This window comes from Grus americana, chromosome 14, assembly GCF_028858705.1.
Source record: "Grus americana isolate bGruAme1 chromosome 14, bGruAme1.mat, whole genome shotgun sequence".
Taxonomy (NCBI): domain Eukaryota; kingdom Metazoa; phylum Chordata; class Aves; order Gruiformes; family Gruidae; genus Grus; species Grus americana.
In genome coordinates this window covers 5755846-5817502 of record NC_072865.1, presented here as the reverse complement: position 1 = coordinate 5817502, position 61657 = coordinate 5755846, and the positions used below count along the sequence as shown (strand labels likewise).

Sequence of the window (61657 nt, the reverse complement as noted above, 5' to 3'; positions counted from 1 at the left end):
AGTACATCTGAAAGCTAGGACTAAAGCCCTATTTTATCAGTGTATGTACTTGTAAAAGCACACTTCACCCGATTTCTTTGAGGTTTATAGATAGTGGATAAACACATGAACTTCTCTGCTTATTTGTTATTTTGGAACAGTCAGAAATCATAATATTTAATTTCTGTATTTTAGTAACTAAAGCCTTAACTAGTAAAGCTTTCTTTATGGTATTCCTCTGCAGGGTTGCTTCTAAATGAAGATGGCTGAATGCTTATGTAGGTTAATAGCTTGAAAGTGTTACAGTAGCTTCTTACTGGAAACTGCTCTAGTACTTTTTATAACCACATAAAAGAACCCAAATCATAACAAAAAACACAGCGATAATCTGACCTAGATGCCAAGAATATGTAACTTGGTATCCAACATGTTTTGGTAAATGATGCAAAGGCTCCTTTTACTGTTTATCTAGAATTAGTATCCTCTTCAAATTAAAAAGTGGAACTATTAAAGGAAACTGAGGTCATCTAGTCTATATGATACGTGAAACTGATTTATGAAAAAAATTACAGGTGTGTTTTTCTAAAATCTTCTATAAGAATAGAAATCACAGAAAAGAAAGCTCGTTAGTCCTAGGAGAGGTGGAAAAATATATTGACTTTATTTTTAGTCAGCACCTGTTTTAAAGAACAAGCAGTCCTAACGTCAAGGCAGATGGTATGTTAACATAGAGAAGGTTTATGATTTTGAGTGGGGTCAAAAATAACTGGGCTACCTGGGGAGGGAATAAACCCCTTCCCTTCTGAACCATCCTCCCTGGAAAAGCTGTGTGGACATCATGCTCCCTTGCTCAGGGCCATTGCAGACCCAGCAGGTCAGGGCTTGCAGCTGCATGATCCTGCACTGTGGGATTGGGCACTCTGTTGTCATACTGAAGCATGGATGTGAGGTGACCACACCATGTTGTGGCACTGTGACTGGCTGCTGCTGTGTGATGTCATTTTGGTGTGGCACTGTGAGGGGTTCCTATATGTGGGAGGTGTTTACCTCACAGAGCGCCTGTCCTGCTTGACAGAGCAGAGGGGCAGTGAGGAACAGACAGCACCACCCACGAGGGTGCCGCTGCAACTCATGACTAGTCACTGCTGTGAGGTGACATCATAAATATGGTGACAGACTGACGTACGATGATGGCATCACAGCAAGGGGCGGGGGCTGCACCCAGATTGGCCTAAACAGCCCTGTCTCCACTGCAGTCCTTCACCGCCCTCCCTTATATAGCGGCTAATAGGTCCCGCCTCTGGAGCTCGATTGGCCGAGTGGCGCCGGCAGAGGGCTACGATTGGGCTGAATGGCTGGCTGTCAGCGGGCGCAGGCCTGGCGCGGCCTGTGTGGAGCACCGGGAGGCCATTGTGGCTGGGGTAGCTCTGCGCGTCGGAGGAGGAGGTGGCCGCGGCCCGCGAGCGCCGCGCCCCGTCCCGCTGAAGCCCGACCGAGGGAGGAGACGGTGAGGGATGCTGCCGCGAGGGGGGCCCTGTGGGCGGCGGGGCCGGAGCGGGGCGAACTCTCGGCTGCGGAGCCGGCCCTGTGGCGACCGGAGTCCCCGGCTTCTCCCGAGGGCCCCGCCCGCCGAGGCGCGGGCAGAGCCGGTGTTCCCCGCGTGCCGCCGCTCCGCGCCCGGGAGCGGGAGAGAGGCGGGGAGGGCGACGCAGCAAGGTTGGGGCCCTTTTCCTTCCCCCTCCGCGCCTCTCCTGCGGAGCTGCCCTGGCCGAGCCCCCCGCCCTTCCCCATGCCGCAGTGCCGCCACCGGCCCCGTACCGCTCCGCTCCCGGCGGGAGCCGCGCCCGCTCCGCTGCGGCGGGGTGCTGCCTGTCCTCTGCCTTCTCCCCTCTAGCTTCGTGTCCGGCCCGGGGCGGGATCGCCCCTTGCCCTGCGCCCGCCAGCGAGGGCAGCGCTCCGCGTCGCCGAGCGGCCCGGTGCCGCGTCTCTGTGCCCCGCTGGTGCCGGGGTGTGCGGCCGGGACGGCGCTTGGCGTCCCCTGGAAGCCCTGGCGTCCCCTGGAAGCTCCTCCGTCCCGAGCGGGGCGAAGGGAGTGCGGGCGAGCCGAGGGAAAGGCCCGTGCTGCGCGTCCCTCTCGCTGCAACGAGACCCAACCTGAGCTTTCTCTTGAGCCGAAGGAACTTCTCAGGCGAAGTTTTAGAAGAGATGTAAGAAATGCTCAGTTATATGGCTGTTACGTAATTCTACAACAGCGTAATTGGTTACAGCAGATGCACGTTTAAACTTTTTCCCTCTTTCCATCAACTTGCCCTAGCGAGATGCACTGCAGACAAACACCGGATGCATGTTTAACAGCTGAATGATACTGTAACAGGTAGTTGGTAAAATCTTTGGTCAGTAATAGTTTAGGTTGCTTAAAGAAAAAGGTTCACCTTTCAAAGAGCTAAAGAGGTACAGAGTACCTCTAAACTCTGCTGTAACCAATGGACTTTGCTCAGCTAATGCTTTGCTATGCTTGCTTTTTGTAACACTGTTCAACGGTTGTGAGTAGAGGGGTGGGAAGTAACTCAACTGTGATTTTGTAGTTGGACTCACACCTATTACTATATATTGCTGTAAAGATTAAAAAAACCCTCCAGTGTTGTTGGATAATAGCCCTTAAAAGGGCACACCAGAATTTGAAGTGAATTAGAGAGTGGGAGGAGATTTTCTACACAGACTTTCCATATATTTTCTTAAAAATATACATATGCTTATTGTCAATTTACTCTGTCAGTAGTAGAATTTTAGTTTGAGGTTTAAAAATCAAGCTAAATTTCTTGATGTTCTTATGCTTCATTGTCAGTAATAACATTTCTGTAACCAAAACAACCCTGGGAATGCATTGCCAACTGCTACAACCTGTTTGTTGCAGAAGCTTTTGACTTGAAGATATCCAGAAGACAGATCTGGTTAATAATAAGTTGCCATTTTAATAAATGTCTTTTGGGGAAGTGACTGTTTAATACAGGATGTATGCTATAGTGCTGTTGCTTTCATCTTCTAAAAATTTCTGAGTGGGATTCCATATTAACAACTCATGAGCCTACTGGTGGTAGGTTTGATGTGTTGGTTATTTTTCTAGTTATGTGATTCTTAAATTTCCCCAATTGTACAAGCAAGTGATATTAAATAAAACAAATTGCTGCTGGTCCTCTTTGGTGCAGCTGCAGCTAGGAAGCCATAAATGAAAACTTATATTTCAGAAATTTCTATGCAGGAATTTTTGGGAAGTAAGCATTATTTAAGTGTGAAGTATCTTGGCTGGAGTGATGAATCAAATTATTTCAGGTATGAGAGTGACAGCTCAAGATTAAGACACTTATTTGCCAGATATACTTTTCCCTTGAGCAGTGGGAAATCTTTTAATTTGAGGGATCTTGCCCCCCAAATAGATTGTCTGTCTGAAGTCCTGTGAACAGCTACAATCCCATGGCACCTAATTTTAGATTAATGTGTATGTCTGAAATAACGTATGTCCTGATGCACCCAAGCGGCTTGCAGCCCAAGTAAAAATTAGGGTTCAGGTTATGGAGAGACCAGGTACTTAGCATAGTGAATTGCAAAGGATGTCAGAATACATAAAACTTGTGCATTGTGGTGCCTAATTCCCTCTTTGGGTCTTGTCTAAAGAGCTTATCCTGATCTCTAAATGATTTTTAGAAGATGGCTTTGTGCAGACAAGGTTCCTTAAAGGGAGGGTTTCTCTGGTTTAGGATAACTTCCTTTTCCCCTACTTCTTCATCTCTGTTACAGAAAAGTGTTTCATTAACCCATGAAGAGGTACAGCATAGTTCTTGTGTAACTAACAGGTCTTTAACTTGATACCTAGCTTATGCAAAATCTATACTGTTTTTGTTTTGTAAGTCCCTTTCAGAGGTAGGATCTTGACCTTCCAGCCGTACCTTGCTTCCACTGTATGAAGATTCACTGAAAATACTATGACTGCTCAGGGACTGTCAATCAAAAAATTTGGTCCCCCAAAGTCCAGCTTTGGAGTTGTGCCAGGGATGTAGCAGGAAATGTTGAGAGTGCCTCTTAAGGCAGCATTTTGGTCTAACGTTAGTGTGAGCTGATTGTGGAACTGCATCTGACTGCCCCTAAAACTGTTGTATAGGAGATGTAATTCTCCCATTACTGCTGTGGCAGAGGCAGAAAGTTGGTAGCTCCCATTTTCCCTTTGCTGATCCTTTCTCCTCTGCTTTTTTTTAAGCTTCTAAGAGGAAGTAAGTAAACTTACTGTCTAAATTGCTGCCAGAGATGACCAAGTTGAATAGCTACTTCTTAAAATGCTGCTTAGATTTTGAGAAACTAGAAGGTAAAAGGCACTCTAGACACTTATTGAGAATCCCTTAACACTAGCCATTACCAGTTCAGTTTAAACTCAGTTTTATTGGGATTTGTAGGTCTTCTGCCTGTTTTACTTGCAGATTTGTTGGAGTTCATCTGCTGGCTTAAGCCATGGAAAAGATGCTGCTCCCTCCTGCGTGCACCTATGAAGAGAGAGGTCCAAATTCTAATTCTTGAAGCAACCCAAAGCCGTTTGTGTGGCAGTATGCCCTTCTAAGTTGGGCCTCTGGGTTGCTCTTGAGGCTTTTCTGCTTTGCATTGGCTCACAAATATTCTGTAGGCCAGCGAAGAGAGAGACAGACAGACTAGCTGCTCTTTCTTCAGCTAAAACAGACGTTGTACAGGCCTGTGGTTAGGACAGCTGCTCCAGGGGGAGGTGATCTGCTTTCATTTCCTGTTTCAAGGAACGTTTGACTGTGCAACTTACTCTGGGCTGTAATGATGCTATCTGTCATAGTGAATGTGAAATTAAAAATGGGAGAATTTATTAGAGACCTCTTCAGTAATTACTGAGGTAATTCTCTTGTAAGGTTTGGAAGAGGGATGGAGGACCAGGAAAACTGGAGATCTGTACTCTGGTTACTGTAGCACTTCAGAGCTAAAGAGGTTTAGTCCATTACCTTGCTCTTTGATGTAATTATCTACCTCTAATTCACGTGCTTGACAGATCGACATAACTTATTCTCTATTATGGCATGAAAGTCTCTTTCAAACTATAGCACAGAACTCTAATTCTTGTAGGACTATAAGTACACTAACTGATAGCATAGGATGTAATGATGTGTTTAAAATGGGAGGGAGAGTGGGTTGTGATGGGTATGGATCAGGGAAGGGTTGCCTGGCAGGAGGAGACAGCCCTGCTTGAGATTTCCTACTAAACTAGGTTGAGAGGGACTGTTGGAGAAACTGCAGCAGCCATGGGGATTTTGGGGACAGTTGTTTCAAACCTGTTTTGCAGTTGTAATAAGGTCTTGTATTAAGACCCTGTTTATTTCTATGTATGTTGACTCCATGGGTTTCTGCTGTTGCTTTTATTTGCATTATCAGTGTTTGAAACACATTGTTTATGATTTTTTTTTTCCCCCTGTAATACAGTCCTAGCACATAGTAGTAATTCTAAGTTAGGGAGTATCCTTCAAGGAGCAGAGAGTTGTTGGATTTAAGTGGTTTTGTTTATTTTTACAGTTGTTTACTTAGCTGCTTTTTGTTTTAGGGATTGGAATAGAAACATGCATTTACTTAAAGCTGTGAAGGTTATAATTATTTGCTGTCTGTCTGCAAGCATTTTTAATTAGCAGTGGTAATACACAAAGTTGAAAGAATGCTTATTTAATGGTATGCTATTGAAAAATTCATATGTATTTAAATATATAAAATATATTTTCCAACTTGTCTGCCTGGAATTAGTAAGAGATTGAACATTTGTTTTCTTTCTTTTTCTTGAAGATCTCGAAAACTGTACCAGGTCCTTGAGAGAGAAAACTACATGACACTACACCATGAGTGACAGTAAATGTGATAGTCAGTTTTACAGTGTTCAAGTTGCAGATTCAACGTTCACCGTACTAAAACGTTACCAGCAATTGAAGCCCATAGGATCAGGGGCACAGGGCATTGTTTGGTGAGTAATAAATACTTTATTTAAATATCAAAAGCTATAAATATAAAACAAAATTTTAATGTATTCCTGATAGAGGTGCCAGGATGTCAAATACGGATGATAATTTCTATCTCTTGCTACAGGGTTATGGGCTAAATAAATTCTAAACCACCTGCTTTCTTTAGTTCATGTGCAAAACTCTTTATTTTGTTTTCAGGGGAAAATTAATACTTGGATAACTGCATAAATTAAAATGGCCAACAAATTTCCTTCTCACTAACCACTTTATTTCTGTTTCTAGTTCTCACATTCCCTGTGTAGTTATGATATTGCAGTGTAAGGTATGACAATGCAATGGTGAGAGATTCTGGGTTTTACTCGTTTCTTCATCATGGCCCCCTTTCTTCCCCCCCTTTTATTCCCGATCACTCCTGTCCATTTCTAGGAGCCATCAATGCAGTGCCTTGCCATTAACTGGCAGGATGAGGCAAATCAGTGTCATTGTCACTCCATGGATTAACCAGAAAGGGATGCTGTGTGAGGGGTTGGGCTGGCCGGCTCTTCCTTGGTGTGTCACCTCAGCTATGTGTCCAGCCTCCACTGGCCCAGGACGTGAGAGTCGTTAGTCTGATCCTGAACCTTAGTCTCTTGTATGGCACCACACCTCTGGGCCAGCTAAAGGTAAACACTTTCAAATGTTTTTTAGACTGCAGCAATCCGTTCTACAGGACTTAGTGCCAGCCCATATTTTGTTGGGCGAAACTTACTTGGTAACAACAGAAATGTTTATTGATGCGATTTTACAATTCAGTACACAGGAGAGCAAACAGATATGCTCAGGAACTCTCTAATATTAGATTTAATCACAACACGTGGTGGGCTGTTCGTGCTTCAAATGCAGTCTGGTGTTTCTCTTCATCTGTAAATTCTGCAGAATAAGTGTGATGAGTCATGTATTGTGAGCAACTCCTTATGCAGCACCTGCCCATGTCTTTTTGGCCTTTTCATAACTGTAATAAGTTATATATGTAGGAAAAGAGTGCATTTTTGTGAGAACATGCCTTTATTTTTAAATTATTTAGATACCTCTGTTGTCCTAGGTGAAAAATAAGTAAAATGAGAAGACCGGATTTGATTCTTTAGTGAGTTGAGTGATGAGGGGATAGGCATACTAGATCTTGGTTATTAGTGCTTGGGTAAGATTTAGTATAGTGCTAACATTTTCCAGCTAGAAATATTCTTAAAGTTATGCTTCTTCTAGATGGCATGCAGGAATTTAGGGTGGTTTTAAGTGTTCCTCCTTAGTGCAAGTAGTAGTGCATTTCTAAACTCTGTCACTTAAACTAGATGTCTGCTTCAAAATGAAGTTAGCGTTAAGGTCAACGTTTTGTGAAGAAGGAGAAGCGATCTGATTTATTGACTTGTTTTGAGAATACTTGATTTATGGAACAACAGAGTGAAATGTTGCGTAAATTTTTCACCTTCATGTGAAACATCTGAAAACTGTGTCCAAGGTGAAGAAGGTGCAAAATCTTAACTTCTCCTAAAATTCCTCACAGGACACAAAGGAAGGATACAAAATACGGGAATGTAAAAAAACTCAGGGTAAGATGAGTGCTATCCTGTCATGTTTGGCTGGAAAAATTGTCAAGTCAGTAGTGTGATACACAGATGTGATGCGCTTTTTTTTTATCATCCAATGTTTAACATAAAAATTGGGAAAAGGATTTCTGGAGTTTTGTGTGTGGATTTTTTTTGGTCAGATTTTTTTAATACCATGTGTATCACTTCAGCTGGGAGAGGTCCTGAATTTTGCTTTTTTTTTTTTCCCTCAAAATATTAATGTGAAACTCCATTAGTATTTCTTCTGCTTTTTTTTAATATTAAAATTTAGGAAAAGAAGTAGTTTTAAAAATACATACTTAGGAAAAGTGATAAATGAGAGCTTGAGGAAGATGAAGAAGGATCGCAGTGGTTATGTAGAGGATATTTCTAGCTCACACCACAAAGAGACTAGGAGAGAAATTGGACGTACCTTTTGTATTTTATATACAAAGTACACTTCTATACGTGACTTTCCATACTTTTTTGTTCCTAAGTATTAATACATTTGAAGTTTTATAATCTATTTAGGACTGAGTAATCACTTGCACAAAATCATTCTTTTGAAATAATTTTTGTCTTTGACTTCCTGACATCTTTTTCCCTTTCTTGTCCCTGATTTCCTAAATTTTCTAGTGAATCTGAGTTTTCTGACCTAGCAAATTTCTTTTGTCCTGCAATGCAGCAAAACCATGATTTTATAAATAGCACAGCCTTGACTGTGGTGATAATTTTACTTACAGTTGCAATTGAAGAAACAGTCAGGATAAGTTTGTTACTATTTGCAAACTCCTATTTAGACAGTAGGGAAAGAGTGACATGGAACGGGCAGAGGAAGAATCCCTAGTAGTAGCATACTGCAGTTCAAAGCAAAGGTCATTGGCCTACAGAAGTGGTGCGATTTCCTTCTGTAATTGAGGTCATAATGTTTTATTAATGATTTCATTGTGTATGTGGCTTCACTACTCTTAAATGTTCAAAATGCAAAACTATCACAAGTGCAGTGAAGGCCCTACTGCCACTTATCATCAAATTCGAATCTCTGTTATATGGGGGGATAGACATTGAGATTCTTCCATGATGGTAAATGAAGTAATTTATAGACCTTCTGTTAGTAGCGAAGGTGATAACTGGGTAGACTCTGGCAAATCCACTTTTTTCAAATCTGTGTCTGAAACAGTTGCCATGATGAAAAAGTATCTTTTGAATTCAAATGAGCAGGGATGGGGAAAGAAATTTAACACCAATTATGTCCATGGGTTTTTTTAATGTAAAAGTACATGATATCTACAAGTGTGGTCTTGGTGGTAGTAGGGGTTATATTCTGTCTCTTTTCTTGGTAAATTAAAGAAATACATGCTCACACAATTTTTGACCATTTTTTTTCTTCTACGAGTCTTTTTAATTCTTCCCTTTGGATGGGGTAGGTAGCAGGCAGCTTTTTTTTTTTTTTTAAGATGCAATGTCAGTCACTCCCATGTAGATGAGCAAAGTAAGATATTCAGGTGGAGTTCTTCATGTGTGCTGAGGCTGAGCCTTGACATATATCTGATTTGTCAGATCACAAAGGGACACTTCCTCTAAAATTGCTCCTTTGTCCACTGCTGACCTGTGATTAACTTGAGAACAGCTAATTCATGCAGACCTTGTTGGTTACTGATTTTATACTAATTCCCAGGTGTGGTTAAAGTCATTAACATAGGCAAAACCTTTTGCTTTACGTATAATGTCTTCTAGTGAATACTGAAACATCAGGGCTTTCATATTTGGGAGGAAAATAACTTCTCCAGTTGTCTGGGCAGTTGCCTTCTTCCCATTTTGTGTTTTGTTTTGCATAGACATAAAGGCTTTAACTCTGAAAGTGATTGTGCCATTGAATAATGGCTTAGGTATTTCACAGAAGTAAGTTGAAATAAATGCTAGCAAGCCTTTAGTGCAAATGGCTCATTGAGTCGAATTTGGGACATAGAATGTGGGACATGTAATTTGGAACATGATTCCAAGAAAATACATCATCTCATGGATGAGCCCTGGTTTGTGGTAGTATTGTTTTTTCTGGTAGGGAAAGCAGTGACTTGGTGCTGGTAAACCTCATATAATTTGACTATTGTTATCACAGAGGAGCTGTACTTTTTGTAAGAGTACTATAATGTGATGATCCTTTTAAGCCTGGTATTGTACATGTCTTGATGAGATAGGGAAGTTACTCACAAAGAGCTTAATTGTGCTTGGAAAATATATGTGAATGAGAATTCTTTCCTACCCTATGAAAGTAACATTAAATGGAAATAGAGTAATGTGGGAATCCTTATTTAAAACTGGAACTATTTAAAGATTGGAACTTTTGAGTAGTTTGTGGTATGAATTCATGTATATTTTGCTGAATAGTCTGCGTGTTAATAATGAATATTTCTACTTCAGTCTTGTTCTGAATATACAGATAATTTAGCTTTAGATTTACAGCTATTAAAGCAAGCTTACACCTGTACCTCAAACTGCAGAGGGCAGGAACAAGCACAGCTGAAAAAGAAGATAAAATTAATGGTCATGTTTGCTTTTAAATTCTTGTCTTGCTCCCAGCAAGTCTGAGTTTTCCATAGTACTCAATTCTATGGATTATTTTTTTTTCCCAAAACTAGATGACGAGTGTAATTTTCTGCTAGGCACTAAAATTTTTTTATAATTGTCAACTGTCCACGTATAGGAGCGTATCGATGCCTGCAGAACAGATCACAGAGACATGGCTGTGACTCTCCTTTAAGAAAGAAAAATTTCTATTGCAAGTATTAAATGATTGTCAGTCAGCAAGAGTGTCAAAAAAAAAAAAAAAAAGTACTCCAGATATACAGATTAGACAACTGAAATGCTTCTTGATTTCAAATAAGCTTAAAATATTTTTAGATCTTGCAGTTTTAAATATGAGTCTTGAGTCAGCAGATTTGGTCTTCAGACAGAAAGGAGGGCAGGAAGACTTCTGATGAGTGTCAGTGGCTTCTGTTTAACTATTTGTATTTATTAAATGATGTGTAGATTTTAAAGGACGTTTTCTGAATGAAAATTACTTGAAGTTTAGTATAAACAGCTCAGTGGATCTGCTTTGTCTCAAGTCTTGATTTCTTTCCTTACTCCTATCTCCCTTTTGCTCCCTCCTTCCCGTCAAACAGACTTCAACTTAAGTTGTTTGTCTTTGAAAACTTCTAGTGCTGCGTTTGATACAGTCCTTGGAATAAATGTTGCTGTAAAGAAGCTGAGTCGCCCTTTTCAGAATCAAACCCACGCAAAAAGAGCTTACAGAGAGCTTGTTCTTTTAAAATGTGTCAATCACAAAAATGTAAGTTTGGCTTTAAGTTTTTCTCCCTCGTTACTGTAAGTTGTCTAAAAAACCTCAGGATTTTCTCTCTTACTTGCTGTATGTAACCAAAGTAATACAAAAAAATAGTGAAAGACTGGAAAGATTTGCTAAGGGTGATGCAGTTCTTCATAATGCGTGGTTACATTCTTGCATGAACTGTTTAGAGTATGAAGTGCCAAAAAGAGGAAGTTTTTGCAGTGTTGTTGGTATAGGTTTACCATCAGTGTCAGCTTTATAGAGCTGGCCTTGTATTGCATTTGCCCTTTTAAGTCATACTGCAGCAAAGCCTGTTTGGCAGTGGGTTTGTTTGTGAGTTTGGCTCTTGTAACTGCATTGTAGTTAAATCTTCTGAGCCTAAGCAACGTTTTTATTAAATACAGTGTTTAACTGGTGGGGTTTGCAGGGGTGCAGCACTGTCTAGTGCGTTATTGGTAAACAGAAGTTAAATACTATGGGCAAGGCATATATTTTAAAATCTTTGAACCTTCTAAAATAACAAGCCTTAATACTTCATTGTTCAAGTACAATAATATAAGGTTTATGTGACTGTTATGTTCCGATAGTAACATGAACTAGAAACATTGCTGATCATCGAAGTTGTGCACTTGAGTCTTAAACTTCCTGGAGTTGATTAACCTTTTAGGATTGTTGTTTTGTTTTGTTTTTTTGAAGTAAGCTTTTGGTGAAGTCAAGAAGTAGCAGAGTAAAAGCAAGGTGGTTATTAACGATGGCAGTATAGTAATTTTAGCAGTTCTTCTAGAAATAGTGCATCATAATCTTAAGTTTATTGGGATAGTGTGGGGTACCTCACACCTGTGTTGTTGGACAGCCCTGGTTAAAGTTCCTTAGTCAATGTGGTTTAAAATAAGAGACCATTATGGGAAAAAATGGGATGTATTTCAGATACTGGGCAGGCAGATAGAAGGTGTCATATAACTTTAAAAAGAAAAGAGTAGCTTTGTCCTGCCTTAGTTCCTTTGGCATACATGCTGCAGTTTTGAACTATTTCTGAATCAGCTGTTCTTCAGCGCATATGGATTAAGTGAAGCCAAGTAACATTCAAATTGTGTATAGTAATAGTGTGCATTTGATTTTGAATAGTAACTTCTGCAACAGTGGATATTTATGTGAATTAAATTTGAAGTTTCTTCTAATGTTTATTTTTATTTTATAGATAATTAGTTTATTAAATGTATTTACACCACAGAAGTCACTAGAAGAATTTCAAGATGTGTAAGTATTAGATTTTTGTTTTAATTTTCCTGACAAATACTAGCCTAAGCCCTGGAGCTGTATTTCCCATAACTTACAGACTTCACACTTTGAAAACAGAGCGTACCTAAGGGCTGAATTTAGCCTTTGATTAGTCTTTGTTTCTAGGTTTCTTTAAGAAGGAGCAGTAATGTTGTTTCACTACATGTGTATGATGGAAGTGGAAAATAAAAAAAAAAAAGGTTATTTACTTTTTATTCATCTGTCTGTCATGCTTTCCTGCTTGCATATACATCTGGTTTGCGTGCAATGACCCTTAGCTAAATGGGTCACCTCAGGATAATAACTTGGTCTGGATAACCTGATACCATTTTTTTTCCGTAGCAATCACATCAGCACAACAGTATTTTTGGCCTCAATTAAGAACTGAATATATTTCTTTTTTATGCGAGCTACATCAGTTGGTCTAGAAAGGATTCATGGCCATGTAATTGGTGCGGTATTCATAGGTTCCAGTGAATATCTGTTGTGGTTTGTTAATGGGCTTCTTGGGTAAATGGGGGAGTGTGTGTGTCTGGAGGGGGTAAGCAGATATTTTAACTTGAAAATTAATCATTCCTTCTTGGTTCTTACTGCACTCCTCTTAATTTTCTTAATTTTTCTAACATTAAAATAGATTGAAAGGAAGCATCATTTTTTTGATACATTGCAATATCTGCATCGGCTTCAGCCAGTCTTAGTTTTTCATGCTGCATAAATTCAGAATTATTCTTCTTACTGTTCATAAAACTAGTGGAATTCTAATCTCTGGACTATTGAACACTTAATTTTTAATAGTAAGACTATTTGAATAGATAATTTAATTTTGACACTGGTCATGCATGTTCTTTTTTTTTAATCATAAGCTTTTTGACACTTATGTTAGCAAAGTAGTTGACTTATTAAATATCTCTCATGCTAAGCTTAAACCTGATAGGTAAAGTAAGACTCGAGTTTTCTTAATGCTTTCTTTTTTGTGCTTTAGATATTTGGTTATGGAGCTGATGGATGCAAATTTGTGCCAGGTTATTCATATGGAATTGGATCATGAAAGAATGTCTTATCTTCTTTACCAAATGCTATGTGGTATCAAACATCTCCACTCAGCTGGTATCATCCACAGAGTAGGTAGTATTAGATCATTAACAATACTTTTTATCAATACAGATGTTCTTAGGAAACGGAGGGGGAAGGCAGAGGGTTGTTATTTCATAAGTTTGTATTTCATTCATAAGAATATTATTAAACCTGAGGATTGTTTCTAGTTCAGAGATAAAGACTATATTGTAAATAGATCTTAAATTGGTTTAGTTCTGTGGATTTAAGTAATGTTGAACAGATGAAAACATGAGTATCCAAACCTTTCAAATTACTAAGAAATTAGTCTTTAAAATGTAATATTTACCTCTTAAATATCTCTATCCTTGGACATATTCAAAAGCCATCTGGACATGGTCCTGGGCAACTGGCTGTAGATGGCCTTGCTTGAACCAGATGACCTGCAGATGTCCTTTCCAACCTCAACCATTCTGTGATTCTGAAAAGTAAAGTTTGTAAATGATCAGAATTTCAGAGTCCTGTGCAGACTTCATATATCTCTCTGCTTCTGTTCTGCTGCTGCTGCTCTTTTTAATTTTTTTTATTTTTTTATTTCATGACTAGTCTGTTTGACAGTTCTGCTTGTTTTCTGTTCCTTTTCTTCCCCTACTTCCTAGACACACTTGCTTTTTAAATTTAGAGTTTTTTGCCTGGTGGCTGAAAACTCTATCCAGTTCTAGTTTAATGTGTTCAATCCATAAACATAATTGAGAAGCTGTATAAATTACAACAGATTTCCATCCTTTGAAAAAAAAATCTACCATTAAAATCCTATGGTACTAGCAAGGAAGTTATGTATAGTTAAGTCTGTGTCCAGATAGTCTTGGAACCGGGCTTTCCTAAAATTATGGAGTGAGGTGTGTAAGAGACTGAAATGAGGAGGGCTGGAACTCCAGCTGAACTCCACCTGACGTGTTGGCTGTGATTTGGAGCTAAAGGGGGGACACAATATTTGCTGAGAAATTTGAGCTCATAGGAGAACAGTGGTCAGACAGAACTGATACTGGTTGAACAAGAAAATGGGCAATAAGAGGAACTGCACTGTGAATAGCTAAACAGAGGTGTGAAGTTTATTTGAATGAAGAAGCTAAAGTGGTGAGCATTAGGTTGGGTTAGTTTGGGACCAAACCAAAATGACCTTTCTGGAGTGGAAGTTCTCGACAAATTGAGAGATTTGGTTTTGAAAAGAAACCAGGCTAGGAAAGGAACAGAGCTGGGATAGTTCAGAAGGAATAGAATAGTAGGAATTGTATGTAGAAATCAGTCAGAGTCTGTGGCGAAACAGAGTAAATTCAGTAGCATTCTGCAGATTTGTTGCCTTCCTAAACCGTGCAAACATGCATGAACTATTTGCATGTCCCCATCTCCTTTAAGAAAAGGAAGTTCTGTACCTGAGAACATGGTTTGTGTGGTTGAAACGAAGTCAAACGCTAGCAGAATTAAATGTACTAGTACACGTGTAATTCGTTTACTTCTGATACTTTGTGAATAAAACCCAATTATTCTAGTTTTCCCTAAGTGTGTATTCCTTTGGTGCAGTAATCGCTGTTCCCATGAGGCGTATTGCCTCAAGTATTTTATTTTTCTCCTCACTCATTGGGTAACTTAGTGTTTTCACTACATCCTAATCCTGTGAAATTTGCTAATCACTGTAACGCAGGTTGTTTATCTGTCATTAACAAATTAATTTTTTTTGTGTTGGGACACTCCTTTTCATACAGATACTTCCGTAATTTGTGATGTTGTCTTTAGGATCTGTGTCCTAATAATGACAGTGTTTGGAACAGTCTCCTTTACCATGCAACTATTCATATCCAAAATAAGTGCACTTAATGTGTTAAAGGAAGCAGATATATGTACACGTTGTGCATATATACAGACCATTATGTAACTGAGTATACCGTGAGTGCACAACTGGGTAAATTAAGACACTGCAGACAAATTTGATTCTCGTTTTCCCAGAATTTTTTGAGTACTTAGCTGTGCAGCATTTAACTTATCTCTAATCTGTGTATAAATAAGCAGGTACGTCAGAGCAGGAATATGCAGTTGTTAATGTGAACTGGTGGCATGTATTGACTGTGAAGAAGGGATGTATATTATGATGTATGTTGATCCTTCCTTAACTGAAGTTGTTTCTTGTTAGGATCTGAAACCCAGCAACATAGTAGTAAAATCGGATTGTACGCTCAAAATTCTTGATTTTGGACTGGCAAGAACAGCATGTACTAACTTTATGATGACTCCATACGTAGTAACGCGGTATTACAGAGCACCAGAGGTTATCCTTGGAATGGGATATAAAGAGAATGGTAAGTTGCTGGAGCAATGCTTTTAATCTTTTGTCTAAAGCATATCTACCTCGGAACATAACAGCTTTAAAAGATGGGGGGGAGGGCTGTTTTCCCCCTGTCATATCTGTTGTTAAAGTATGTTAATCATAGTATTGAAATAACAAAAATTACACTTAATAATTTTGGAGAATATAATAGTTTTCTGCTCTGCGTGCCTATCTCCATTTAACGTATACAGCTCCCTCTCCCCGCTATTGTTATTTTTTTCATGTGTTGTCCTGTTGTGTTGTTGCCATTTTTTTATCCTGCAAAAAAACTTGAGACACTTATGCTGGATGATGTTAAAAAAAAAACAAATTAACAATCATCATTCTATAAATAATAAACCCTTTTATTAGTGTGATTTTTAATCTGAAGCATTGTCTTTTGACGGTCTGTCCCCTTTTGCATCTCTGATTATTAAAATCGGTTTCAGATCCCTATGATAAACCATGTCTTATACTTTCTTAAATCTGCATAGCACTCAGAGATGCTGGGTGTTATGTTATTAAAAACAACACAGCTATAATATATTGAACGTTCAGCCAACAAAATGGCTGGCAAGGAAATTGTCCTTGACTTGGATTATTGGGGGGGATTTACCTGCTGATTTTTATTAGCTGTGGAGTAATACGCTGCCTTCTCTGGACTTTTATGCTAGTACATCTTTTTGCTTTATCACAGAGGCTTGGGGATACCATGCTTTTTGTATACATGTAACTTTGTGTAAAACAAGGGACTTACAGGGCCTTGCTCTGCCGCTGATAATGAAAAAACCCCTTTCATTAATGCACAAGCAGCTTGTCATACAGCAAGTGCTGATGTGGATCAGAATTTGAGTAGAGGCTGTTCTGGATGGGACAAAAAATAAATTATCTGAAGGACTGTAGGAATACAGTGTGAGCGTACAAATATATAATTATGGTATTTAAAAAAACTCTTTAATCTTTTGTCCTTGTTGCACCTAACATATGATAGTGGATATCTGGTCTGTTGGGTGCATTATGGCAGAAATGGTCCTCCATAAAGTCCTGTTCCCAGGAAGAGATTGTATCCTTCTTCACGGCTGTTTCAGAAATGCAAACACTAATTATATTTTACAAAATGCTAATAACAAAATTTAGCAACAGTCAGTTGGTGTTGATATGATTGAAAATTCATGTTAGCAGTTTGGTTTTCCACATTGTTGTGTTTTATTGTAGATGCTAGATGTTTTTGTTTGTTTTCCTCACTTTTGTTCATGATACTTCATAATTTGATCATTTCATTTTTACTTTCAGTTGATATCTGGTCAGTTGGGTGCATCATGGGAGAATTGGTGAAAGGTTGTGTGATATTCCAAGGCACTGATCGTATCCTTCCCTAGTCATCCTTGAATCCCATTCCACTTCCAACAGAAACACAATTATTTTGATCTGTATAAGTATAAAAGCATAAGCAATATTTTCAATGAGATGTTTTAATAGATCTACTGAACTATTTGAAATTAGTGTCATTAACCAAATTGTTGAGCTTTCCATTTTATTTTTAGTAGACTATATTTAATGTAACATGTACTGGTTGAATTAATGGAATTTATATGAAGAGTTTCAGCTTTTGTAGCTTAAAAAAGGGTACTGTTAGGTTTAAAAAATAAAAAGCAGTAAGTATATTTTCATACTCTTGTTCTTTGTAGATAAGTGTTATAAGCAAAAGCCTACAAAGTTACTTTTTATTATGCATGGATTTTGCTTACTATTTGTTTGAACAGTAGACTCATTTTTTTAATTGTACAATTTTTTGAGTTTCAATCAGATTTTTTTCTTGCTTATTAGCACTTGCTGGACAGCAGTGTCCTAATTGCAAACACACTGCATGAGAAATATTTTTTATTACTATTATTTATTATAAAAAGAAAAAATATTTTCTTTTTGGAGTTTTTTTCATTCTATGAAAATTTTATTTTGGGCTTACTTTTTCTATAAGATTGTTATTCCTCCATTCCTCCCTCCAATATTTTTCACCCAGATTTGTCTTTATAAAATTCTACTTTCTTGTACGATAGTAATTGTAGAAAATTTTACTGTATTAAAACAAACAAACCCCTTATCTATATGTTTTCATGCCTCAGAGATTAGAAATCTCAGTAATACATCACTGGATCGCAAACAAGTCCTTACACTGTATTAAGTGAACAGAAGTGATCATTTATAAAAGTAAGTGTTCTTTGAAGATTTTGATGTATTTCAAAATCTTTCCCTAGAAACAAAATTTAAAAACCACTTCACTCATTACCAAGTTCCAATTATTAAAAAAATGGAGCAAAACCAATTTCATCCTTTATAAATAACATCTTACGAAGTAGTAGTGTTGTAGGACTAGACATTCAAAATTGATCAGTAAATAAGTAGAATCCAGATGACATAATTAAACCAGGTATGGCTGTATGTCATAAGAAGCTATAGTTACTTGTGGTCCAAGATTTTGAAGAAAGTATATTATTTTTGCTTGTCACCAAGGAAAAGTTGAGTCTACCACTAAAAATATCAAGTACACGTTCACCAATACCTGTACATCTTATAGAAGAGGACTTTCAATTTTAATGCTAAATTTCATGACACTAATCTTCAGCAGTTGATCATGCATTATTTAGTAGTACAAATGATTAATTGTTAAATAAGTCTTTTTGTTTTCCACCTTTCTTCCTTTCTATACTTATTGTTTTACCTTTTGAAGCCTTCAGACCAACCTAACACAATTCTTCATGTATGTTACGTGTCTTTCACCTGCATGTTAGCATGGGCTATTTTGATTTATTCATGAATAAATGAAGGAAATTTTGTCCATACTTGTTGAATATGCAAGTTATCACTTGTTCTCTGGAGGTCACTGAAGCTCCACCAGTCTATGTTTCAAGGACTCTCCTCCCCCGGTATTTTATCAGAGCGCACAGCTATGCTTACAGGGTTGTTGGTTTTTTTCCCCTCTTGCCAAGACTGGCAGTTCTCTTTAATGTGCAATACTGATAACTGTTTGTAGTGTTGAAACTTTTCCTGACTGATAACTGCTTCAGTTAGATTGTTGTTTTCTTTTACCTTTGGCTGCAGGATTGTTTTGAGAGTGGTTTATGGGGGATGCTGGTGTGCATGGCCATGAAGCTTTCCATTTTTTTGTGGTGTTTTTTTTTTTTTTTTTTAATTACCTAAATTTTAAAATGTCTTAGTATTTGGGGATTTAGAACAGGGAACCAAGTTCAGCATGTTTCCTAATGATATACCCTTGACTATCTTCCAGAAAACCTAGACTTAATAGTTTGTATTTTCCCATATGGTTGACGGGGATTGCCAGGTGTCTTGCAGCCGTGCTTTAGGTGGACTGAGATGCTCTGCATTGCCAGGGCGGTGGATGCACTGAGCCTGCTCCTGACTGGTGCTATGGAGGATGAACAGGATCTTCCAGTTACTGGCCTGAGTTACTGGCAGTTGCTGTTGCAATGGAAATGAGAAATGTAGAAAAAACAGGCAACATCAGTACCTAGAGATGAAATAATGGAAAGCTTAGCAGCAGCACCAGGGTGTTTTTAATGCTCTTTCTTCCAGGTGAAGGAAAATAATTGCCTGACTGATGCAGAAAGCATCAGGGGTTATTCATGCTTTCTTGGGAAAAATCATGCTTTATTGTGATTGTAATAAGGACTCTCTTTTCAACTTCTCTTCTTCCAGAGTCCCAGAAAGTAGGCAGATATACTTGGCGTTGGCTAAACTTCTGGTTACTTTTGACCTTGAGGTCACTAGAACAGGAAGGGCAGTTTTGTCTGCAGATTGAAGGGTTATTCGCATAGCATGCCCTGCGTGCTTTACATTGAAATTAAGGTTTTCTCCCTTTTGAGTTTCTGACAAAAGGCTTAGTTTATTTCAAGTCCGACCCTGTATTGGGAAATTTTTTTCTCCAACTTTCAGTATCTGTAAAGCACTTTGAAACTATCCAACTGAGACTTTTTTTTTTTTCAGTTTTTATTACTAAAGTGGGATAGGTCATTAAGTTTTTCTGCCTTCCCCCCAGTGCTCTGAGACCACAGTAGACTGGTCTATAATTTGATTAGTTGACTAACCAGACTGCTGTTACTCAAAGAAAAATCAGCATCTTGAATCTAGATTGGTGGAGATATCACAGAAGTCAGTTTTCCAGCTAGGAACAAAATTTCCTGATGGTTGTTAAAATTTTCTTTGTATGTGCTTTGTTTTAGCATGAGAGTTAACAATATTGACTTCTTAATTTTGGTTTTAATATAGTTTTTCCATTGGAATATATTCAATAAGCAAATACAATTTTCAATCTTTGTATCGGAAGTCTAAAATCTTAGCATGAAGCAGTGACTATGCATATATTTCTAGTTGTATTCCTGGCACACTAACTGAAATAAAAGCACCTCAGTGCTTTTTAAATACATCTTAATTCAAAGTGCAGCAAATTTGTTTTGTTACAAAATCTGTCTATGAGAATGGATAGATTGAAGTGGTAGGTTATGAATTTAGATGGTTAGACTCTGCTGGAATTACACATTCTTTTTATCAGAAAAACTGTAAAGTTTAAATCTGAGCAAACTTAAATGTCAGGAGTACTAATGGGGAGTGTCTTCTCAGTGTGATAAATGAGCTTTGTTAGCCTGACTAGGCTCATTCGGAGCAGACTCTGGTAACTCTTAACAAGTGTCACCATGTCTAGGGGAAATGTCTTCACTTGAAACAGGGAGATGGGACGGTCCAGAAGAAACACGAGGCACAATTTCAACTTTTGGCTTGTAAATGCAGTTCCTCAAAAATATTTAAATTCTGAATTTAAGAACAGAGTAGTTTTTGAGTATTACCACAGTTGATACACTTAAAGAGCCTGCTAAAAACCTACAGGAATCTGGATTTGTTGTTCCAAACTCCTTTGAGCCTTTTCTGAAGTTGAAAATGTAAAAAACCAACAAAAACCCCAAACCCCAACAACAACAAAAGCCCAACCATTCAATTGACCACCACCCCCCCCCCCCACCCCCCCCCCCAGAAAAAAAACAAAACCCTACAGCCCAAAGCCTAATTTCCTTAGGAAACAGGTACAAAATTCCTTACTTTGAAGGGGATGTAATTGTGCTTTAGGTTTTTTCATGTGTTTTTCCCCTACCTTCAAGAATCTTCAGTATAGATGGTATTATGTTGTACTTCAGAAGATTCAAAGGCAGCCTTTCTTTTCTGTCCTTACAGTTGTTTTGCTATGGATACTATTGCCAAATAAAGCTTCTTTTGGACTCCAAAAAAGTATTGCTTTCAATACTAGCCAAGAAAAGATAATTAACAAAAGATATTTAAGAATAATGCATTGTGCAGCACTTCTAGCCTGTCCTTAAGATTACAAAATCTGAATCTTATTTTTATGTCGATCTAGCTTTTTGCATGGTAGCTCAGGATACTGTTGATAGTAGAATTAAGTTCATATTTATATCCTTTGTTCAAGTTTTCATTAACTTTCCAGATTTCTGTAAGTGATATTTTTGTATAGTGCAGACTTCAAATTCTTCAGCTGATTTTCCTAAAGATATGGTGCAGATATTGATCAATGGAATAAAGTTATTGAACAATTAGGAACACCATCAGCAGACTTCATGAAGAAACTACAGCCTACAGTGAGGAATTATGTAGAAAACAGGCCAAAATATCCCGGTATTAAATTTGAAGAGCTCTTCCCAGACTGGATATTTCCATCAGAATCTGATCGTGACAAGTTAAAAAGTAAGGCGAGTTTTTTTTTTTTTCTTTTTCTTCTTTTTAAAGATGTTAATTTAAAATGTCTGCAATACACTTAATTAAAAAAACCTAATATAAAATGTTTATTGCAATAGGTGTCAACATTAGAAGTTGCGTGCTGTCTGTGTCTTTCATTTGATATGTCCTGAAATCTTAGTAGTAGTTGTCATTAAATACAGAACTATTCCTTGTTCCTAGTATTCTGTTTCATTCTCTGAATACTAATCCATTGAATAATGTGTGTCTGTTAAATGTTCTCTGAAAGTCATACTTGTTATGGAGGGGTTTTGCAATTATCTTTTTCTAGTTGATGTATGCATATAATTCATTTTGGCTATACTTTGACTTTAAATAATTACTGATAAAATGAAAAAAAACCCACACAACCCTTATTATATTCTCTAGATAGGCTATAAGAAGTTATTTAATGTAACAAATTAATAAATTTGACCCATTATATTATTACAATGATTGTTCAGACAAAGAAGAAATCTCAGTAAAGTGCCACTGCAACAATGAGCAGCCAGTTACTGTGCAGTAACACCTTTAAAAGAAAAACTAATTTGATATTAGAGAAATTAGATCATTACTGTACCAGATGTATTTTTTAAAAGTTTATTAAAAATGTTTAGTGTGTTGTATGTTCAGTAGTTAGTGTTGAATAAACTGTGTCCCATGTGACAATGTAACTGTTCCAAATTGAGGTCGATTGGTGTCAGCTGCAAGGTTTATGTTTTGGATAAGAGTAAATAACATTTACAGTAAAGGATTGTGACCTCACTTTAAAAAAAAAAAAAATAAAAGCCTAGGAAAGCTTGCATCTCTGGGCCTGTTCTGACAGTGCATGCTAATGCCTCTGTGTATATAGCAAGATGTGGAGATCTGGTACTACACAGTTTATTTTAAATCGGTACATAGTGAGATTTATCTGACCGTATAGGATTAAAAGTTAAGTATTCTTGTGTCACCAGTAAAACTTGTTGAAAAGCATAGATGCTTAAGAAATCTCTTGCAGTGTGTCATCTGTTCCCATTGTGTCAGACATGAAATTCTACAGCTCTTTTACATGTTCTTTTCATTTTTACTTTCTAGCCAGTCAAGCTAGAGATTTATTATCAAAAATGCTTGTAGTAGATCCAGACAAGAGAATTTCTGTAGATGAAGCCTTACGTCATCCTTATATTACTGTCTGGTATGATCCAGCTGAAGCAGAAGCTGTAAGTTTGCCTTTAAAATAAATTTTAAGATATCAGTTTAATAACTTTGTTTTGGTCAAGAGCATGCTTTGAATTCATTGTGTGGTTAGCAAAAGTCACAGATAAAGCCTTCAGATCAACATTAGGGGCAAAATTGCCTGAAGAACAGCTGCTGGAGTGGAAGTGATACAATTTTTGATGTAGTTGCTGATAGTTCCCTTTATGGAAAGAGTTGCCTATGTGATGGTAATCTAGGGCTTTTTGAAAAGGGGACTTCTCTAAGGCCCCATAAAGCCTTACGATGAGTTTAATTTTAATTGATGCTTTTAAACAGCCTTTCAGTGGGACATAGGACTTAAAAGCATATTCTAGAGTTGTGAAATGAATGTAATTTTGAGGTATAGGGACTAGAATGCCAAAGATAAAGGTAACAAAATGCTAAAAAAAAAAAAAAAGTCATTTTTAGGCTTTTTTAAGTTGTGATTGCTTGTGTTAACCTGATGTAGTAGATACACTATAGACTTTCTTTTTTTTGTAGCCTCCACCTCAGATCTATGATGCACAATTGGAAGAAAGAGAACATGCAATTGAAGAATGGAAAGGTAAAAACTGAGCATGACAAATGACATTTATGGTAATAACTTTTATTATTATTGTGTGACTTGCAGTCCATGTGTGCTGGATTGTGTAACTGACCAGAACTCCCTATTGTGGTTATGCAGTACTGCTTGTGGCAATATGAAAAGAAATCAATAATGGGAAAAAGTTCTATTTGGAGTGAATATGTAAACATATATACACACACACATGCATATAAGTACATATATATATATATATATATATGTAACATTCTGAAGTCTGTTCAACAAAATGCCACGGTTTTCATTGGTTTTCCTGAGTATTTCTTCAGGACCAGACTGCTCCAGCGTGGGTCCCCCACAGGGTCACAAGTCCTGCCAGCAAACCTGTTCCAGTGTGGGCTCCTCTCTCAACGGGGCCACAGGTCCTACCAGGAGCCTGCTCCAGGGCTGGCTTTCCAGGGGCCGCAACCTCTTTTGGGCATCTACCTGCTCTTGTGTGGGGTCCTCCAGGGGCTGCAGGAGGACAGCCTGCCTCACTGTGGTCTCCATGGGCTGCAGGGGAATCTCTGCTCCAGCACCTGGAGTGCCTCCCCCCACCCCTCCTCTGACCTGGGTGTCTGCAGAGTTGTTCCTCTCACATATTCTCACTCCTCTCTCTGGCTGCAATTGCTCTTGGTGTTGCGCATGGGTTTTTTCCCCTTGTTAAGTCTGTTATCCCAGAGGTGCTACCACCGTCACTGATGGGCTCAGCCTTGGCCAGCAGCGGGTCTGTCTTGGAGCCAGCTGGCATTGGCTCTGTCGGACACGGGGGGAAGCTTCTAGCAGCTTCTCGCAGAAGCCACTTCTGTAGCACCCCCTGCTACCAAAACCTTGCCACACAAACCCCGTACATCTGTAATCATTGTCATAGGCCTTCAAAAAAACAAAAAAAAAAAAAAAGAAAAAAAAAAACAACCAAACCCCCAAAACTCCTCCTGAAACCCCTGTATAGTTGTACATCCAGACTGACCTTTAATGATTTCATTGTACCTTTATGCATGTGGAAATTATATACAAATCCTCTGTGATCTTAATGGTTTTTTTGTCTCTTCTCTCATTCCTCCCACTCTTCTCTATGAAGAATTAATATACAAAGAAGTAATGGATTGGGAAGAAAGGAGCAAGAATGGTGTGGTAAAAGATCAGCCCTCAGGTTAGTCATTGTTTCAGTAGTTCTGTATGATGCATAGTGCTGATCTGTTGCACTAGTGAATGAAGAAATCCTGCTTAATAATCCAGGTAGGCAAAAGTTTTGTTGTTCAAGACTCCTGATTCTGATCAGCCTTTGAAGATCCATGCACAGTAGTTTTTCATTGTTATGAAGTAAGTTGCAGGAAAACTTAAGTCTTGTGTGTCCAACACCCTGAGCTGCCTTCTACCCAAAGGGCTCAGTCATCAAATGAAATAATCGATACCATGTTATATCAGCTGTTGCTTATATATCTTTTATGCTGAATGCTTATTCTGTGGCTCTGTATGAATGAGTTCCTTTCATGCAGGGTTAAACACTGTTAGGACTTCTTGTTTTAAAATAGTTAATGGTGCAAAGTATTTATGCCCATGATTGAATCCTTGGATGTTTGTTGCTGTTCTCCTGGTTCAGTAATTGGAATATTGTGCTGTCTTTCATTAACTGTATCTATTAGATTTCCTGATACTTGGGTCACTATTCACATTATACATTTTTATTCTACTTTCTTCCTCTCTGGAGAGGGAAGAAAAACAAAAATCTCTTAATGCTCACCTCAGGATCTGAGTGCTAAGGAACTTAGTGCTTGCATTTCTAGTATTTATTAATTTATTTATTTACCAAAGATTTCTGTGGGGAAAGCGATGCTCAGAGCCTAGAAGTATGGTTATTTGTACTTGCAATATTGTCTCGCCTCAGATTTTATTATGTTTGGTTTACTTAGCACAGATGCAGCAGTGAATAGCAACACCAGTCCTTCCCAGTCATCATCTATCAATGACATTTCATCCATGTCAACAGAGCAAACATTGGCCTCAGATACAGACAGCAGCCTCGATGCCTTGACAGGACCCCTTGAAGGATGTCGATGATCAGCCAGGATTGCAGACTTGACTTTGGAAAAGAGCTCTTGCTTCCATTGGGCCTGAATTGCTTGTAAGTTAATGGAACCAAGTAGAAAAACTCCATGTTCTGCATGTTCTGCTAAAGTAATGCCTGTTTTTTTTACTCAGTTGTTATGAAATTGCCTGCTTAATGTTGTAGAATGAAAGCAAATCAATGTCTAAAGAAAAAAAAAATTTCGACACTGTTATAGGCTTTTCTTTGTTTCAGCCTATTTCAGGTGAGCAGTTATAGTAGACTTTTAGCCAATAACTCCTCTTAAGTGGGTTCATGAATCTTCAGTCCCAACTGGCAGGCTTCTGTGACACAATGGTTGTTTACATTTTAGTACAGTATTGCTCATTAGTAGGTTTTTTGAATGTATAGTCTCTATGAAGTTTGTTTTAACGTGTGACTGTGGCAGTTTGCTTTATTTAACGACTGGAGTGTTGTACGTAAATGTGAACTCACATATTAAACGCTCTCAGTACTATGTTTAAAGGGCAGTTATTCTTCCACATAGCACTTTTTTTTATTGAGCCCTTTCTATCTTCACTTTCCAACAATTCTATCTTGTAGAAGAGATAAACATGAAGTTTCAAGAATAGAGCCGTTACTTCGTATTTCACCTATGAGTATGTGTCTCTAATTTTTCAGTTTTTTTAAATGTGGATGGAAAATACAGTGGCCTAATTAAATCTTAAGGAAGGATGAGTGACTTATCTGTGAAGCAGTGCCTGTTTAGAAGAGGAGAGAGAGTGCTAAAATGTTCTGTATTTTCTAGCTTGTGATACTGGTCCTTTAACAAAAACAAACAGAAAAGGAAATTGTGTGTGATGCTCTTCATTCACTGTAAACTCTGATAAAAGGACAGATAAATTGGGGAGAGTTGCAGAAATGTTTTCCATTTTTTAATGGGTCCATTCTATCTAGCAAGTAATTAAATAAAAATACATTAGGTTTGAGTCACTTGTAAATTAAGTATTTAGTCAACAGAGCTTAGCTCTATTCCTGCCTTAGGAAAACCTCTCTACTTGTGCTGGGGGAGGAAAACCTATTTAATACATATTTTCTAAATACAGTGTCAGAAAAGAGGAGGAGATTATTTGCTGTTTCAATACAGGCTTATCAATACAGTTTTCAGAATCAGATAATACAAACATTGCCTGTTACATTGCACAAAATGTTGAATTAGAAAATGCCTTTTCAGTAGAGTAGGGCTTAAGTTGCTTTATACTACACACTTGTGAATTTGTGCACGTTCACTTTGGAGTGCACAGGTGTGAAATTTTGCTAAAGGATCTTGTGTGTGCATGCGTGTGAGATTAAACTGTATAACTATAAGAGTAACAGAGATGTACAAGATGAGGTGAAACACCACTTTCTTAAAGGCACTATATTTAGCTGTTGATGCAGATACTCTTGACTTGAATATATAAATAGAACTTATAAAATATACTGGCCCAGCCAGCCAATGCATTACTGACATATTTCTCTTGTAAAAGACAATTGTTTATTGTTTCTGACCTTACGATTTGAAAAGCAGCAATTTCTCTTTATGCAAACATTGATTTTATATTAAAATTGTACCCCTTTTTAATTGCTTAATTTGTTGTAGCAAAAACACTAGAGTTGTACTGTCCCAGAAGGTTTAAAAAAAATTAACAAAGTACTTAACATAATGTTAACTTCAGAATTGTCATCTGGAACCTTGGCTTTTTAAAATTCTGTTCAACTAAATTGCAGGGTATTGGGGCTTGGTTTTTTTCTTGTCATTTGGTTTTAAACCTATGGATACCTTAGTTTATCTTTGGATACTGACAGTGTATGTGAAATACTTTTAGTGCATTTTTGTCACTGGAAAAAACATTTAAAAATACCTATTTACTGTGTAGCAGAACAGTACAGGTTGCTGTTCTTTTGCATTTTATTAATCCTTGTTATTTGTGTAAGTTAAAATTACTAAAGACCTAATCAAAATGAACATTAGTGATTCACTATGGAATCTACTGGATTTCATTTTTCAACATTTTTGTCTTATTCAACTGGAGTTGCACTGTGCTATTTTCATTTTAACAGATAGTGCTTTAGAAGACTTAACGCAACAAAGATTTTATTTTTTTTTAATGTGTTTGGGATATTCACAGCTGAATTTTTCCTATTGGACTTGAGCTGCTCAGAACACCGGGGGGGTTGGACCAGATGACCTCCAGGTCTCTTCCAACCTAAATTATTCTATGATTCAAATTTGTCTTTTAATGTCTCTTAGCACAACTGCCCTATCTCCATGATTTGAACTGATATCTGACCTTCTCCTAGTATATACTGTTAGCTTGAATATGTACTCTTAGAACAAAAAAACCCTGAAACTAACTCAGTTTGTTGTAGGAAAAGTTCTCTCATACCTTATTTTTTTAATGTCTTCTTGTTACGACATACATTGAAGCTTCAAAATTTTACAGAAATGTTGCTGCCTTCGGAGCATGCATGAAATGTCTGTGAATATTGTGGATTTTGATTCCAGTACAATTCAAAACCAAATTGCTAATAACCTGAATGATCTCAAGAAGACACATATGCAGCTTATATTCAGAAAAATGCATGCTGAATAGACGCATGCTAAAGTTCCCATGCTATTTCAGTGTGCGCATATAGACTATAAACGTGCTGCATGCAGATTATATACATATAGTTATATTCCTGACTGATGATTAAGTTCAGTGCCACATTTGTGAAATGGTTGTCAATGCTGTGAGAACCTCATCACTGACGGAAAACAAAATGCACATGTAACTTGACAGGGGTTTAAAAGTTGAGTGTGCAATATAATCACTTTTGTTCCTAATACTAAAATCATGTATGTAAAGTGATGCAGTTGACCATTTTTTTTGCACTTTGGCATTTATAAATATTTATATGTATTTAAAGATTAAGTGGGGTTGTGTATACATATATATATTAAGAAACCTGCTCAGTTTTGTAAACGTGAATGTTACTTTTCTTTGAGAGACTTTGTATAGTGTTAACACTACTGCAGTATACATAAACAATTTATGAAATATGACTAAAAATAAGTGGTGGTCAACATAGATACAATCTGTAATCTTAACTGCTCACCTGAAAAAAAGAGGGATCTATGGCTATCAGTCAGATTATTTACCAGAAACATTATGTTAAATATATGAACACTGAGTAGCTGAATGGCATTGCAGAAATGGAGTATGTTTTAAACAGTTCATTTCATCTGCGCTCATATCATTTTTCCTCAAAAAAACCCCAAAACCAAACAACAAACGACTTAGAGAAGCTTGGCCTTTGGAAATCTGGATAAGCAAGCCTGTAAGTGCGCTTTGAGGAAATATTGTGATATGACAAGTCTAGGTTTTTTATTGAAAAAGATGAGAAATGAATGTCAAAATTAAGGCTTTGTCTGCATGGATCATACAAAATAAACTAGTCTAATGACTGGAAACTAGTGTTTGCAAACAGCCTTTGAAGCTTTGTAACGTTTCCAGTAAGGGTGTACGTTTTTTTGTCAAAATAATGAAAATTAAACTCGACCTTAACTAGAAATTAACTAGTTGGTTGGGAAGTTTCAAAAACTGTTAGGAACCAGAGGGCTCTTGAGGTTTTCTGTGTCTTTTTTAAGTCCGAACAGAGCATATGTGTTTGTTCAAAGTTAATTAAAAAAAAAAAAAGTGATTCCATATGTTTAATTTTTCTTTCCTAAAGGAAGGAAATCAGTTTCCTTTTTAGATCTGATTGTATTTGGCTTAAAATTGTAATTTTATGAATGAAGTAGAATTTAGACATTCAAAATACAGCAGACATCTCGAGTCTCCAAGAACTGAGTGGATGACCCTTCTTTTGGCAGAAATGCAGTCCTGTAGTTTGGTGTGTGCTGGAAATTCAGATGTTAAAGTGCAGACAAATCTTTACTGACCGTAATGCCATTTTGGAGTACGGGTTCAGTCTTGCAGCAATACAGTTTGTGTGGAGTGTTTCATTTGAATTGTGACCCTTGAAGTGGAAGTACTTTAAGCGCGGTGGGGGGTAAATGCTGAACAGCCTTTGTCTGTATATTCTATATGTCATATGGATTCTATCAGGGCTTGATGCTAAACTTAGTGATACCATATATTGGGAACCAAAATTCTTTCCTGGGATGTGTATTGTGTAATTCCTGCTCAAAACTGGTTTTGATCCAGGAACACCTGCACCCAGATGCAGAATTCGAACTTGAGTTCCTACAGATGAATCTAGTATCTTCTTTGCTTTTCCAGAGTGTCTTTGATTATTTTTTTTAACATGTTGAAATATGACAGAGAAAATGTATTCTGGCTCATTATTTTACATATATATGTTTTAGATCATCTATTACATGAGTGATAGTGATGTTCTAAAAGCTTATTACACAGCTTATCAAATCAGTTTTATTTTTTGCCTGCTCTGCATGCTAAAAATGTCTGGAGCTAAACTAATGTTTTAGGTGAACCATCTTTTCTCATATTAGTGTTGGAGGAAAGTGGAGAGATAACCATCATTTCTGTTTGTGTTCTATAAAATGACTATTTTTGTAGCTAAAATTTTAGTTGTTGGATTTCAATCCCACAGTGTTGCTTTGTGGATATAAATTTACCTGGGTCCGCTATTTCAAACAGTATGTATAACAAGTCCAGTATAAAATTAAACTAATAAAATGCACTCTTCTGCAATTTGTTATTGAAAACATGGCAAATTATTTTGGTCCAAGAATTCAAAACAAAATAGAGAAAATACATTTAACTATTTAAGTTTTTATTCCTTGATGCTGCTGCTTATTTTTTAAAAAGGTGCTTGCAGTTTTGCACAGAAGAAATCAACTTTATTAATTGCTGGGTTTGAAGCACTTTAGGATTCTTCTAAATACTACCGGTAGATGGTGTAAAAAAGAATGACATAAAAAAATGTTTAATGTGTTTAAATTTTGGTTGCAATCTTTGCTATTCTGATAGATTTGATCAGCATGTTCCTTTAAATATAAACCTGTTTTCAGAGATTTTTAAATTAGAAACGTTTTTATGGGCTGAAATTTAACACATAGTAAGAGATCATTTGAGAACCATCTTGTACTCAAATGCCTGTAGGCTGACTTGGATAGCGATGTGACTACCTAGCCATCTATTATATAAACATAACAACAAAGATACAACCATGTTTGTTCCTATAGCAAGATCAGCTAGCTATGAGCACTACCATCCTTTTTCTTAAACAAAAAACCTTTTTATTAACTTTTGGCTACGTGTCATAAGGTAGTTGTGTATGTTATGGTAAGGCCAGAACATCTGCTTATTGGGACTCCGCTGCAGTAGATGCTCTATGAATACCCCAGGAAGACACTGTCCCTGCTCTAAAATACCAGTCCGAAACCCTGAGACTTCCTACGTGTATTTAACCAAATACACGTGTGTGTTTCCCAGGCTGGGTCTGTAGTTCAGCGCTCCCTAGTTTCTTAGGATAACAAATGCAGAGGAGAGAGGAATTGGGCAAGAATGACATTTTATGTTCACTACCTGAAACAGTAGTCATATTTGTTACTGATAACAAAGGTAATTTAATACCCGTGAGCGTATGCTATTGTATTGTCTTCTAATGGGGGGAAAACTTTTTTGAAAAACCAAGTGTGTCACTAGCTTTTCTATGAATTCAGATGCTTAAATTGGTGCTAATTTTTTAAAAGAAAATGTAACAGATGGTTAGCAGTGTATTTGTCTGTTTTTGATACCTATATTTTCTTAAATGGTGGCAAGCCAAACTTTATAATGTGCATTTTCAGCTTCATCAGATTCCCAGATTTTCCTAAAGTAAAATGTTTGAACATCAATGGTAGTTACGGCTTCTTTGGAGCTATTACTTTACGGTGTTTTATACACTAATTAATAAAATGAACACAATTAGAAAAGATAGCAATATATTACTATCCCTTTCTTTAAATTACATGACATGTTGGGTTCCCCAGGTGGTTTTAGCAGTTTAGTGTAACCAAGATAGCTAATTAAGAGCAAATCAGATACCTGTGTGCAGTTAACTCAGTACAGTGAAGCCTTACCTGGTTGTTAAGATAATTTATAAAGATTATACAAATCTTCATCTATTTTAAAGAGGGAATAACAAATAGAAATAATTAACTGTTTTCATACAAATTCAAATGTTAATGCCAGAGAATATATTCTATAGTGTACTCCAGAACACATGCTATTAAAGAGTATAATAGGCTCCTTGAGTGATTTGTTATGAAATCCAGTTTTATCTAATGACTCAAAAGAAACCTCCTCCAAAAAATTAGTTCTTTGAGAATTTCTTTTGAAATGCCTTCAAGTTCTAACTCTCTTCAGAATGCTTTGTGTGGCTTGTTTTGGCCCTCTTTCCCACCTTCTGTTTACCAAATGTCACAAAAAGTAGCATCAAGCCCTATCACTTGTTAGTGTTCTGATTTTATGGCCTTAATATTCGTTTCAGTATGGTATATAATTTCAGAAGAAAGATGTGCTTTGAAGTCTAATTATACAGATACATGTGGCCTCTTTTGCCTATGAAATTAGGCTTTGATTGTCATATCTCATTCTTGATGCTTGTGCAATAGGAACATGTTCCTTTCGATGCAGTGGCTATTTTGTCTGATGCTGGACTTTGTTTTCAGGATGAATAGAAAGTTGATTTTTTTATGGACAGCAGTCATGCTTCCTTGTTTTTTGGATTGATTTTCTTTAAGGACACTAGAATTTCATAAAGAAAACTGTCAATAACTAGTTCTGAACTGCTAGTTAAAGCCTCGTTCTGAAGCTTTTTGGGTTTTTTTCTCCAAAAACTTTATCATAAAACAGTACTAAAGCCACTGTAAAATTACAAATAAATATGTATACTTAAAAGATTTGAGCAGTCTGTCTTATTTACTGTAGCAATGTTTTCTTTTTCTTAATTCTTCCTGTGTTGAAATGGAATGTTTTATGTAACCAAATGATGCATGCTCTTAGCTATCTTAAAACATAAAGTTACGGTTTCCACTTTAGTTTCCAGTTAACCAACAAGTAAGTATTGGTATGAAAAATGAATAAAGTACAGCTTTAAGAGATTGGTTGGAGCTGCTTTCTCCTCATCAACTGGAACATTTGGACACGTTAACAGCACTTGCTTTTACTGCCAAGTCTATTTTGAAATTTTGTGTGTGTGTGTGTTTTTTTTTTTTTTTTTTTAATTGGAGAAGCTTGCCTGGTAATACTGACAGATCTGTATTCCCATCCATTTGCTTAAACAGTATTGTAATCAGATTATCAGACTTACTTGCAAGTTCTCTGTGTGTGTATATATGTACATATATAAAAGGACTTTGGAAGAGTTTCCTCACCTTGTGCTCAAACAATGTTTCGTCTTGTTCTCACTGGGCAAGATGGAGGTACAGCTAACCTGAAAAAATAGCTCCATTGTATTTATTTTGAGGAAGAGGTAAGTATTCTTGCAAAGACAGTGATGAGGTTTCCAGGCACTTTGCAAAGTCGTCTGCTCTAACTCCGGGGAAGGTGAAGCATAAAACTTAACTGCTGCTTTGATCTACTTGCTTTTCCTGAAGGTTTTCTAATATTACCCAAAGGGTTAACAGAGCTGCCTTCCTAGATACGTGGCTGGGGCACTCAGCCAGACTTTGGCATTGCAAAAGGTTCACCTGTGACAGGCTGAAATTATTTTTACAGCAACATTGCTATTTCGTGCATGGAGAACTTGAAGTTTTCTCTCTTCTCTACAGGGCATTGCCACAGCGTACCTGGGTAAAGCAGGGATGCTCAGTAGATCCCCAGGCTCCCCTGTGTTTGATGACAGGATATTTTTCAGGTTTCTTCTTCAGCTACAGAGGAAGAACTAATTCATTGAATAGAGAACAAACAAAAAACCTAAGCAGGATGATGATGTGCGTGCAGGGAAGTGCTTTACAAAGCATTCCCCAAGTATGTGCCTTGCCTTATGCCATACCTTTTCTTTGTGTTTCCTGAAAGTTCTTGAAGTTGGCAGGACAGTTCTAGAAAGGGAAGGAAGGAGGGAACTGATTAAACAAGACCCAAATAATTTTGGAGGAAAGTGGGACTTCAGAAGTAGGGTTTTTTTATAGTAATGAGGTCTCAAGAGATTAAAAAAAAAAGTGGAAAAAAGAAACAAGAAGAATGTGTGTGAAATTCAAATTAAACCGCTCAGTTCATGATTACTTGATGTGAAGGTAAGGCAGCAAGGAAACAAGTTACGGTCAATGACGCACTAAAGGGGACCGGGCAATGGGCGAAGGGGTTGGCCAGGCTGCGCTTGGGAATAAGGGGCTGCAGCATTGCCCTGGGGGGGAATAGGGCAGGGCTGCTCCCCTGGAACCTTGGGGAGAGCGCTCTGGTTTTCTGGTTCACTCGTATGTGATCTTAAACCAAGCAGCCTGCTCTTCTCTGGGGAAGAAGAAAACCATCTGTGCAAGTTTCTGCTTACACATCATGAGCTGCTTTAGTGAGACACCGAGTTACCAAGTAGGTGGTCACTCTTACAGTTAATCCTGGTGCAGAGCAAATAATGAGCCACATGTTCTTCTATATAAAGTGTAATTTTAAATTCAGTACAAGTTTAAGTATACAGATGCCATTGTTCATGTTAAAGTTCTGCAGTGGGTTAAAAGAACAGCAGTTACTTTCTTGATATTTAACAGTATATGTGTCATTAATGCTGGTATCAAAATAGTTAACGCATTTCTCGTGTTGAGAGAGGTAACTCTGAAGAGATGTCAGGGAGTCTACTAGTGATGGTCTTGAGACTAATGCGTTCTTACAGGAGTGCTGCAGGGAGGCTAATTATAACCCAGCGGAGCAAATGGCTTTGTAAGAGACCTCCTCCACCTCCATGAAGGAATATCCCTTCAGTGGGAGGGCAGGAATTGCCCAGGCACAGGGCCGTGTGAGTGCTGGTGGGGAACTCGGGACGATGCAAGTGTGTTGTCTCGTTTCCCTGTCTCTGAAACGGCTGACTTTGGGATGCAGGTATGAGCTCAGCACTCTCTAAAACCATGTCATACCTGTGTGACTTCTGGGGTAGCTGGTAAAACACGCTCCAGCAAGCATGACATCCCTTGATTAAAACCGCTCAGCCACTTAGGCATTTAGTGCATCTGTGCAAGACTCGAGGCTAGCCAGAACGCACCAGCGCTTTGCCGGCACGCTGTGTGGATTGGCTCGGCACTTGGCATGCAAAGTGTCTGGAAGATCTGTGCAGTGGAAGGAGGAAGCATCCCTGGCATTAGAGGGTGGTGCAGAGCTCCTGGAGTTCAGGAATCCCAACGAGTTTGTATCAACTGCTCCTGTTACAATCGACAGCCTAGGTTTTACCGTTGGGTTTCCTATTTCACCTCTAAAATAGGAGTAGGTGCTGAAATTGGGATGTGGCCTTTCTCTCCTACAGTTTAGCTCAATTTCAAACTGAGCAAGCTCCTGTTTATTTCCATTTGTTAATTCCCCCGAAGGTTTCAAAAAACTCTTCCATTTCTTTTTGGAGCATTTCATTTCTTCTCTCTGCATCTTCCTTTGCTCTCTCTGCATTTCGCATTTTCATCTCCACAAGACTGTACCACTTACGTTGCTGTCCCAGTTTTGAATGCATGCCCTTAATCTCGGACTGCAGCTCTCTGTTCCGCTGCTCCAGGCTGTTGGAGACACAGACGCTGTAAATTACAGATATTTCCCCCCCCCCCTTAATAAAGCTAGAGGCTTTTGTAAAAGCTAGCCTTTTTAACGTATGTTCCCATAAATACAAGTGTTAGCATCCCCGATACTTTTCCAATTTATGGTGTTATATATTAAAATAAAAGCTGCAAAATTTAGTTATCCTCATTTACAATAAGTATAAATAACTATATAGCCAAAGGGAGCCAGTTTTGGCGTTTTGTAGTGGAGTACTACAGTAGACTGACCACAAATGGCAATGCAACATATTTTAGGAAACACTGAAGATTCTGTTTATATTGCAGTTCCCTTGAACTTGAAGGGAAAACATAAGCAGAATACAGCAAAGATTTTTTTTTTTAAAAAAGTTGCCAAAAAGGAATAGCTCCTTTTACTAAGAAATTTATGAATAGCTCTTCAAGAAATTAAAGATTAAATGGATTTTTTTTTCTCAACACAATGTTCAAGGCAAAGTATAATTCAACATTACCCACTGGCCGTCTGTTGCAATGATCCATGTTGAGGTATTTTATGAGTTAATCAAAGTCAATTTGCAAAACATACCTGTAACATAACTAATGAGCAATGTTGTATGTTAAATGTTCATTCCCTTTAACTACACAATAGAAAAGCAGTACTATTTGGAAAGTAGAGCCTGGAAATGTTTCCATGTTGGGTTCCCCCCCCCACCTTGATAACAAGCTATGGCTAAGTCTCTATTCAATTTCTAAGATTAGAAATTGGGAAAATGCTTATGAACAGTTTCCTCGGAGTTGTTAAAATTCATGACTTCCAATTTGTAAAGAATAATGACTTACTGCTAAAACTGCTGAGAAGCCTGCACATTTTTCCCTAGAGAAAACCTTAATATTGGATTAAGGCAGAAGAGAAAAATACACAATAGACCAGAGGCTTTTCAAGAGCTCTGCACAGCCCTGGAGAAAAAAAAATAAAAATCTTAGAGATGCTCTGGAGTTTCTCAAGCACCTCATGTGAAAATGAATTCAAATAACTCTGAATAATTGCTAACCTAATCCTGTAATGCTGGCTCCTGGGTGACAGTCCCAGTGGTACGTGCAGCAGCATCCATAGACCCTACTCGCCGATGAGGACCCTGCAGTAGTTCATGCAGCAGCAAGAGATGCCTTCCCTGAAGCCTCACAGTTTTTAAAATCCTTTACCTTGCGATTTTAGATTCGTACTCTGCCTTCTGCCTGGCCATCAGCAGCTTCAGATTCGCCAGGTGGTTCTGCGGGGAGGTTGGGTTTGCTGGCAAGTCACCGGAGGAAGCAAAGCTGCCGCTGTTGTCCGCTGGGACGTGTCCTGTGTTTTCCTGATCCCGCAAAACGTGACTTACAGCTGTGCTGGTTTCTTGGGAGTCTTCTGGGTGAGCGAGTCTTGTGAAATATCTTGAAGGAGGATTTTCCTCAAACATGGTTGGGCAGCGGGAGCCTGCCGAGCGTGCCCAGCCAGCACCACCCGTGCCCTCCGGGTGCTGTCAAAGACTCAATGCCTCTTCTGTGTTAACGGAGACCTTGTTTTCCTGTCTGTCTCGCTCTGCCTTGTCACAGGCTGTGAGAGTTTTCTTCTTCCCCACAGCTGTTTGAAGCTTTTCAAATACTTGGAAATAGTCCATTTTGCTGGAGCCTGGATCTTATTTCAGGCTCCAGCTTTGCTTTTTGTACGCAATGGGTTGAGGTCTTGAGCTGCTGCGCCCAACTGCTGCCCACTCGCCTTTATTGTCATGGCTGGTTTATTCTCATCTCCAGGAACTACTACTGCTTCTCTACCCTCGATCTGCTCGGTGTAGCTTGTCTGACATCTGTAGGTGGCCCATTTGATAGCTGCCCACCCTTGACTGGTTTCCCTCCTGGGGTGGGGAGGTGAATTCTGCAGCACCAGCCCGGTCCCGGGGCTGCGCAGGGGGAGCAGGGTCCCCACTTTGCAGGAAGCAAGGACGGGGCTCCGTGTCCGCCCCTTCGCACGCGTTAGAAAAGAGATGTGTTACATCTGTTTTGGCTGCGCTGTATCTACCTGGTCAGGCATGAGAAAAATTGCAGGGATGTAAAGTGGCTCACTGTGCCGCCTCGTCCTTGGTGCATCTGCTGCGTCCGCTTCGGAGAGAGCAAATCAGTGGTGCGAGCAGGGAGGCTGGTTCCTCCGGTCATGATGGTCCAAGGACAAGAAGTCGGAGGTTAAGGAAAAATAGGCCACATCAGTTATTTTTCAGTTCTTCTTGGAAAAACTATTTGATGTGAATAAATAGAGTGTTTATTTTAGCTGCCCGTTCTCACGAGAGAATCGAGCACAGAAATAACTTGACTATAACTAAAGGAAGAGCAAACTATGCATGTAGTTTAAATGCATATCTTAAAAATAACAGAGATGGTTTAAAATAACCTGGAGAGTTGTTTCCTCTCCCTGACCCTCACCTGTTCAGTCTTGTGGTGCAAGAAGTGAAAATGAGCTGGTTTAAGTGCTGCTGTATTTCTGTAAGCGTTTTACCGGTCTTCAATGTGAAAACCACTCCTGGCTTTCACTCCGCGCACCTGACAAGTCTGTGACGTGTTCCTTGCAGAAGTTGGGAGGTTATTGAGACACTTTCCCACTTTAACCTGCATTCCCTTCAGTAGGAAGAGTCCTTGGAAATGAGCAGGCAGGTAGGTGAATGTTTTAGGAATCTAAAGAAGGCCAGGAGTGAGGATTTTTTATATATATATATAAAGTAAATAAGGCTTTAGCCTTCTGAGGGTGAGATGCTGTACTGGAGGAAGGTGGGCAGAAATCCACTAATTTGACTTTGCAGAAATAAAATAATAAACTGATTTAAACACCACCATCAGCACCCCCCTCTCCCCACCCAACGTTGCAGTTGCTGCTAACCTAAACTTTTTCTCCAGAAAAAGATATTCCTGGAGTATTAATGCCAGCGCTTTACATGAGTTCTGTGTCTATTAATAAGCTAACAGATGGTTGTAGTTTCTGATGAATTGGATTCGGTTTCATTGATTAATCTGTTTTCTCCCCACCCCAAAGGAGAGAGGCAGCAGCTGTGCCGACCAGCAGCTGCTATTGCACAAACCTGATTTCCACAGGCACCTCCGCTCGCCCGGCGAGGAAGCGATCCCGGCATTGCTGCCCATCGGGATGCCGGTGGGGAGCTGGTCCGTCCTCTCTGCTAAGTCAGGACAGAGAAGTGGGACAACCAAGGGGTCCCTGTTTGAGAGTGGACGGACTGGGAGGAGTCCGACCTTCATGGTCCCCTTTGCGGTTGCAGTGCTGTGCCAATGCGATGTGGGTGAAATTAAGGAGGTCGACAGGATAGAGGAAATCCGGAGAGTTGTGTTAAGGTATGTCACCTCCAGTCATGGTCACCAAGCCAATGTAGAGCTGGAACTGGTTTGACTGGCTCACGTGGGAGACCCTTTGGAGGCAGCAGCACGTGGGGCAGGCACCCTTAGTCCCATGCGTCTAACGCCAGAGCCGTGTGTTGACACTGAGACAGCGACCAGTCCCTCCTCTTGCCACTTGGCCACTCAAGGAAACTGTAAAACCACCACTCAGATGTGGAGCCAACCGTGTGATAAGGTGACTGGGAAAACCACGTGAAGGTGTAGCGTGCAGTGCTCCTCCGCTTCGCCTTCCTCACACTGCTTAGCACTGACTGGGGCACCTGCGTTAGCTCATACCCCTCTGGAGAGCTCTTTATTTTGGGATTTTGGTAATTACTCACCTCGACGTTATCTTGGAGCTGATGTGCAAAGAAAAGGCAAGGATAGATGAAAGGAGTCCCCTTCCCAGCTGCCCCTCACACACGCACGCTTCTAGTGCTGGTGCAGCTTCAGAGCAACGTGAAACACGTCAGCAGTGACGCAATAACGAACAGGGGCTGGGAAGCGTGCGGCTTCTCCGCTTTCTCCTGGAGGTCAGTGCTGGCAGCGGGGCTTTATAGCAGGAACCACTGACAGCTCCTCTGTGACGAGTTGTTCATGCGTGAGCTGAGCTGGCAGCGTCAGAGGGGAAAGAGGAGGACAAGTGAAGGAAATGTTGCATTGAAGGTCGCTGCACAGGGGCCAGCTTCGAGGGTGGGATGAAGGTGAGGGAGCGATGCAGAGGGTCCTGCCACACACCGCGGTTTGTTCAAGCAGGAGACTCTGCTGCGTGTCCTGCAGTCGGCAACAGAGCCAGGGTACGGAAGGGTTTGTGCATCTCGGCTTTCTGTGCCGTGTGCCGGTACTGACCACGACTATTTCTCAGAAATCGCATCCCTGTGATTCTTAGACAGTCCCGTGACACCTCTGTCACAGGGCGGCTGCCAGGCTCCAGGTTAGGAACTCGCAGTGCATCACAGCAACATCGACGGGGTATGACAGCTGGAACCTCATCTACTCTGGGCTTCCTCTCCTAATTATAACCTTGATCAGGCACAGCACCACGTAACGTTGATTTCCCCCTACACACCCCTCTGGATTTACGTTTATTCATATGCTGCGTTCTCCTTTCACCTTCCCCACGGCTTCTCAGGGAAGATTGCTTCTATTAGTTTCCTGACAATTTAAAGGTCAGCAATGAAGAGAGCTGTGTATTTTTTTTTTTTTTTTCTTTGCCCAGAGGCAGGGGAAGAGCTCTGTTCCAGACTTTCAGCTTGCAGCGAGCTGGGATGTTTTGAAAAATTGTTTCTTATTTTGGACCGACTCGGGATGGAGCTTGTGATTCTCTGCGCTGACCTCTCCCTGGAGCGCAGAGATGCTGCCATGTGTGGTTAAAATTTAACATGCTTGAAATAGTTCCTGCAGGCGAGCTGTGGGATTCAGCCTCCCTCAGTTCTGGTCCTGTGCCAGCTGCCTGTTCCCCTGCATCGCCTCTGAGCTCTACAAGAGAGGCCGGAGTACTCTCGCTTTGCCTTTTGTAGGGTATCGTTCGCACTGCGGACAGCTGAGATGCGACTGTTCCAAAAAGGATGTCAGTTCGCCCGGGGCCGTGCGTGTTTGAGGTTACTGCCAAGATAAAACCGCATAACTTCTTTTACACAACAGCTGATGATAATTGGACTCAGTGTTTGTAAGCCAGGTTTATCAGCACTTTCTCCTCTCCAACCCGGTGGTAGAGATGAGCTCAGTTGCCAGAAGGGAGAAACCAGACTGACCCGCACGCAGCTTGTGGGGCATCTCCTTATGCCAGCCTCAACCGTTTCAGCGGGTTAAAGTATCTCTGTGCAGTGCGTGCAGGCAGCCCAGTGCTTCTCAAACCGCGCTACCGGGCGTAGACCAGAACGGTTGGGCAAGGTGACGCCTAAAATCCGGCACTGTGCTCCTGAGTCACCTCGCTGTCGATGGGCCCCTCGTGCCGTCGGGCTGGAGAAGGTGTCCTGCGCTGGGGAACCATTGCCGGGAGGGCACTGCCCTCTTCAGCTGGGTGTGTGACGCCAGGATGGATGGGTCTGAAGTTCAGTAATTTCAGACATTCTTTGGGAAAATATTTTAATTCTCTTTGGTAACAATGACACACTCGCCCTGAAGCGTTTTGGCTAAACTTGATATGTTTTACAGTTACTTTGGAGCTAGGTTAGACCCATACATTTGTTTGTTTACTTGCATGCGTTTATTCAGACTGAACTTCCACACCCTCTCTGTGTTGTAAGGAAAGAAACAGTTCTCATGGACTGACTTTTTACAAAATGATTTGTCTTGAGCTATGTTTGGAAACTAGAACCCAAAAAAACCTCATTAACTGATTTTTGTGTTAAATGAAACTACCTGTAGTCAACATATTTTGTATCCAAGATTGACTTTAATTCTGTCTTGGTTTGCCACTAATGAATTGGAAGTTTTGTTCTTGCTGGGTTTTTTTTCAGCCTGGACTTCCATGATGTTAGAACAGTCAATCCCATAGTCTCATCTCTTGTTTTCCTCTTGCAGTTGAATTAAAAATAAAATCAGTTTCCTGTGCGCTTCCCCCCCCCCCAAATCCTCTTTGGTCTTTTTAACTCTGAATGAACTACTTGATGGGCTAAATATGGTGAATAAATGGAAACAAAGAAAATGTTCCTTCTGCACCTGCAGAAGGAGGCTCAGGACAAATCCGTCTCGGCCGGAACAGACTCTGGTTCCAGGCGCTTACCGACTTCAGGAGCCTGAGCTCTTTGAAACTTCTGGCAGCAGTCCTCTACTGTTTGATAGCGATCTGTTTGCGAAGAGAAGTAGAAACAATATAATAAAAAGCAAACTTTCATAACTTGATTTTGAAAGCTAATTGTTTAATTGTTGTTTGCCTTTTTACGATGCTTGTTCTTCTACGAAGGTGTTGCCGCATCCCAGTAGAGGAGGAAGAGGCGCATACGGCTCGATGCTGTAAGAATCTGAGCTTTTCAAGCTTCGGAGCTTGTCAGGAATATTGCACGTTGCCCCTAATGTTTTTGTGCGTAAACACAGAGGTCTGCAGCCAGATAGCATCACAGAAAAGGATGGTGCTCATCTTTGGGCAGCTTGAAAAATAGAGCTGGAGTCTCCTTACCGTGACCCCAGCACAGAGCTGGCAGCATTTTTTTAGGTTTGGTTTTTTTTTTTTCCCTGCTCGTCGCAGGGCTCAGCTGACTGCGGTATTGCCCTCTTCCCCACCAGAGCCGGGTTATGTCTCTGCAAACAGCCGCTGCCCAGCTGTAACGCTCCGGGCTTTGGAGTCCTTCCCCATGGGAGATGCTGTCAAATGTGAGGGGCTGCTGCTGCCAGAGAGCAGGAACGGGTGGGAAGGGAAAAATGACCTTTTTTTCTTTTCCCTCCAGAGGAGATGACGAGCATTCAGCCGCTTACCCACTAGATGTCACGGTTGGGTCTGGATTTGTGCTGCTGGGGCCGGCGCAGTCTGAGCCCAAACGCCTGGCCAGGAAAAATCGCACACTTTTCTCAAGCTCACTGGCAATTTGTGACCGACGTCTTATAAAAGCAAGCCGTAAATTAATTTTCATTACTTAAACAACAGCAAAAAGACCAATGAGGGGAAGTATTTTTAAAAAAACCAAACAGGCTCCTGGCGGGAGAGGGCACTATGTACTTTGTTATATCCAAGGAAATGTGCATTTGGGATGAGTTTATTTTAGGTGGGAGGCCACATGCAGAGCGGCCACCCCCGTGCCCCTGCGGTGTGATACCAACCCCGTGCCGTGGAAAAAAGCTCCCGAGGAAAGAGCTTGTGAGCCCAGAGCTGCTCCTCTTCCCACAGCACGCTGGGTTGGAATGGAAAATGCTGTTTTGTACATTGTGCTGGGTCGTAGGGGGTGAGGGGCTGTGGATGGAAAGGGCTGGGGCGAAGGCAGAGCAAGCGTGGGGAGGGATGAACTGGGGCCGCAGCATGGGCAGCATCTGCACCGCCCTTCAACAAAAGCATCCTCACTAAATGCACGCAAATAGCTTTAATCTAAACCAATTTTCTCCCTTGCCAGCTGTATTTTGTGTCTTAAACGCAGTTTACCTGGTTTGCTGTAAGCGTAGGGTTTCCATCTGGGGGGCAAACGGTGTTTCATTTAAAGCGCATGTTCAAATTAACTTTTTCATCCATTTTCTTCTGTACAATAACTCCTGCCATGATATAATGGGGGAAAACTGCTTGGAAGGAACCCTCCCAAACTACCTTTCTCATCAACGTTGTTTTTAATTGGAGGCAGTTTTGATGCAATTCCCTACTTCATTTTTATTTTAACTCTGCAGATCTGCAAAGGCAGGATTTCAAGTATTCGGTTTGTTCAGTGCTACAGGCACGGTGGCTTTCTCAGCCTTTTAAAATGACCCTCGACCACTCACAGGGAACGGCCTCTTTAGTTCAGCATTTGTATTTCTGGTTAACATTAATGAGAGCTGCTGATTTTTCAGGCTGTCATTCAGTTTTAAGGATTTTTTTGTTTGTTTGTTTCTTTCTTTCAGGGTCTTCCCAAGGTGTGTTTCCATATGGGACTTTGGTCTTTGCATAAGGACAAGGCTTTGACTTTAAAATAGCAAAAAACCAGTTGAGAGCTCCTGCAATCCCTCTGGAAATGATCATTTTAACAAATGTCTGCTGCTCTGCTTAAAGCGAGCTGTCGTAGTTAGCTGCATTTTGGATGGTGTCTGTAAACAGGGCAGCTGTCTGCATGCAAACGGGACTTTCCAGCAGTGCATAATGTGAAAAGAATCTTATTACCCGTTAAAAAAAAAAAAAAAAAAGGCAAGAAAGGCTCAAAGGGCTCGGATGATGCCAGCTTCCTATCAGCTCCAACAATTGTCTAGACATCTAGGAGAGTCATCAGATTAATGTGATGTACGTTTGGCGTTTACAGCTCTACATTTCTTAAGGAGAGCAGGGAAAAGTGAACTTTCCTCCAGGGCTCCTTCTTTGTCCTACTTGTTATTTATTTCTTTTCCCCCTCTCATATGTGGGCGTACAAATCATGGGTCACCTTTTCTATGAATCACAACTTAAAGCGTGTGACGATGACCCCCATTTACTGTCATGAACCTCACCCACCCCTTTGCTCAGAAACCCCTCAGCTTTTTTGCAAACTCTCCGGGGCAGGGATGTGGTTGCTTCACTTTGGCCGAGCATCCAGCCCCGTTGCAAGGTGGCAGTGCCTGTGGCTGTGAGACGGGCTGAGGCCGTGGGAGCTGGGATGGGCTCTAACGGGAGGTTGGATGGCTTCACTGTCCCCTTCCCTGGCCTTTTCTCTGGGGGGTGGAGATGGGATGGCACCGAGGTCTGATCCCGCCTCACATCTGACTGAACATTTCCCCCAGCCACCCTCCCTTCTGCTCCGTTAGCAGCTGTACCGGGGCACCCTGAGATGCAGCAGCTCGTTCGGCTGGGGACCATTTCTCTCTGGGTGGAGCGTAGCCATCGCCTCTTGGGCCGGGCTGTGCTGCAGGGCAAGGAAAAAAAACCATCTCCCAGCTGCAGGAGTCAATTTGTAAAACGTTAAAAAAATTGGCAAAAAACCCCAAAAACCCCAATCCTTGCTATTCAGCAAGTTACGTTACTTGCTAAGCTGGGGACTGAAGCGGGTTTCGTGTCATCCCTCGTGGCCAGCTGAGCCGTGCGTGATGCCAGGGGGGAGACTTGGCTCTGCCTGCCTGCACGGAGGAGGTTCCCAGAAAAGAAATACCAAAACACCAGGGGAAAGATTGCTCTCATGATGTCTTCTGGCCCATCCAGAAGGAGATAATGTCAGGAATTTCCCAATAAAATCTGTAGGTTTTGACTTTCCAGCTGAACTGTCCGGAACTGGCTGGGATGGAGGAGCACCAGCGCTCGTGGGTGTCCTGACCCGCCCCCCCCCCCCCCAGCACTGAGACTGCTCATTTCTTACAGGGCTCTTTTTTTTTTTTTTAAACCACATTAAAAAAAAAAAAATTACTTGATGCTTCTGGGTTTGCATTGACATGATTGTGTCGGGGAGCACGTTGGGCTGGTACGTGGCTGCGTTGTTTGTGTGTTGTAGGGGGGAAAGCAGTGAGGCTTGTGTAAAAGTAGCACTCCTCTGCTAGTATTTTGGGTGAATACAGCACAAAATTCACCAGTCCCAAGCAAAAATACTAAAGAAAGAGGGAAGGAAGATGTCACTTAACAAGTTATTTTATCTAGGTGAAGCAAGCTGATAGCAGTAAACTCGGTGGAAGGAATAAGTCCATGTTCTTATTCAGACTGATTAGAAAAAATGCATATTAAAAATGAAGCAAGTGACAGCTTTAGGGGGTTTATGCATTACATAGGGACATGCACAGACCCCTCCCCGGGGTACCCGGTTCAGCCCACACTCAGGCAGAATTTTGGGGATAATAAGCGAAACGGTGCACAAGCCCTGTCCCGTTTGGATGCTCCCAGGGAGGAGGGGGCTCAGGCAAGGCCAGCGCCATGGGGTCACCCCAGCCGAGCACAGGGGACTTGAGAGAGAAAACAGCCATGTTAGGACCTCCGAGTAAATCACTTTTTCCTAAATGTCACTTGAAGAGAGTGGTTGTAATGTTGAGTCATTACCAGCCATTTGCATGTGCAATAACAACAGGGCAAAAGATAAAAAATCAATCCAGGAATCAATAGAGAGCTCCCTGCTCTAGATCTTTTGCCCAGAGCTTATCATTAGTAGACACTCAAGGAGTGGAGTACTATTAATTAGAGGAAACATTTGCAATCCAGGGGAAATGACTGGCAGCTGGAAAATACTCCTTTTTTTTTTTTTAACTGAATTTTTGGAGGTTGGTTTGTTTTCCCTTACTCTTCCAGACTCCTCTGTGTCCCAAGTGAAGCATCTCCTTCCCACCTGCGTTTCGAAGAGAAGGGGAGGTTTCTCACCTGGCATTTTGGGAAAGGATGAATTTCCAAAACTTGTGAGCAATAGCCAGGGGCAGCTCTGCTCGAGTTTAACCCCTCTCTTAAATCTTTGGGCAGTAAACCTCTGATCCCTCCTCCCTCATACCCGTCCCCCCCAGCAGTGCTCACAGCCTGAAACAGCACATAAATAAGAAACATATTTTCCTGTTTTTGCAAACAGCAGCTGCCACGTTTCCAGGAGAGGGGGCTCTCGGCAGGCAGAGCATCCTCTGAATGCTGCTGGAAGCCTCTGCCCTGGCCTGAGCAGGACCAGGACCAGGACCAGGACCAGGTGGGTGGGTTGAACATCGCCCTTCACTGTTATCCAAATCGAGTGACTTGCATCCAACCTCCGGGAAAAAGCCTCGCTGCCCCTCAGCTGTGCCCAGGCCATGGCATCCCGCCACCCCCAGCTCGTGGCACCGTGGAAGGGGAGGGTTTGTGCCGTGGCCTTTGGCTGCTCATCCCTGACCACTGGGAAATGGCTCTGTGCCGAAATTCAGCCAGAGCTTCCAGCCCACCCGCCCGCAAACATCACTTATACAGCAGGGAGAGGAAAAAAAGGTACACAAATAATTGCAAAAAAATAATGCTTTTGCTTATTTTTGTGACAGTTCCACGAGCCAAAAGGAAGACAAAATGCAGTGAAATGTTTTTAGGGACAGCTGTGTGCCGCAGCTCTGCTGGTGTCGCGGCTGGGGCCGGGCAGGGGCTGTGCTGTGGTGGTCCTGCGCACGGCATCGTGTCGGGCAGCACGCAGTGGTCTCAGGCATGGGGTCAGGGCTCGAAGCAACAGTGGGTTTTAGCATTTTGGGGGAGTTACAATAAATCTAAAAAGTGGGAGAGCGTGCATGATCCTGCCTGGACTAGCTGGGCAGTGAACCTGGCTCTTGACAGTGCATTTGCTTTATTGTCTGCAGTTGTGTATTTACTTCAATTAATAAACATACGCTGAAACCACATTTGAGATACTGTTTCTCCTCTGCATAATGATTTAGCTGATCCCAAGCAGCCGCTATGAGGTGGCTTTGTATTTTGGGGGTTTTTTTCCTTACTTGCTATTACTACCGTGCAATCATTTACAGGCCCCAGGGAGGACAGTAAAAAAACCCCTCTTTAAAAACAGCAATTATTCTTAGTAAAATATTCTAAATAATTCATTGCTTATTGGCTACACTGTGCTATTAAATGCCTTTTAGCTACTACTTGTATAAACTCTTAAAGCCCTGGTTCAAAGCCAAGCTCAGGTTAATGATACAGTGATTTCTGCGGGAAGCTCAGTGCTGCCAATAAAGCAGCTCCTGCAAACAGCCCCACGGAGCTGGACACGGTCCTGGGGGGAGCGTGGGACTGGGGGGTGCCCACGCTGGGCCCTGGTGATGCTGCCAGCACCCACCCAGCAGCCCCCCTTGCAGACACAGCACGGCGGGTGGCGGGCAGGGCATGCGGGGGCGGGGGGGGGGCTGAGGGTCTCCCCTGTGCCTTGGTCCCCCCTTCACCCCATCACGGGACCCTGAGGTTTCGGGCAGTAGCTTTACCCTGGCTTGTATTGGCGCTGCGTTGCTGTTTGTGGGGTTAGGTCTTAAATGCATCACAGTTCGTTGGGCTGAGGGGTTTTCAGTGTGTACTGGTCCTTCTCCAGGTGATGGAGAGGCATGTGTGGGTGCGTGCCGGTGTCGCTGTACTTGGTTTTAACCATTTTCTCAGGACTTCTGCACTTAGAAAGTCTTCTCATTCTTGCCCACACTCTGGAGAAGCTGGGTGGAAAACATACTGTATTGGTGTAATGCTCTCCCAGCAGTAACCCTCTGGATTTCAGAATGGTGACAACTGCCTTTAACGTATAGAAGAAAGGGTGATAAATAAGAGTATAGCAGTGGCTCTATTAACTCGCTTCTCCAGCAGCCTGCGTTCTATGCAAGCACGCCGGAGACAAATGAGAGCGTTCAGCAGGCTGGGCTCAGCGCAGTGCCAAACATTCCCCATCTTTGCAGCGTTAAGGTGTTTTAATTGCTTCAGCCCCTAAATCTGACCCAGACGAGCCTTTGCTTGCGGTGCACCGGCTCCCTCGACTGCTTTGGTGCTGGCGAAAGGCTGGGTGAGAGGGCTGAACTGGGCACAGCGTTAGACCTGAGGCGCCTGCCTCCGGTTCATCTCTTTCAGCATCACTTTCTGGTGCAGCTGTAATGAACAGGCTGAAAGATCCTGAAGCACAATAATTTAAATTTCTTTTTTTTCTATAAAGCTTTTTTTAGTCGCTTCTGCCTACTAGCAGGTATTAGCATCTCTTAGCAGAGGAGCTCCTAAACATCTGGGTAAAAAGAGCTATGACATGGCTCGATAGCTGTGTGCACATCAGATTGCAAGGCCGTTTTCATCAGCGATTCAAGCAGAGCTCGTGCAGTCCGTAGGACAGTGTGTGTTTCCAGGGGAAATGGCTGGCAGGACCAATTAAAGGTTTTTCAGTTTCATTCGCATTTAAAAGATTAACATGGCGGAGAGTTTTGGCGGTCACCGGGCTATTTATTTTGTTATTTCACGTGAAAAATAGGTCAAATTGTAACTTAAACCACAGAACTGTTTGCAGAGGTGATTCAGCTTAGTTTCCAAGATACAGTAGTTTGTTACTAGACCTGAAAAATTCCCATCTCAGCTGCTGGCCCTGGTCCAGAGGCAGCTCAGCCCGCGGCACTGAGGTCTCTTCCTCCAGGCTCAGTTTAAGGCGGGGATTTGCAGGGTCCAGCTCAGGGTGCTGTTTGGAAACCAGCGGACATGACGTAAGGTCGGTTCCTCCCGAAGGTCTCCAAGTATTTCGCAAACGGTGACCTTCGCTATATCTCTTGAAGGTAGGTAAATAGTAATATACTAATTTTACAGATGACTAAGCAGCGTAGAGTGTTTAAATGGCTTGGCCAAGGTCAGAGCAGGCAGCGGTGGGGCTGGGAGGAGAACCCCATCCTGCTAAATCCCATCGCTTCCTCTAACAGCTCCGAGCAGCCCCTGCCTTCAAGCAGAGCTCGATGGCATGGCGTTGAATTTAAATGGATCTCAATTTCATACACAGCAAACACCGGGATATAAACTGGGGGGTTGGAGCAAATCTTTTATCTGGGTGGGTTTTAAGGACTGTTTTATTTAAAATTGCATTCGGCAGAAATCAGGCTCTTAGAAATCGGAAAATAAGCTGCCTCCTGAATGACAGTTACGAGGGAACAGGCGAGTTAAGGGATTAATTTGTTTGATCAAATCTTTAAAGAGTTTACTCTGAGAGTGCAGACAGCCCTGCAGATTATAGCACGGGTGCAGTGGTGGGCAGAGGAGTTATTTAGATAGGGCCCACGCACTATCTTTCATTTTTCTCAGTCCATAATTACTAATAAATAAAATAAAAGTAAAACCACAACCAAAGCTGCGGAATTAATTATCGTGCTATTTTTGCTCCTCCAGGATAATAAAATAGTGCAAATGACTGATGGCAACTGAAGCACCTCCTGCAGCCACCAGTGCCCTGACATCGGAGCTCCAGGGAGAAACCCAGCGGTGTAAATCACCGTGCCGGGAGCGATCGGCTTGTGCTCCGAGGAGAAACCACACGTTATCTGGAAGGAACTCCAGCGTTTGGGCAACATAAATTGTGCCTGGATCAGAGTCTTATCGGGCTATTTAAAGATGTGCGGCTCATATTTCTGTAACAGTGCTGAAAGAAGGACCCAAGGCAGCCACATATCAAATTTGGCCAGGAGTTAAAGTCTGTTGAAAACACAAGTGTTGACTGCGGCCATGGTATTTACAAATACTTTCTAAAGCTGCTGTGGATATTTCAGGATTTCCATGGTAGTAAGTTACTGCTGGGAGGGAAGAGGCATAGCAGAGCCAAAGCCTGGTTCCACGTTGCCAGTTTAAGAGGAAGCCACTTACACAAATCTGACCCCATGTTCAAGAGTCTTGCTGTGTACAAACCATTGGACATTGCCAAGTGTTCTGCTGAAAACATCCCAGCCATTGACCCAGACACCACTGGGCCTGTAAAATTTTCCCTGCTGTGTGTGGCTCCTGGAGGAGATTCCTCAAAATAGAAATAGCTTTTTTTTTTTTTTTTTTTAATCTTTTGGCAAATCTCTACCAGAGTTGAGGATCTGTAGCCAACCTGACCCAAGCATGACTGGGTTGGCTGAGGGTTGGAGTGTGAAGGTGGCACATCTCTCAGACTAGTGCGGTTATGGTACTTGTGGCCACAACATTATGACCCAATTCATCACGCGGGGTAATTTCTGCAATTTCTGTGGCTCACCAGTAGAGCAAAGCCTATCTCAGCTCCTTGTGCTTGGTCTTGTCCCATCATCAGTGGAGATCAGCCCATTTGCTCACCGGTGGCAGGAATATGTGGTGGGTCTGTCCTTCCCCCCACCTGGAGATGACAAATTGCCACCCACCACCCCTGCGGGGATGCCAGGAGCCTCATCCCCCAAAAGGGCTCCTTTAGTGTCAGGATTTCAAAACACGGCAGCAACAGCAAGCTCCAGATGGGAAGGAACCCAATTAGCTCCAGACAAATTGGCCACATTTGGCAACGGGGCATTTAGATTCGCGGCTTCTGGCCACCCCCCTGGCTCAGGAGGACGAGGTGGACCTGGGAATGAATGAGACGTCCCTGGTGCAGCAGGATTTGTGCACTGCATGTGGCTCGGGGCTGGATGGGAGATGGTGAAGAGGCTCCGATCAGCGCTGCAGCTCAGGCGGGCTTTTGGTAAAATAATTTTTACCTTCCCAAACATTAAAGCAATTGCTGAAAGCACACATTCAAGATGGAAACAGGTTGGAGACACTGAAGGTTTTCATCACATTAACGAGCTCTGTTTTCATTAGGACTAAGAGACTGAAACGTCCCCATTTGTCTCCGCGTTTCCGCTGAGCCCCCAGTGAAGCCCCGCTCGTAGCCAGCTGCTCATGCAGTGTCTGAGAAGTGGCTTCCCCCTTGCTGGCCATTTCTTGCTGCCATCTGATAACATGAACACATTTATTTAAATCAATAGTAATTAATGGGGGGTTCTTTCTTCATTTTTTCTATGACAGGCAACGCAGCAGGAGCCCAACAACACAGGTTTTTATTTAATGACTCTGAACGCAACAGTTCCCTGCCAGGCAGGGGGGCTGCAATGCACCGGCTGTCGCAGAGGAGCGGTGGAAGGAGCTGTTTATTAACCCAGCTTCCTCCCCAGGAATATGAGGCTGGCTTTTCATAAAGCAAATGTTAACGATGGGGTAAGGTGCTGCTAATCAGGCCCAACTGCCCCGGAGGAACCTTTCCTGAGACACCTTGGGGAGGGAAAGCCTTGCTGTGGAGCAGATCTTCCCCACAGCCCTGGCCTGGGGGGCCCCCAGCTGCGTTGATCACTGCAGGGCCAATAAGCCCCCAAGGCTGGTGCCCAATTTGCCGTTAGCTGCCCAGGAGGGATGAACACCTTGCAGAGTTTGACCCTCCACCTAACAGTCCTGGGGCAGGTATAAATGAGGGGCAGTCCCCAAAATGAGGGGTAGCTGGGGTTGGAGGCAGGTTGGCTGAGTCTGTGCTGGGGGATTATCTTAAAGTTTTTTGTCTGGATTGCAAGTTTTGAAGGGCGGAAGTGGCTGTGGAGCTGCAGAGTTGTACCCTTCAGCTGACCAAAAGAGATACCAGGTGAGAAGTGTTTCTTAAAACCCAAGTTTTTCAATGTAAGGAACTACAGGAGACCTTGGTGTGTTTAAATGCCTCACCAGGCACTTGGAAATCTGGTGCTGGACTTATAATGGATGGTGTGTGGGGTGGGCATCTGCCTTGTGTGACTGGTGACCCAGGTGGGAGGTGGAGGCAGGATGTCCCCCTGGGTTGGTGGCTACATGGGAAGTGCTTGGCGTGGGGGTGTGCAGCCCCTGCTGTGTATGATCTCAGGGTACATCCCTTAGCACTGCTGTAAGGAATGATGTCTTTGGCTGCTCCTCTTCCCTGCCCCAGTGTCCCTGAGCAGCAACAGCCATCCCTGATGGACACCTCATTGTCCTGTGTCTTCAAGGAGAGCTGTTGGAGAGGTTAATTATGGATGGTTTATTCTGCAAAAAGGCCACAAGTGTCTGCTCTGGTGGGACTGGCTTCAGGGGTGGGGAAGGTGCTGGCTGCTGGTGCCACCATGAGCATCTCCTACAAGTGGGGAACCCTCCCTAAAACTGTCTTTAAACACCATGGAGCTGAGGGGTTGGGGTTTTTGGAAGCATTTCGCATAGGAAAGGGTGGAAATGGCCAAATGACGCTGTTGCTGCCAAATGGAGAGCCAGAGACTTTCAAAAGCCTTGGAAGGACTTTGCAGGTGGTGACTCTGAGCCTCCCCTTCTATCCTGAGGTTTGTCAGTCCCTGCAGCTTTGTTCCCTCATATCTGGCTTATGAGCTGGGGTTTGGGCTGTGTCCCTCTGGGAGCCCCAGCCACACAGATGTGCTGCCTGCCAACCTGCTGGGCTGGACTCGCTTGGTTTGAGGGTGCTGGCTTGGCAGAGGTGACTGTTCCCAGCTATGCTGAAGCATCACTGCACTGTGGACAGGGCAGCTAATGAATGGGAACACCACTCTCACTTTTTATTAGCAATTAATGCTGGTTTTCCTCCTCGAACTCTTGTTTTCCTCAATGCACGCAGGCACGTTCTGAATCATTAACCTGACAGCCAGTGAATAGTAGCCTTTATTTTGTTGTCTCCAAAACAATAAAAGTCCTTCTGTGGAAAATGAATGGAAGATCAGGTTATGAAAATCTTAAAGGCACTGAAAAGCCCACATCCCCCTCTTGATCACATCACTCTGATGTTATCCACACGGGTACCAGGGAAAAAACAAAAGCCCAAATTATTAAAACCATAGTTCAAGGGCAACTGACCAACAGGCACCCATAGCACATTGAACGAGCGATGGGGTGAGCCACAGAGGAACAGGGCTGTGAGCGAAGGGGAAACACGGCCGTGGCAGCGCGGGTGCCTCAGCAGAAGGACAGAGGAGCCATTTGCACTGGGCAGCGCCTCGTCCCACGGAGCAGGAGTGCTCCGCTCGCCTGTGCTGCTGCCAGAAGTGTCCGAGTGCAGGTGTGGCCGGCGAGCTGCCCTGAAACGATGCTTACCTTTCTTCAGGCTGGCTTGCACCTAAACTTTGGTCTATAAAGGTGCTGCGTGTTTGTGATAAACCAGAACTGTTACAACGCGTACCCTGCTGGCAGCCTGCCGTTGTGGCTGCTGGTTTTACCCCTGTGCAGCTCCTCGGGCCAGATCTGTTCCTGGCTTTGCTGTCTTTAGCTAGCTCAAATAGAAGGGAGCTCTGCTGGCCTGTGCCAAGGCAAGGTCTGACCTACTGATTTCGGTTTGCTGTGGGGTAGAATGTAGCTGGGTCGGTGCTTATTAGCAAGTATGCAAAGAAAGGGGGAGTGATTTGCCGGGGGGCATCGCATGGTTTGGTTGACAAATGTGTTCACTTTAAAATGGCAGATTTTCTACACAAGCACTGTCCTATAGCTTTCCCTACATCTGATGACACACAAGTCTTCTGGCTTGGTCAGTGGTGGAGAACAGGAGCTGGATACCCAACGTGTACAAATTCATACAGCTGTGTGAATTGAAAACAAGTGTGTTTCCCACTGACCTTCTCAAAATGATGGTGCTTGGACAAATCCAGAGGAGCTCTCCTGAAGCTGGGATGGAGGCTCCAAGTTCACGTGGTGGTGCTGAGAACCAGATGATTCTGCTAAATTTTTCCAGCAAGTCTTTGCAGAGCAAAGAGTTCCTGTAAAGCAAAGGCCCCTGAGCTGTAATTTAATTGCGTTTCTGTTTATTATTATTCCAGAAGCAGTTTGGATTCCCATGATATTCTGCTGTTATATGTATACGTAAGAAACCGTCTGGCGAGAGACAGCTTACGATGTAGAAAGAAACATCCTGAGGGGCAGAATGTCTCGGGGATGAGGTTTAAACCTTGTTTGCTCCCTGCTGAAGGAAGGGCTGAGGCTGTGGAGCAGCAGGTACCACCCCTGCTCCCACCCAGAGCATCGCTGCTGCCCCGCAGCTTTGGCTTTAGGGACAATTTGTGGGATTTCTGGGTGGCATGACCCCAAAGTGTGCAAGATGCAGCATGGGGGTGGAAACAAGACCTTTCCATACCTACTGCTTTTTAATGCCCCCGGAGACCCCAGAGCCCCCTGCTCTCTGTGGTGGCTGTGCCAGCAGCGCTACCCTGAGCTGCCCCCAGGAGGGGTCCGGGGAAGGGCTGGGAGCAGTATTCCCCCCCCTGCTGCCCATGCTGGTGAGGGGCCTGGAGCAGCCAGCTGCCCTGGGTGGCTGCAGACCCATCCCATGTGTTTAGGATACCATTTCTGCTGTCGTCCTGCCCTCTGTGACAGCCCTCTGCATGACAAAGAAACCCGTCCTAATGACTGAGAAATTCCTTGTCTAATTAACTTTTGCATCTCTCCCATAATAGACCTTAAACAGTAAATGGCCTAAGTGCTATCGACCTCTGGTGAAGACCAGCCACAGAAGCATCCTTGTTAATGAAAACAAATTTCAGGAAATGCAGATATTCTTCTTCCTGCAGATAGCGCAGGGTAGTTGCAAGCTGGAGAAAAACTGAGGGACGTTCAGCTGTGCGGGGGCTGCCAGAGATGTCTGCACTGCTGGCTTCCTGCTCTGCTGGAGAGAGGAGGGCATTTGCATTGCCATGAAGTAGGGAAACTGAGGCACAAAACATCAGTGTGGCTACCCTAAATGGTGATGGGCCTGTCTAGTGTGTTTAAGGTGTTGCAGATGATGAGAAGGGCTTTTCTGAGGCTTGTATCTTTGCAGCATAGGAGCAGGTGATGGGAAAGATGGTGTACATTTTTATTTCATGCTGTCGAGGCCCTAAGCACCAGCAGTGGATGTCATGTTGGGCTGGTTTCGGGGCTCTGCACTGTGCTGGCAGCCCGTGAGCCGGGGTTAGAGCAGCTTGTGCTGCTGGGGCTCTCCCAGTCCTGGTGCCTGGCTGGGCTATGGGGGGCTCAGCCTTCCCAAAGCTCCCTGCTGCTCAGGGCTCTCTGGTTTCCCTCTTCTGCCTACCTTCTGCTGTTCAACTTGGTGCTTTCTGAGGGAGAAGTCCAACTGCCTGTGAAATCCGAAAGCAAAAATTTCCCAGCAGCTTGCAATAAAAAAAAGAAGCAATGTCCTGTTATGAAAATCTATGGGAAAACTCTTGATTTGTATGTAGCACTCTTACACTGTATTTTAAAGGGCTTTAGAAAAGAAGGTTGGCATCACTGCTCCCATTTTACAGCTAGAAAAGCTGAGGCACAGAGGAGAAATCTTTTTCCAAGCTTGTTTGGCAGCAGATGCAGGGAGAGCCATTGCACCCCCTAAGAATCAGGGCAGAGTGTACCTAGTACATCACCTCCTTGTTACTATTAAAATATAAATTTCTCTAATCTGAGGACCTTATACCACAGGCTGCCTTTTCAAAGGCAAAAAAAAGCCAATGTAAAAAGAAATACCAAAACAACAAGATTTTAGTTCTGTTAAAAAGACAGAACCACTTGAGGAGCAAAAGGAACTTAAAATATTTTGTCCTTGTTTGCCATTTTAAGAATAACCCCCCTCTGATTTTCTCGTTATTGCAACATAAGTATTTAGCAAAGCATTAATCTTGCTTGTCAGTAATAACATGCAAATTAAACACCTGCTCTAGGAATCTGTAGTGCTTTGTTCCATTAGGTGGTATTGACATGTCAGATATTTGGACTTTAATTCAGAAAAATGGTGCCATTTTCATTTATCTCTCCTAATGAAGAATGAAGGTGTGCACTGATACAGGGCTGCCCACAGCAATGCAGCTAAAAGTGAAAAACAATACTTAATATAGCCACTAAATTACATGTGACATCTCATTTAAAGATAAACAGCCCAAAGGCATATGTCCAAGTGGCATTGATGAAATTTTTAAATGTTCCTTTGAATTCTCATTTAACCAGCAATTTGGAAATAAAGTCGCTGTGCTGGCTGGGAGATGTAAAATGTTGCCTCTCTAAATGTGAACCCAAAGCAGAAGTAGAAGAGACTCAGAGCTGTGAGTCAGGTATGGATTGACCCCCCAGTCCCATGGGGACATGGGAGCTGTACCCAGCCGGCGGTGGCTGTGAGATGTGTGGATGGGGCTCTCGTGCTGTGAGATGTCAATGCTCGCTTGTTCCTACTTGCAGAGCTGGGCTGTTAAGAGCGATGCTGGTACTGAGCGGTGGGTACTCCTTGCTGGTGGGGCAGTACGGGAGGCTGAAAAGTCCTTGTTTTGCTTCGCTCGTGTGCGTGTCTCTTGCTTTACCTAATTAACTGTCTTTATCTCAACCCATGAGTTTTATCACTTTTACCCTTCCGATTCTCTCCTCCATCCCAACTGGGGGGAATGAGCAAGCACCTGTGTGGAGCTTAGTTGCCGGCTGGGCTTAAACCACACCACCACCTCACAATCTTCTAATCTAATCCATGCTTTGCTCTCCTTAGCTGCAGGAAGACCTTCTCCCCCAACATCCACTCTGTATCCTCTTTGCTCTGGTTCAAGCTCATTTATTCCCACCTGATCCATCAGAAGCATGGCAATCAGGTCCCATCTTCCATCTTAGTAGGGAAGCCCTCTATGCATTTGAACTCATCGCATTCCTCTCTTGCTCTTTTTTCCAGCTAAATAGTCCCAGTTCAGTCTCTTTGCACCAGTTTCTCAGGCTGACTTTGTTTTCCTATGGACCTGTTGTGGTTGGCTTTGCTGCGCAATGCCCAGCTAGACACAGTAATTAAGGTGAGGCTCTTCCAGTGCAAAACAGAGAAGGAAGATCCATTTTTCTAGGGTTATGTTCCTGTTTGTGCAATAGAAAGCACTGATTTTCAGCAGGGCTTCATCCTGTGATTTTTGCTTGTGTGGGCAATCTGGGCCATCAAGAAGCAACTAATTCCTTGTTTGTGTCTGCAGCTGGGGCGTTTTGGTGCCCTGCACAGCCTGTTCCTAGAGGCAGGGCCTGGGGCAAAGCATCTTGTGATAGAAATAAAGACTTCCAGAGGGAAGGCACAAAGTGCCATATTCTCCTATCAATGCTTGCCCATCTCTTGAAGTGACTGCTTGAACTGGTGTGTCTACAATATTTTTCCATTGCTGTTCTTGGATGACAGCCTTTGATTTACTTTCAACTAATTTCTTTTGAAGAGTGCTCAGAGATGAGCTCTGATGTATTTTGTCCAGCTTTCCTAAATTTGCACCAGAGATTTTTCTGTTTGCTTGCTTGTTTTCCCCCAGAACGTAGCTGGCAGCAGCAGGAACAAGCGCAAGCAGAAGGTGCTTTTGTGGCCAGACACCAAACATACAAATGACCAGGATGCAGAGCTTCAAAAAACATTCAGCAGCATGAAAAAGCCATGCCACAGAGGCAAACGGCAGGCATTATCAGACCATTCACCTCCAAATCTTTGATTAGTCACATTTAATGGGATTTCTTCTCGTGTTCTTGAGCTGCACAGCTATGCTAGCGTTTGACCAATCTTCATGGTCACCTATTGCCAGCTCCAGCCAACCCCCACGCATTCACTATGTGTTTCTTTGCTTCTCCGTGATAAACGTCAGGCTCGATCTATAATGCAGCTCTCAGAATTCCCTGGTATGGGGTCACTTGGCATTCAGCACTTGGCAAGATCACATACTTCTTTCTATTTGTTCAGTCCTGATTTTGATCAAGAGAAGAGCTGATGTCATTTCAGCATTCCTAAAGCTCCCCCTCCCTTTCGGCTTTTTTTTTTAGAGTAGAAAGCAATTCAACACAACAGGCTGTGCTTTGTGATTCTTATTTTTGCATCTTGCAATGTGACAATATCCATAATAAACACAGCCTGGGACTGCTTGTGGAGAATCTGTGCTTATGTTGAATAGATCTCTTTCCTGTTCCTTCAAAGATGTTTAAAACTTGCCTTATTAAAAATAATAGAAATCAATGCATTTCCCCTCACATAAAATATTAAAAGCAGTTTGATGAGGGGTTTTTTTGTCGTTTAATAAATAGTTTGCACTCCCAAGGCTCTTTCCAGCAGGGAATATGAATACTTCACAAACCTTTCCGGTGTCTGGCCATGCAACTTGCCTCTAGCAAAGAGTTCTTAACTCGCATAGTGCCTCTAGACGATGTGCAATTGTCAACCCAAACCCCAGCGCTTTCTAATCGCGGTTGGCACGAGCTTTCCCCTGCTGTCTTTCAAGCCGCAGGGAAGTCAGGCGTTTTCATACCTGCTAAATCTCTGGGTGTTTTGTGATAGAGACAGCAGCCTGTTAAAAGCTGGACCTACTCCACCAGCTAAGCAGAAACTGGGTATTTCTAAGACCAGCCTCACTTATTTACACCACTGAAGTGGTGCGTGTTTACACACTGAAGGGTATGCTACGGCCTTTAATTTACTTACCTCCCCCCAGACCATGAGAAATAGGGTTTTTTCCATATTGCCTCTTGTCTAGCTGGGAATTGAGCCCTGGAGATGGGTGGGGGCTGCCCGCGGAGAGCTGGGGGCAGAGCCACAAAGCCATGGAGGTCTGCTAGCATCATGGCCCGATTCCTGCTCTGGTTTCTTGTTCATGTTTCCCTGAGCTGTGCAGCCCTGTGACAAGTGATATTTAGCAAATCATGTCAAGCTGAGGATTTGTTGATATGATTCTTTTGGCCTGATGGGGAGGGGGGGAAGACTCTTGATTAAGAAGAAGCACTAGCAAGGAAAACTATCCTAGATCTCTCTTCTTTAGCAGCCAATACTTGCAAAAGCAATAGAGCTGCGCGAGGAAGTTGAGGCTCTGCTGAGTTTCCTCCACCCCTATGTTTCTGCAACTGCCTATAAGGTGTTGCTGTGGTTCACAGATGATGACTTGCAATATCTGGGTGGTCTCACCTCCTTTCCCCCAGCACAGTGCAGGTTATTTGGAAATGTTGAGAAGCAGCCCGCAGAGCGTGCAAGGGCAGCGCCTGCCAGCCCCAACCTGCAGCTGGACCTCTGTGTGGCCCCACCACTCATATCCATGCTCCTCAAGAAAACTTAGATTTCATAATAAGATGCTTAAAAGTCACTATTACACAGCCAACAATTTATGGGGCCATTTATGTATATTTTCTGATTTGCATGACTCCCCTGGATGGCAAGTCCGGAGCTCTCTTGGCCCACAAATTGTGGCATCCTTTAGTTGGGTGAGAGATGCTTGGAAAGGTGGGGGGTGAGTTGTGATCTCAGTTCATTGTGCTAAGGGAATGGGGTGTTTGAGAGACTCTGCTATAACGAGATGTGAGCGAAAATGGCAGCAGGGAATAGATTCTTAATTTAAATAATGAGCGCCCCTTGTTGCCTGACAGATGGTCATTTTCTGAGAAATGCAAAGTCTCTTTGGAGGGGTCAGATTGCTTGTATTTACATGGAATAATGAGGGAGAGGCACCGGTCCCAACACATGCTGTTTTTCACATTTTTCCAGGGGTATTCCCAGCTGTCTCTGAAAAGAGCAGATTTGATCCTTTGCAAACCTTGTGTGAATCTGACCATGCGTTATTGCACGAAGAAATCAAACAGTAATGGGAGTGTCTCTGATATTCAGGCAGCTATTATAATGCCCTTTAAGCCTCTTTAGTTGCTAGAAAGGAAGCTTGATACTGATGCCAGAAAACATCTTGGGTCTGAATGTGCCTTTACTTGTGCAGGGCTGGCTGCAATCCAATATCCAGTTATCTGCACGCCAGTGGTGTCTCCAGCATTGAGCACGTGGGAAGGCAGATGGATGGCAAGAATTTGCTGAGGGGTAGGGCACCTTCCTACGCACTTCCCCAGTTGCTGCATCCACTCTTAACGTAAGAACTAAAGATCAGGCGCCCAATACTCTGTTTTAACCATTATTTATTCCACCAGTACTGGTGATGGACAGCAGGAGTTATTTTTTTGAATGCACCAGGAACTCCTTGTTGTTTCATGATATTTTAGCTGGGATGGTGGCAGCCCTTTTGGGCATCATGTCTGTTCTGACAGAGGTCTCAGTTGCTCGCCTGCTTCTCTGAAGCATGTTGGTGCTTGCTGTCTTCATCTTACAGAGCATAAAGCAAAGCGGCCTGTCCCAAGCCAACGGCCTGGAGACAAAGATCTGGTTGCTTATGGCTCATGCTCCCATGATGCCCAAGATCTGTGCTGCTTCTTGGCCAAGACCTCTTAGGTGCAGCTACAGGGTGTTTTGTCTCCAAAAGCATTCAAGAAAGTACAACTTGAATGAACTGTTGAAGGAGTTGTTCAACCCTCCTTGAATCCCAATGGAGGAACTCTTATGTACAATTGGTAGCCTTAGCATGCTTTCTCTTACTGTACATAAATCACCATTTAGGCTAATTTTTTAGCACAAGTAAGACCCTTACGCTCCCATCAAGCTTCTCCTGAAATGGGAAGGAAAGCAAACCCTAGTCTTGAACCAAAGAACTCTCTTGATGACACAGACTGTAATTGTGTGCTGTTTTTCCACTTTTTCCTGTATGCGGGTCCCTTATGCTGCCCCATTTCTCCCGATACCAAGGAAGGGTGAAGACTCTCTGTTGGGGAGCATGTAGTGATGACAAAGCCCCAGACAAGGGAGAACTGCAGATACCAAAACAATCCTCTTCTGAGCTCCCTTCAGCAGTGTAAGGATAGGTTGTGCTATTACACTTTTAAAAAGGTCAAAAAAGAAGAAAATCCCTCCCAGCCTCACAATTCTGAAAACCTAGAAAGGGGCAAACAAGTCTGAAAACACCAAAGGCAGTGACTGACTTTCTTTGTTGCTTGGCAGCTGAGAGATGCTTCCATAAAATTCAGCAGTTTCGTACATCCTCACCATGTGGTCTTTAATCTCTGGGTAGCAATGTGTTTGGAGAAGCCAAGTCAATCAACACTCATTTTTCACAGCAAATCAACTACTAGTGTCAAATTCTGGTCTGCATCTTGTGCCAGAACAAGGCTTGTTGTCACTTAAATGGGGAGCATGCCATGTCAGGCTGCAAAATCATTTGTTTCCTGGACATGGCCCTAAATTATATATTCCCTGTAAAGTCTGGGAGACTGAAACCAAAGTTGTACTCTGATCAGGCTTTTCTCCTCTTTTGATTAATTCCTCTTCAAAGGTGCTATTTTCCATATATGCTGTGCTCAGGCTGACAGAGAAACAGGAGATTTGGGTGACACGGTGTCCCTGTCGAGGTTTTTGCTTCCACTTCTGTTGGCCAATGCTACTTGCTAAGAGCCCTGTGCATCTGGGAAGGGAGTTCCCAGGGACTTCAAATTACTGGATCGTTCTCAGAATCTTGACCTGATGTTCTGCCTGGTTCCCTGATGGCATATGGAGGTGTTAGCTTTGTTCTGGCATGCATAAGCTGTTACAGCTTATATTATATTTTCTTTAAAAAATTGAGTTTTAGCTGGTTGACCTGCAGTGAACCAAACCAGTTGATGTTTACCAGCAACATCCATGTGGACAGGATGTATTTACAGAGGTGGGAAGAGTAGCTGAGAGACTGGAGTGGCAAAGCAGTTGACAGTGTGTAGCTTGACAGGGAGCAAAACCTATAACCAAAACAAAAGTAATTTTTTTAAAGGTTAGCATTCTAAACTTAGCTCTAAAGTTGCTAAAAGAAGATGGGGAATGTTTTTTTTAGTAGGTGACCCAATTGGTCTGCAATGTCAAAGGCAGTGAAAAAAGTGTGTGGAGCCAAAAAAAGGCTTCATGCTATTCTGCACCCCATCACCCATGTAGGCTGTACTGGGGCTCAGGGATGACACGTGTATTGTACACCTGGTGGTGGCATTCGGGAATGACGGAGAAGCTGGTGACAACCAGGAACGATCCACTGGTGTGCGATGGGATGCTCCCAAAGAACCTGCCCAGCTGTGTTGTGCTGTGCGTGATTGCAGATAATGAAATGCCATGTAGTTTCATTACACTTCCAAATATAAAGGAAATCTTCATTTATCTATGCCTGGAGAATCAAAGAGAAAATCAGCATCAAAGAGAACCTCCTACTGAAAGCATTTGATGTTATAAAGAATAAAGAGTATCTGGCAGGGGCCTTAAAGGGGGAAAATCCGACAGGCGTTCAACCGCTACTAGCAGTCCAGCCTCGTAGCCTCCAGTTTATACGCTCTAAGAGTACGATGATAATGCACTGGGGCATTCAGAGCATAAATTGATGTTTTGTCTTTAGCTTTTTTTGGTTGCACTAAGAATCTGCCCTGCAGCTCCCGGATTAATTAAATGCTGACAGTGTACCGCAATAGGAGCGGAGGATCTCTCCTGCC

The 61657-nt window shown here is 42.1% G+C and overlaps 2 protein-coding genes across 6 annotated transcripts; one reads left to right on the top strand and one right to left on the bottom strand.

Annotated features, from left to right (window-relative positions):
- Positions 1–1346: 1346 nt before the first annotated feature.
- On the top strand, positions 1347–32167 carry MAPK9 (mitogen-activated protein kinase 9). Of its 5 annotated transcripts, none has more exons than XM_054841529.1 (12): positions 1347–1486; positions 5815–5989; positions 10772–10901; positions 12097–12155; positions 13159–13297; positions 15418–15583; positions 16885–16956; positions 21175–21357; positions 22465–22589; positions 23107–23170; positions 24270–24341; positions 25107–32167. In XM_054841529.1, the coding sequence occupies exons 2-12, from the start codon at positions 5868–5870 to the stop codon at positions 25247–25249; spliced, it is 1275 nt and encodes a 424-aa protein (XP_054697504.1). In that variant the 5' UTR covers positions 1347–1486; positions 5815–5867; the 3' UTR covers positions 25250–32167. The 5 variants fall into 5 exon arrangements, with proteins under 5 accessions (XP_054697504.1, XP_054697505.1, XP_054697503.1 ...); XM_054841530.1 differs by lacking the exon at positions 16885–16956 and adding an exon at positions 16583–16654; XM_054841528.1 differs by lacking the exon at positions 1347–1486 and adding an exon at positions 2057–2186.
- A 1706-nt stretch (positions 32168–33873) lies between these two features.
- LOC129212786 (rho GTPase-activating protein 24-like) lies at positions 33874–37143 on the bottom strand. Its single transcript, XM_054841866.1, has 2 exons — positions 36160–37143; positions 33874–34959 (listed from the first exon to the last, which is right to left on the bottom strand). Exons 1-2 carry the CDS (start codon positions 36411–36413, stop codon positions 34752–34754), a joined length of 462 nt encoding a protein of 153 aa, XP_054697841.1. The 5' UTR covers positions 36414–37143; the 3' UTR covers positions 33874–34751.
- Positions 37144–61657: the final 24514 nt, after the last annotated feature.

Bases quoted from the DNA above. Each gene is read 5' to 3' on its own strand.
- MAPK9 (XM_054841529.1), top strand. From the start codon at position 5,868: ATGAGTGACAGTAAATGTGATAGTCAGTTTTACAGTGTTCAAGTTGCA. The intron at 5,990-10,771 runs GTGAGTAATAAA...GAAAACTTCTAG, and splicing joins GGGGCACAGGGCATTGTTTG to TGCTGCGTTTGATACAGTCC. The intron at 13,298-15,417 runs GTAGGTAGTATT...GTTTCTTGTTAG, and splicing joins CAGCTGGTATCATCCACAGA to GATCTGAAACCCAGCAACAT.
- LOC129212786 (XM_054841866.1), bottom strand. From the start codon at position 36,413: ATGTTTGAGGAAAATCCTCCTTCAAGATATTTCACAAGACTCGCTCAC. The intron at 34,960-36,159 runs GTAAAGGATTTT...TGTCTCCAACAG, and splicing joins TACGAATCTAAAATCGCAAG to CCTGGAGCAGCGGAACAGAG.